Here is a 69,342-nt window from a genome sequence, read left to right on the forward strand (position 1 = left end):
GAGCTATATCCCCAGCTCTATTTGGTTTCCCTATTTGGGCACCCCATGATCCTACCCCATGATCCCTTCCACCCTCCAGGTTGATGTTCATGTATCCTCAAGTCTCATCTCAAACCTTATTCCTCCTCTGAGATGCCTTCCAGGACACTTGCAGTTTGGGTAGGTGTCTTTCTCTTTATACAGCCCAGTGCCAACTAGTCCTTCTGTGAACCCACTTCTGAACACATTTGGACATGGGATTTGGTTCTTAGATGAGTGACGTCTGCCTGTTTTACTGAGCTGAGCCTTCTGAGAGCAAAGGTCGGGCATGCCTTAGCTCAGTAGGTGTCTTATGCTCAACATAGTACTAAGTGCTACTTGAATAACTAAGTGGACCACACACGAGAGTTCTTAAACTGGGAGGGGGGGAGATGATGGTTTGGTTGGTTCAGTGCCTTCCATTTAAACACAAGTACCTGAGTCTGGATTCTCAGAACCCGTATAAAAAAGCCAGGCTTGGGGCGGGGTGTGGTAGAACATGCCTGTAATCCCAGAGGCTGGCCGACCTCTGTGAGTCCTAGACCAGCCAGGGATACACAATAAAACCCTGTCTTGGGGGGCGGGGGGAAGGCAGGCTTGAAGGCATATACCTGTAACCCTACTGCCACAAGGGTGGAGACAGGAAGATCCCCAGAGCTGGTCTAGCCAGTTAGCTGAAGGCCAAATTCAGCAAGGGATTCTGTCTCAAAAGACAAGATGGGAACAATAGTAGAAGACATAATACTTACCTCCACACGCGTGCACACACATGCACACACACAAATGCGCACACATTTAAAAAAGGAGGGCCAGCAAGATGCTCAGCAGGTCAAGGCACTTGCTGTACAAGCCTCGTGAGGCTGACACCTGAGTTCTGTCCCAGGGGGCCAGGCAGAGGTAGAAGAGGAGAACAGACTCCACAGAGTCGTCCTCTGACCCTGGCACACACGCTCAGGTACGCACATCATTCACACACACACACACCTTGCACATACATACAACAAGAAATACATAAATAGAAATTTAAAAAGAAAGCGTTCTTAAATTCTGTGTCTTCAAGAGCCAGTAGTAAGATGTTAGTGAGGTCTGGTGATGCTTGTAATCTCAGCTATCAGGAGACTGAGGCAGGAGGATGGTGAGTGTGAGGCCAGCCTGGGCAACAGAGTGAGTTCAAGGCTAGCCTAGTGGGACCCTGCCTGAAAATAAAAAGCAAAACAAGGGTTCGTGTCATAGCTCAGTGGTAGAATGTTGGGAGTTTGTCCAGGATGTTTAAATGTTTAAGTGCAATCCCTCCTCACACACATACATACACACACACACACACACACACACACACACGCACGCACGCACGCACGCACGCGCACCCGCACACACACACTCATAACTTCACACACATGCGTTCCTGCCTCTGCTGACTTAAGTTCTTCCTGAAACATTTGGTTTAGGAAGAGTCTTCTGTGGTCATCCCGGGTACCGAGGCCATTACCCATCCTGGCATCTCTGCACACCTGACCTGAGGTTGGGGGCTGGTCCCTGTCCACAGGTTAGCACCTCGCCTCCCCGTTAGAGGGAAGCCGTTTGGGAGCAGAACGAGGGACCCTCTGCTTCAGTTTCTCTACAGTGTTTAGTGATGAACTCTACCATCGAAGGTACAGACTGACACCTCGGGCTGTTGGAACATCGGTGGTCTGCTTGGCACATCTCTCTGTTGCCTGTCAATGGTACCCCACAGTGGAAAACCACAGTGGGGTGACATGTAGGTGTGATGAACTCCACTTCCTGCCACCGGGTTTCCTCTCCAAAGCCATAGTAATGAGCACGGAGCTGGCAAGGGGCCCAAACAGAGTCAAACTTCTAGGAACAAAATGCTTTCATTCCTTCTTCATTCATTCATTTATTAACTTATTAATTAATCTGTGTATTTCAAGCCAGGGTCTCACTCGGTTGCCCAGGCTGGCCTATAACACACTATTTCTATCTCAGGCTGGCCTTGAACTTATGATCCTTCTCCCTCAGCCTCCCAAGGTGTGGGCCACAGTTGATTTTGCATCTCAGGGTGGCCTTCAGTTGGTCTCTGGCTATTTTAGGTTGGTCTTTTTTCTAGACAGATGTAGCTCAGGCTGCCTCAAATTTGTTATATAGCCAAGTATGGCCCTGAAACTCTAGTCCCTCTGCTTCTACCTTCCTAGGGCTAGGATCACAGTTGTGCACCACTACACCCAGTTTATGTAGTACTGGGGATCAAACCTAAGGCTTCACTGATGATCTGAGCCATTGAGGCCTGGAACCCACAAGAAAATGCAGAATAAACTGACTCTGGAAAGTCGTCTTCTTATTTCCACATGTACACCTGCATTTACATACAAAGGAACACACACACACACACACACACACCACACACACACACACCACACACACACACACACTCACACACACACACCACACACACACACTCACACACACACCACACACACTCACACACACACACACACACTCACATACACACTCACACACACACACACACCACACACCACACACACACACACTCACACACACCACACGCACACTCACACACACACACTCACACACACACACTCACACACACACACTCACACACACCACACACACTCACACACACTCACACACACACCACACACACACTCACACACACACTCACACTCACACACACTCACACACACACCACACACACTCACACACACACTCACACACACACACACACTCACACACACTCACACACTCACACACACACCACACACACACTCACACACACACACTCACACACACTCACACACACACACACCACACACACACTCACACACACTCACACACACACACACTCACACACACTCACACACACACACTCACACACACACACCACACACACACACTCACACACACACACTCACACACACACACTCACACACACACACACCACACACACACTCACACACACACACACCACACACACACACACACACTCACACACACACTTGATAATGCTCTGGAAACATTTTAGATGTATTTATTTTATGTGTATGAGTATGTACTTCTGTGCACCACGCATGTGCCTGGTGCCTGCGGAGGTCAGAGGGCACTGGATTCCCCTGCAACTGGAGTTACGGATGGTTGTGAGCCACCATGTGGGTCCTCTGTAAGAACAGCTAGTGCTCTTAACTGCTGAGCCATCTCTCCAGCCCCTGATAACAATGTTTTTTTGTTTTGTTTTGTTTTGTTTTTTGTTTTTTTTTTTGGTTTTTCGAGACAGGGTTTCTCTGTGTAGCTTTGCGCCTTTCCTGGAACTCACTTGGTAGCCCAGGCTGGCCTCGAACTCACAGAGATCCGCCTGGCTCTGCCTCCCGAGTGCTGGGATTAAGGGCGTGTGCCACCACCGCCCGGCTAACAATGTTTTAAATTAAAAAAAAAAAAAAAAGTCCAAGAGTCAGCACCGTAGCCGGCATTTGAGGAGCACCACAGAAGAGTGTGAAGCTGATGGGCTGTGTGAGCTGATAACATGGGGAGCTTGAGGTCTAAGAAAAAGCTGGTAAACTCCTCAGTCCTTTGCTGGATCCAGCTTTACCAGAAGGTATCTAACCTCTGGTCTCTTCTAGAAAATGGACTTCGTTGTTGAAACCGATTTGCACTGTATTTTCTGTCACGTGGAAACGTGACTCCTGACCACCCCATTGTCCCTCTTCTATCCACGCTCCTCTTTCTAGTGCCTCTTTCTCCCCAAAGCCACAGGAATCATTCCTTTGTTCTTACCTTCCAACACAGGGAGGGCCACGGTTGGTAGGTATATTGGACTAGGGGTCCTTCTGGGTTATCGCTGAGATTGCTACCCACACACTCACTGTAGAAGAGATTAGGGTAGGGATCGACCCCATACCACGTACTTTCCTCCACGTTGGTGCTATGGCCACAGATACAGGAGCGACTGCAGCTCATCGTGGATCCCTGTGGGCACAAGGGACAGTGACAGAGGGAGATCAGCAGGAGTTGCCATGGTAACCCTCTCACTCCTGTCTATCACTGGATACCTCACCTTACAGTCCACCGAGCCTTTCAGCCATCCCGTCTTTCCCTAAGTCCTTTGTGCATGAGCCAGTGGTTTTCAGCCTTATGCCTGGCAGCTGTCTGTCCATCTGCCTGTCTTCTCTGCAGACCATCCAGCAGCTGGAACGTGGCTCTGGAGCCTCACTGTTGGACTGAGTCCCAGACCCACGCTTTCTGGATGTGACTTTGGCCGTGTACTGACCCCTTGGGCCTTCCTCGACCGTACAACAAGGCTAATAATGAAAACTGCTTCATCCAAGGCGCTGCTGGGGTGGTTTGGGTGTTTCCTTTTGAAAATGTATTTGGTGCGAGTGTGTGTGATGGACATGTCCGCGCCTGTGAACACGTGTAGAGGTCAGAGGAAGACCTGCAGGAGTCAGTTCCCCTTTTACCATGGGGCTTGAAGTCGGGTCATCAGCTGGGCAGCAGCATGTGTCTTTACCCCGTGAGCCCTCCTGACCGCCCCCATTACTGTGTTTTCTGTGATTATTTCCTTCCTCAACTTTTGGGGCTCCCACGTTTACAGAGTGAGAGATCTTCATGTTCCCTCTCAAAGTTTAAGTCTCTTTCAGGACCCTTTCTGGGGCAATTTTCCTAGATGGTACTTGTCCATTTGGGTGGAAGGCGTCAAGCTGCATGGTCCTGAAGGCCTAGGGCTGACCTTCACAGCATGCAAGTCCCAAGGAGAGTGAGTCACAGAAAGAGAAGCTTAGGGGCCCTCTGGATTAAGGCCTCTCAGTCATTTTGACTGCCAGATTCCCAGGAAAGACCATTTAGGAACCCACAAAAGGAAACTCTGAGTTCTTGGGGATAGAAGGGACCTGTGTCCGTGGAGGTGCTGCGCAGGCCTGGACTTTCTGCCGCCTCTTCCCCCATCTCCCTCAGGTCCCCCTGCAGCTTCAAACAAAATAAGGCAGTGCACTTGTTCTGAAGAGGAAGGTGATCCAGGACCCTTTTCACCCCCAATCAGCGTGACCCCGGGATCCCTTCATACACACACACACACACACACACACACACACACACACACACACACACGAGTGGTGGTGCTTCTGGAGACTCCAAAGAGGCACACATGTGCATAGGAATGCTGATTGGGTCGCGGCTCTCCACTGTCCCCATCATTCAAGGAAAGGAAGGAATAAAAAAACAAACAAAACCAGAGATGAGAAATGGTAGAAGCCGAGGCATAGCAGCGACCTAAAAATGAAGGCCGGACAGCCGGACAGCAGGGAGTCAAGGAGGTGGGGGCGGAGGCATGGAGAGAGCAGAGACCTCCGGTCCGGGGCTGGGGACGCTGGTGAGAAAAATGAATGGGTTTGGACGGCTGTAGGAGACTCCATAACCTGAGCGTGAAGTAGAGGCCCGGAAGGGGAGGGGAGGGACACAGCACAAAGGGCCAGAGTCAGTTCCTCCCCCGTAATTCACGCTCGCCGGGCCTCCAAATGCAAAGGACTGGTTCATCCTGCTGATACTGGAGAAGGAAGGTGACCTTGACTGAGCCTCCCCTCCGCCTGGCCCCTCCTCCTCCCATCTTAGGGTGGGGGTGTGGGGGGTGTGGGGAGAGGACAGGGAGCGACAGGATGCTGAAGAGCCCGGGGGTTGCCATGGAAACATCCAGGAGTGTGTTCCTAACCTGCAAAGGGAGAGACTTGATGAGAAGCGAGTGGGGAGAGGAAGAGGCTGCGTGGGTCGGGGCAAGGAGCTCTGCATTGGCGGAGACCAGTCTCGAAGGAGACGGGCCTGTGGGCGGCACGACGCACTGAATCTGTCCTCAGGCACACCCACCCCAGCGCAGCTGGAAAGAAAGCCCTCCTTGGGGAATCAGGAACACCAGCTCTGCTCCCTGACCTGACCACCCTTTGGGGCGAAATAAACTGCGTACTTTCCAAAGAGGGAAGCTGAGGCATGGCGGAATGGGAATGGGTTGTTAGAGAGGGGCGGGTGAACACGTCCTTTGAAGTCTCTGCCCAGCCTATGAACCCTGGGGTGTCAAGGCCCACAGTGCCAAGGGGTTCTCTATCATCTCTGCTTCCCCAAGCCAGAGCATAGGGAGCAGACGTCCCACCTCTGGCCGGAGCATCATATTGAGGATGCTAGAGGAGTGGGGGGCGGTTCTCCTAGGAGCAGGGGAGCCAGCCGGGCAGGGGTCGAGCCTCATGGAACAGGGACTGAGCTCACCTCTGGGTCTGTGTCTCCGGAGCCAGCAGAAGCTGTCAGAGCTGGAGCAGAGCAAAGCAAGTTTGCTTCGCGCCTGCGCCGCAATCCCGGGGCGGGGAGGGAGGGGGGAGTGGGATGGGAGGAGGTGATACTGGAGAGAGGGGAGGTGGGGGTCCCTCCGACCCCAGAGGCTGGCTCTGCAGACTTGTAGTCCTGCTCAGATCCCCAAGCATTGTCCTTTCCTGAGTTCCCTTTTCTCCCTTCTGAAAGACTCTATATGTGAATCTCCTTGGGCATCCGGGGTTTGCTCATACTCCTCAGCCACACTCCCATCATTCCTTAGGCCTGACTCTTCTCACAGGAAACAGGTCTTCCCATGAGCGTCTGTCTCCTCACTGTATCTTCAGACCCTCCTCTGGGTCTCTCTCCCTCCAAGTGCCCCTAACCCACCCATACAGAAAAACATCTGGCCAGAGGATGTAGCTTTCAGTGGTAGAAGGCTTCCAGGAAACATACACAAGCCGTGGGTTCTACCCTAGTACCTTATAAACCCAGCATGATAGCACATGCCTGTAATCCCAGCACTCCCGGGGTGAAGGCAGAGGATCAAAAGTACAGGGGCACCCCTAGTTATATACCTAGTTCTAGGCCAGCCTGGGCTCCATGCGACCCTATCTCAAAAAACAACAAGCTCTCCATCTTAGAGGTGCCTATCAACAATGAAGGCTAAGGCAGGAGAATCTGCAATCTGGGCTACATAGCAAGACCCTGTCTCCAAACAAGAAAACCTACCGACCCTGCCATCCTCGCAGGGCCTCCAATCTCTGCAGGGCCTTGGCCTCAGCAGCTGAGCCTCATCTCTCACTGACACTTCCTGGGAAGTCCTTCCTACTGCCTAATCTCACTCCCTCTCCCTCTTTCTCCATGTCCTTTTCTTCTTTGAGTCTCCACCCCAGACTAAGGATTAGTTGCCCTGACCTTGAGATGGGATTGGGATGGGGAGGAAGAGGAAGGGGTCCATGGCACAGCCGCTCTTAGGCTCCATCCCTGTTTAGCTCCAATCCTGTGGTGGGCAGTGTTTGCCAGCGGCATCTCCTTAGGGAGTCGTGGTCCTGAGAGAATCATGGTACCTCTCTGAGCCTCATCAGAGACCATTGCACAAGTACACCTTTGCATCTTGAGCATCTGTGGTGGTTTGAATAAGAATGGCCTTCAGGGCTGGAGGGATGGCTCAGAGGTTAAGAACACTGACTGTTCTTCCAGAGCTCCTGAGATCAATTCCCGGCAACCACGTGGTGGCTCACAACCATCTGTAATGAGATCTGGTGCCCTCTCCTGACGGGCAGTGGTACATGCAGATAGAACACCATATACATAATAAATAAATAAATCTTAAAAAAAAGAATGGCCTTCACAGACTCATATATTTGAATGTTTAGTCACTAGGGAGTAGCACTATTGGAAAAGGATTCGGGGGTGTGGCCTTGTTGGAGGACGTGTGACATTGGGAGTGGGTTTTGAGGTTTCAAAAGCCCATGCCAGTCCCAATCTCTCTGCCTGCTTCCTGGCGATCAAGATATAAAGTTCTTAGTTACTGCTCCAGCACCACGTGTTCTGCAATGCTCTCCGCCATGATGATAATGGACTACCCTCTGAAACTGTAAGAAAGCCTCCAATGAAATGCTTTCTTTTTATGAGTTGCCATGGTCATGAGGTCTCTTCACAACAACGGAATAGTGGCTAGAACAACATCTGTTCTGTTGTTCCTTGTGCTGGAGGCTAGGGACGTAGAGCTAAGTGTGCTATACATGATTGTACTATGTTTCTTTTTTGGTATCATATCCCCAAGCCCCCCATAAGTGCTTTACTGTGTCAGTATTTACTGAGCACAGACTAATAATAGCCTCAAACAAATGTTGCTTATTATGTGTGAAGAGCTTTGTATGCACCACAGTACGTGTGTGTGTGTGTGTGTGTGTGTGTGTGTGTGTGTGTGTGTGTGTTGGGGGGACACCCTTATTGGGAACAGGAGGAGGGGAACTGAGAATGGCTGATGTTATCATAGTGGGATGGATGAATGTCTGGAGTTGATGGCAAGATAGGCTACCAGATGCCCTGGGAAGTGGGGCCAGCCTTGAGGCAGTCAACCTTGAGTACGATGGTTTACACTCAATGTCAACTTGACAAGACCTTGTATCACTTTGTATCTAGACAAATCTCGTGTTTGTGAGGGAGTATCTAGATGAAGTTAACTGAGAGGGGAAAACTCACACTCAGTATGGACAGCAGCCTTCCATGGCCTGGGGTCCTGGACCATAAAAAGGAGGAGGCTAGTTCAACACCACTGTTCATTGCTCTCTGCTTCCCAGTCGTTGACATGAGGTCATCTGCCACCATGGTTTCCCTGGGATGGTAGACTGTGCTCTAAGATTGTAAGACTGTGAGCTGAAATAATAAACTCCTCCTGGGATGGTAGACTGTGCTCTAAGATTGTAGGACTGTGAGCTGAAATAAACTCCTCCTGGGATGGTAGACTGTGCTCTAAGACTGTAGGACTGTAAGCTGAAATACTAAACTCCTCCTGGGATGGTAGACTGTGTTCTAAGACTGTAAGACTGTGAGCTGAAATAAACACCTCCTTGAGTTGCTTTGTTTTGGGGGGAGGTCAGGTATTTTTTCACATAATCTGTAAAGTAACTAATACAAAACGAGTGTTCCATTGTACTGTATGTATCCTCTGCCCACTATGGGAGGAAGGTGGCCACTGGGGTGGGAGGCTGTGAGCTGAAATCAGGTGAGCAGATCCAGCTCTGACTCTTGGTTCTGCCATGTGCAGCTCATATGGCGTCACCACTCTGAATATCAGTCTCTGTCCATAAAATGGAGGTGTTTGCCTCTCAGAGAGTTTGAAAGAATGAAATGAGACATGCTTACAGGAAGGGGTCCTTGGGGTACAGTAAGAGAACAGTCAATCTGTTACCATTGTTTTCCCTGGTTACTGTTTTGTTTGCTTATTCTTAGAGATGGGGGTCTCACTGTATAGCCCTGGGACTCCCTAATTAGGCCAGGCCGGTCTCCAGCAGAGATCTGCTTGCCTCTACCCCCCAAATGCTGGGATTAAAGGCATGTACTACTGTTGTGAATATGACTTTCACTATGTAGAGATGTGTTACATTTGTTTATGTTGCATTTGTTTATGCTGCATTTGTTTCCTTGTGTAAAGTTGTGTTGCTGTTTTACCTTGCCTGCCTAAGGCACCTGATTGGTCTAATAAAAAGCTGAACGGCCAGTTGCTAAGCAGTAGAGGGATAGGCGGGACTGATGGGCAGAGAGGATGAATAGGAGGAGGAATTGAGGCTTGAGAGGAGAGAAAGAGAGAATGAGGGAAAGAGAGAGACATGCCTGGGGCCAGCCAGGCAGCCACCAGCTGAAAGAAAGGTAAAAAGCCCCAAGGCAAAACATAGATGAAGAGCAACAGGTTAAAATAAGTTATAAGAGCTAGTGGGATAAGCATAAGGCTTATAAGCATTCATAACTAATAAAAATCTCCGTGTCATGATTTGGGAGCTGGTTGGTGGCCCAAAAGAAAGCCTGCTACATGCCACCTCACCTGGCTACCCCTTAGTTAGTTTGTTTGTTTAGTATTTTATGTGTGAGTATTTGCCTGCAGGTATTCAGTGTGCCCACTGCTCTTGAAGTGGACTTGAGTTTGGTTCCCAGTGCCCATGTCTGATGGCTTACAACTGTCTGTAATTCCAGCTCCAGGGGATCCTATATCCTCTTCTGGCCTCCTTGGGTCCCCCATACATGTATACAAACACACAGAGACATATACTAATTAAAAAATAAACAGGCCAGGCGGCAGTGGCACTTTTTTCCTTTTTTTTTTTTTTTCCGAGACAGGGTTTCTCTGTGTAGCTTTGCGCCGTTCCTGGATCTCGCTCTGTAGACCAGGCTGGCCTCGAACTCACAGAGATCCACCTGCCTCTGCCTCCCGAGTGCTGGGATTAAAGGCGTGCGCCACCACCGCCCAGCGACAGTGGCGCTTTAATCCCAGCACTCGGGAGGCAGAGCCAGGCGGATCTCTGTGAGTTCGAGGGCAGCCTGGTCTACAGAATGAGATCCAGGACAGTCACTAAAACTACACAGAAAAACCCTGTCTTGAAAAAACACAATAAAATAAAAAATAAAAATAAAAATAGGGGCTAGAGAGATGGCTCAGTAGTTAAAAACTTTTTCTCCTCTGACCCAGCTTTAGTTCCCAACACCCAGTGGCTTACAACCATCTATAACTCCAGTTCCACATGATCTGACACCTTCTGACCACACGTGTGCGCACACACACACACACTGGAGTATAGTTCAGTGCAGTAGTAGAGTGTTTACCTAGCAGGGCAAAGCCCTGTGTTGTATTCCTAACACCACAAAAACAAAACAAAAAAAAACTCAACAAGATGCTAAGCGTAGTGAAACCTATCACTTCATCAGAAACACTTCAGGACAAAGATTAAGGATATTGACCTATAAATGGGTACAAACCCACTTAAAAGTTTCCTCTGTCTGTATTAAAGCACTCTAGGGTTCAAATCAAAGTAAAAGGAGGGATTTTAAAGACTTTGAGCAAAAAAAAAATATCACCTGTAAAATTTCTGCGATGGATCAAATGATACAGGGCTGAGACCCCAGGGACACATGGCTTTGCCCCTGCCTGCTCCTCCTGGCGGCTGCTATTAGGCTGGGGTCTAGGGTAAGAGAACAAACACCTAAAGACTACTGAAAAGTGTAAGCAGGCACAATGTATGTCTGCAGCTACTCAGGAGGCGGTGTGGAGGGATGGCTGGAGCCTGGGATTACAGACCAGCCAAGTACTGATGGTACCTTGACAGCAACACCCAAGAAGTATTGCAGGTACATCTGTTGACGTTTTGATTTTTGATCCTGGGAATGGAACCTAGGGCTTTGTAAATGCTAAGGCCTGCCCTATTCCCTTGGTTACGGTTTTAGTATTCGAGACCAACTAGAATTCAATGATAAGAAACCAAAGTTGGGCTGAGAGGTGGCACACGCCTTTAATCACAGCACATGGGAAGCAGATCTCTGAGTTCGAGACCAGTCTGGTCTACAGAGGGAGACTCAGGGACGGCCAGGGCTACACAGAGAAACTCTATCTTGAAAAAACAAAACAAAACAAAAGAGGAAACTGAAGTTGGGGCAAGTGAGATGTCTCAGTGAGTAAAGGTTACTACTGCCAAGCATGATGGCCTGAGTTTAGTCCCTGGGGAGGGACTAAACCCACAGGGTGAGAGGAAAGACTCCCTGTTGTGGATATTTGTACACTGTGTGAAGGTGTGTTGCTGTGATTGGGGTAATAAAAAGCTGAATGGCCAGTAGCTAGCAGGAGGTATAGGTGGGACTTCTGGACAGAGAGAGGAAGTAGGAAGAGTACAGGTACTCACAAGAGACACCAGGCAACAGGGAAGAAGCAGGATGGGTGGTACATGACAGAACATAGATTAATAGAAACGGGTTAATTAAACTATAAAAATTAGTTAGGAACAAACCTAAGCTAAGACCAAGCTTTCATAATTAATACTAAGTCTCTGTGTTGTTATTTGGGAGCTGGCTGACAGAACTAAAAAAGACTCATTGGATATGGCGTCCAATGTGGAAGCTCATATGTACACACAGAGCCTGAGAAAGTGGTCTGTCAGGTAGACTTGGTATACAGAGGCACAGTTCTTTTAAGAGGCCCTGCTGTACAGCTGAGTGCTTGAGCAGCTGGCACTGGGTACAAACTCCTGCTTCAGGCAGACACAACACATTCCCAGAGCTGGGGTGGGTAAATGTGGCTCTGGAGCCAGTACCCATCAACATGAGACTAGGCTTTTCTGTGAAGCAGGAAATTTGAAGGACTGTCCTACCTTGTCTTGGCAAAGTTAGGCAGTTATCTTCTTTTGTGTCCTGTATGTCCAATTTGGACAGCATACTATTAGCAGCTGAGGCAATGGCAGTTTCTTGCCCAGTGGCTAACTTTGCCACATTGAAAGCAAACTCTTCAATGCTCATCATCCTTTTTTTGAAGTAAATTGAGCTACACGCTGCTTTGATAGACATATAGACTCACTGCCTCCCAGAGTCTGTGGAGAGCATGTCTCCCAGAGCTGGCAGTGAATTATCTCCACCATGTTGAAAAGCAGAGATGGGCGGAGTCAGCAGCCAAGGCTGTCACTTCAGTACTAGCCACTGCAGTTTAAAGCAATAGATTCACAGTAAGACAAATTCAGATGGCATAAGACTTTAAATGGTTTAAAGTGTGTGTAAAAATGTATGTAGGCTTGGAAGAGAAAAGAAAATGAATATGGACAGTTATATAAAGAAATACTTTAAAAAAATAAAGTCTTTAAAGAAAAAATAAAAGTAATATAAAAAAATAAGCCACATAAAGATAAATATTACCCAGAGAATCTGAATTGTGTTGTCTCTGGGATTTTTAACTGCAGAGAGACATTTGATTGTAAAAGTTGCTGAGTTAAATCAATATGTATATATTTTTTGGGTTTTTTTTGGTTTTTCGAGACAGGGTTTCTCTGTGTAGCTTTGCGCCTTTCCTGGTACTCGCTTTGGAGACCAGGCTGGCCTCGAACTCACAGAGATCCGCCTGCCTCTGCCTCCCGAGTGCTGGGATTAAAGGCGTGTGCCACCACTGCCCGGCATATATTTTAAAGGTATCTCAGTTTCAAAATTTATGTCTAAGGATATGTTGCTTTGGAAAAGAGGTTCTGCTGTGGGATGGTCTGTATGGCAAATGTGTTGCTGATTAGTCAATAAATAAAACACTGATTGGCCATTGGCTAGGCAGGAAGTATAGGCGGGACAAGGAGGAGAATAAAGCTGGGAAGTAGAAGGCTGAGTCAGAGAGACACTGCCAGCCGCCACGATGACAAACAGCACGTGAAGATGCCAGTAAGCCACGAGCCATGTGGCAAGGTATAGATTAATAAAAATGGATTAATTTAAGCTGTAAGAAAAGTTAACAAGAAGCCTGCCACGGCCATACAGTTTGTAACCAATATAAGTCTCTGTGTTTACTTGGTCAGGTCTGAGCAGCTGTGGGACTGGCAGGTGAGAGAGATTTGTCCTGACTGTGGGCCAGGCAGGAAAACTCTAGCTACACATGGCGCCCAATGTGGGGCAAGAGTTTCCACCTAAAAACTAAGTAAAAAGATTCTAAAACGGAGCTAAAAACAGTTCCTAGTTGTCTCTTTCAAGTTAGCGGCAGCCTGCCAGTTTGAGCTACTGGCGGGTTCCTAGCCTGCGTGCATGCTTGACCTGCAGTATGGTGGAAATGAGGCCTCTACAAGTGGCACATTAAGCTGTGTGGTGGATTTAGCCTTTGCTAGTACAAAACAAAAAAAAAAAAAGAGGTTTCTGGGCTACACGCTGCTTTGATAAAAACATAGACCCACTATTTCTGAGACTTGATGGCTCCCAGAGCTGGCAGGAAACGTATCACCGCCATGTTGAAAAGCTAAAGTGGGCGGAGCCAACAGCGCCAACACCGTTTCAGGCTTAGAAGGCTACAGTTCAAAGCAATAGGCTCAAGCTAATATAAAAAAATAAGTCATATAAAGATGGCTACCACACAAAAAATCTGGATTATGTTCTCTTTGATATTCGTAACTAAAAAAAAAATTTGATTACAAAAGCTGTTGAGTTATGCCAAAATGTATATTTTAAAGGTACTTTGACTTCAAAATTTGGATATAAGGATATGTTGCTTTGGAAAGGAGATTCTGCTTTTGTTTCCACAGAAAGCCAGAGGCTATGGATTTGTTCCAGATTAAGATACATCATATTTGACCAGCCAAGACCACCTGAAAGGTCTCCGATGACACCATGGCCCAGATGATCCAACATCCAGAACCATTTCAAGGCAACTGGCTCAGACGATACACCCTCATGGACTACTCCATGATCCTAAAATTTTCTTTGTGTACCCATAAGATACAGCGCCCCCCTCCAACAGGAAGTAGTAAGAAAAGCTACGCCCAAATTCCCAAATTACATGTAATTTTACTTTGTTAAGGTTAAAACCTTCCTTTTTGAAAAAAAAAAGGGGGGGGGAAGTGCTGTGGGATATTCTGTATGGCAAATGTGTTGCTGATTAGTCAATAAATAAAACACTGATTGGCCATTGGCTAGACAGGAAGTGTAGGCGGGACAAGGAGGAGAATAAAGCTGGGAAGTGGAAGGCTGAGTCAGAGAGACACTGCCAGCCGCCATGATGAGAAACAGCATGTGAAGATGCCAGTAAGCCACGAGCCATGTGGCAAGGTATAGATTAATGAAAATGGATTAATTTAAGCTGTAAGAAAAGTTAACAAGAAGCCTGCCACAGCCATATAGTTTGTAACCAATATAAGTCTCTGTGTTTACTTGGTCAGGTCTGAGCAGCTGTGGGACTGGCAGGTGAGAGAGATTTGTCCTGACTGTGGGCCAGGCAGGAAAACTCTAGCTACAAGGTTCTGCTTTTGTTTTCACAGAAGATGAGAACCTGTGGATTGCTTCCAGGATAATATGGTTTGACCAGCCAAGACCCCCGAGAGGTTTCCCATGGACTGGACGTTATGAATGTAATTCTTACTTGATAGTTGTTTTTATTGTATATAGTTTTACTGTATTAGAGTTTTATTTAGACAAAAAGGGGAAATGTTGTGGGATATTTGTACACTGTGTGAAGGTATATTGCTGTGACTGGTGTATAGCTAGGCAGGAGGTATAGGAGGGACTTCTGAACAGGACAGAGAGAAGAAGTAGGAGGAGGAATCTAGGTGTATGAGAGAGATGCCAGGAGACAGGGGAGAAGCAGGATGGGTGGCACATGACAGAATGTAGATTAATAGAAATGAGTTAATTTAAGTTATAATAACTAGTTAGAAACAAACCTAAGCTAAGGCTGAGCTTTCATAATTAACAGTAAATTTCTGTGTTGTTATTTGGGAGCTGGCTGGCAGGACAAAAAAAGACTCATTACACCTTCCTCAATCTGTCCTTGACCTCCAGACATAGGCCACAGCATGCACACATGCACATAAATAAAATTAATAGGAAAGAAAGAAAGAAAGAAAGAAAGAAAGAAAGAAAGAAAGAAAGAAAGAAAACAAACTAAGTTTTTTAGCTCGGTGGTGGTGGCTCATGTCTTTAATCCCAGCACTCAGGAGGCAGAGGCAGGCAAACGTCTATGAGTTCGAGGCCAGCCTGGTCTACAGAGACAGGCTGTTCTAGGACAGCCAAGGCTACACAGAGAAACCCTGTCTTGGGGGCAAAAAAAGAAAAAAGAAAAAACTAAGGAAGCAGATTGCCAAAGTAACCACAACATGGAATAAAAATTCCAAGAAGTTAGTTTGTAGAGGACCAGGAATCCTTTCTTATCTGGCTTTTTAAAAAAATAATTTATTATTATTATTATTATTATTATTATTATTATTATTATTTTGGTTTTTCAAGACAGGGTTTCTCTGTGTAGTTTTGGTGCCTGTACTGGATCTCGCTCTGTAGCCCAGGCTGGCCTCGAACTCACAGAGATCTGCCTGGCTCTTCCTCCGAGTGCTGGGATTAAAGGTGTGAACCACTGCCACCCGGCCTATTTTATTTTATTTTATTTTATTTATTTTATTTTTTTTTTTGTGTTTTCCGAGACAGGGTTTCTCTGTGTAGCTTTGCGCCTTTCCTGGAACTCACTTGGTAGCCCAGGCTGGCCTCGAACTCACAGAGATCCACCTGCCTCTGCCTCCCGAGTGCTGGGATTAAAGGTGTGCGCCACCACCGCCCGGCTATTTTTATTTTTTTTAAAGAACAGAGCATATGTGAGAAAAGTAATCTTCAGAAAATGGTGTTATGTAAATGGCCTGAAAAGGGTCAAGGGTCACATGGCCACAGTGTCGTGTTCTTTCCTCATTTGCTTGCACTGCTGTTTTTTCCCCAAAAAACCTTCAATAAAATTGTCCTTGAGTTGTCTTTTGAGTCCATTTTAATTTTTTTTTTATTGGCCAGGAATGTTGGTGCACACCTCTAATCCCAGCACTTGGAAGCAGAGACAAGTGGATCTCTGTGGTGATTTTTTTTTCTTCTTTTTTTTGGTTCTTCAAGACAGGGTTTCTCTGTGTAGCCCTGGCTGTCCTGGAACTCGCTTTGTAGACCAGGCTGGCCTTGAACTCACAGAGACCTGCCTGCCTCTCAGTGCTGGGACTAAAGGCGTGCACCACCACGCCCGACTTCTGTGGCGATATTTTGTTTGTGTTCTGACAAATACAGCTTGCCTGGAGATGAGAGTGTGGAGCCAGCCCCTAGTTAACCATAGAGGTCAGGCAGTGGTGGCTCACACCTTTCATCCCAGCACTTGGGAGGAGGAAGCAGGAAGATCAGGAGTTCAAGGCCAAAGTTGATCCAGTCTAAAGGAGAAACAGCAAGAGGCTGAAGCTCACACCTTTAATCCCAGCACTAGGGAGGTGGAGACAGTATGTAAGGTGGGAGACAGGATCTCAGTCCTCCGGGTCTGAGGATTCGGTAGGGGTAAGAAGTCTCTCCAGTGGTGGCTACTTCGCTTCTCTGATCTTTAGCATTTACCCCTATATCTGACTCAAGGTTTTTACTATTAAGACTAATTAGAATTTGAGCTACAGATCTCTGAGTTCAAGGCCAGCCTGGCCTACTTGGGGAGTTCCATGACAATCAGTACTACATAGAGAGATTCTGTCTCAAAAAAACAACAAAAAAATTTTAAATTACATTTTATTATTTTGTGTGTGGCTTGTGTGCACATGTGTGGGCAAGCATGTGCCTGTACATGTATGGAGGTTAGTGAACACTAAAGTCAGTTCTCTTTTTCCACCTTGAAGGTCCCAGGGAAGAAACTTGGGTCTTTTGGTTTGATGGTGAGTGCCTTTATCAGCTGAACATCTCACCAGCCTGCAACATTTATACAATTATTTATTTTACTTAGTGTATGCATTTGTGTATGTGTGCATGTGCCATGGCATGTGTGTGCACGTCAGAGGACAACTCAGGAGTCATCTCTCTGGCGCTGTAACAGAAGGATTTGGGATGTAGCTCAGCTGGTAGAGAGCCTGCCTGGTACATTATGTCCTGGGGTCCATCCTCAGTACCACATACCTGAGGCATAGCACAAGCCTTTGATTCCAGCACTCCATAGGAAAAAGTAGAGGGTCAGAAGCACAAGGTCATTCTCAGCTACATCAAGTTTGAGGCTAGCCTGGGGTACATAAGACTGTCAGAAATGAAAAAAACTACAAAAGAAGATAAAAGAAGGGGCTGGAGGCAAGGCTCAGCGGTTAAGAGGGTTGGCTGCCCTTCCAGAGGTCCTGAGTTCAATTCCCAGCAACCACAGGGTGGCTTACAGCCATCTATAATAGGATCTGATGCCCTCTGGTGGCAAGCTGAGCACTCATAGATTAAAAAGAAAAAGAAGAAGAAAAAAAAAAAAAGACAAAAGAAACATACAAGGAAAAGAAAAAAGAAACAATAACAAAAACCCAGTGTATGTAACAGTGAAAAATGGTACTGACACTATGGAAAAACAGTATAGTGAGCCAGGCCTATTAGCACAGGCCTGTGATCCCAGATACTTTGGAGGCTAATGCATGAGGATCACAAGGCCAGCCTGGGCTAATTATTGACACCCTGGTTTTGTTTTAAAGCATTGCTATCATTTTTCATTAATGTTTTTATTTTGTGTCTCATGTGCCATGGTATGCATGGAGGTCAGAGGATAACTTTCAGGAGTCAGTTCTGGATTTCTGTTCTTTTTCTTCTCTGTCTCTCTCTCTCTCCTTTCCTTCCTCTCCTTCCTTCCTTCCCCCTCTCCTTCCTTCCTTCCTTCTTTCCTTTCTCTCTCTCTCTCTCTCTCTCTCTCTCTCTCTCTCTCTCTCTCTCTCTCTCTCTTTTATAAGACAGCATATGAGCCAGAGAGGTGGCTCAGCAAATAAAGTCACTTGCTATGAAAGCCTAGTGACCTGACTCAGATCCTTAGAATTCAGGTAAAGATGGCAAGACAGAGCAGACTCTTCAGGCTGTCCTGATCTCCACATGCACACTATGGCCTAAGAACACACACATATCATACAAACAAACACAAAAATAAATGCACACACAATAAATTGCACACATACAAAAGGAAAATGGCATGGCTGTTGGAGGCTGGCTGTAGTGGTGTGTGCATGTAATCCCAGTATTCATGAAGAAGCTGAGGCAGGAGGACAGAAAGAAGTGAGCTTTATGGTGTGGCCAGCTCAAGGAGTCAACACTCAAGGTGAATGGTTTAGGGAGCTGGGCAACAGAAAGGCTGCTTTTAATGCCACTAAGTTGTATTCAAGGATGGTTATGATGGTAATTTTTGTTACATGCTGTTACCAAGTCTGTAAGTTATTGGTGCTTAAAAAAACGACCGCAGGGTTCCCAATTACCTGTAGACAGGAAGTACATGGGAAAGTCTTGTCCCCCACGATTGCTCCCGGGTCACCGCCTTCCGGTGATGTCTCAGTTGTTTCCTGCCCTGCAGACCTGTTGGTGTTCCTCAGCGGCTCGGCTCATCTCAGCCTGAGGCGTCAGGTGGCGGAATGAGACAGAACAGCTGGGGACCTGGGGCTCTACCTAGTTTGGCTTTCTTCACTTACCTTGATGGACATAATTATCTCATCTAAAATGGTAGCCCCTCTACCACACGACAGTCACCTTTGTCCGTTCATCGTGTGCCTCCACCCACTCTTCACTGATGCATCTTCCATCTTTAAGACAGTGCCTGGCGCATAGTGGGCGTCATCCAAGTTTGCTGCAGCAGGGGGGAGGGTTGGGAGGGGGCTGGAGAGACGGCTCAGTGGTTAAGAGCCACTACTCTTCTTGCGGAGGACCCGAGTTCCCAGCAACCCCATCACAAGGGTTTCTCTATCACCTTTATCCAGCTCCAAGGAATCTGATGCCCTCTTCTGGCCTCCATGGGCAACAACCTGCACATGCAGATACACGAGCACATACGGCCACACCCACAGACATATAAAAATAAAATGTATCTTAACAATGTCAAATTAAAACTAAAATCTGTTGCAATAAGAATGTTTGTCAGTTTATTCAAACCCACAAGCGGGAAAGCCCAAAGGAGCAGGTGACAGGTAAGTGCGATTTGACCAAAAAGCCGGAGAGGCCAGGTGGCTTTTTCAAGTCCCACAGCAAACGCTGCCCTGACCTCCATCCCAGGCCTCTTCCCATTCCGAGTTTGTATCCTGTCTCTACAGAGACCCTTGGGCTCAGGTTTTCTGGAGCAGAAAGAAAAGAACTTGACATTTAGTTAAAAGGAGGCCAGAAACAACTGAGGGCCAGAAGTTGGTTGCTTAGAAACCTCTAAGGATTGGGGAGAGGGTTGGCATTCACAGCTAGGCAACACAGAAGCTAGATAGGCAGTTTTGCCAGCAAACACCTCCCTCCCTTTCACAGAGTGCCGGGTTGGGTATACTCTTGGGAGGATTCTAGTCCAACCACCCAAGGCACAGCTGGGGAAACTCGAGTCTCCCAACGCCTTCAACAAGAGCGGTGGCCAATACCATGGCCGTGCATTGTAATCAGGGAGTGTGGCCGAGGCAGTCTGGAAGTAGAGCTCGTGACTGAAGGCACACATCCACAAGAGTGAAGGAGCCAACCGCAAAAAGGCCTTGAACTAAAGCCAAGAACTTGGGGACTGAGCCCTGAGATCAGTGCGAGACCCTGGGAAGGTTTTCATCACTGAGCACTGTTTGCATTTTCCAAAAAATACAATCCAAAAAACTCGAGACCCTTCCTGCCTGCCAGTCCACCTCAACTGTCCACACTACATCCTACAGCCAAGCTCTGGGTCAGCCACTCCTGCGGGCCCTCCCCTTTGTTCTATCAATATTGCTTATTCTGTGCCTGACTGCCTCCTTACTACTCCAGTTACCACTTCCACTTAGTGTGAGTAGTTATTTCATGATGCTGAACTCAGGACATCGCAGGGTGGCTCGCCCCAGTCTCATGATGGCTGAGATTCCAGCTCCTCCAATAGCCTTCAGGGACACAAATCACTCTAGGCTGGAACTGTTCCCAAGTTTCTGCAATTATACATCCAGGATCAGGCTTCAGTCATCAACTAAAGCACCTATACAAGGTTTCTTCTGTGCGTCATGTGATGACGGCCTCAGTATTGGCATCTTGACACAGAACTCAAGTGACCTTACCCTGGAAACGCTGCAGTATCCTTCCTGCTACATCCTGTTCAAAGGGATCTGCCAAGGCCAGCCTGGATTGAGGGGGTAGTTCACAAGGGAGAGTGCCAGAATATGTAGCCATTCTCTAAAGCCACCATCTACTGCAATTTCGGGTCACAAGGTTAAGTGGCCTGTGCCTATCCTGAATGCACATTCTGATTCACTGTCATCAGAATATTTTCAAGCCCGGGTTTGTCTTTCCCTTCAGATCCATGCACTCAGGGAAGACCATGAATGTTTGTCATTTTCATTTTTGGACACCCAGGGACTAAGACTTGCCTGGCTAATGCACACTCAGCCAGGGGTAGAGTTCAGTTGCTAGAGTGCATGCCTATCATGAATCAAGACTTGGGTTCAAGCTTCAACACCACATAAACCCAGCATGGTGGTCCATGTCTATAGTCCTAGCATTCAGGAGGCCAGCCTGGGCTAGAGACAGACCCCAAAAAGCAAAAGGGGAGAGAGGGTGGTGACACATGCCTTTAATCTGAGCACTCTGGAAACGAGAGCAGGCAGATCTCTGGAGTTCAAGGCCAGCCTGATCGGTGCAGTGAGCTTCAAGCCAACCAGTGCTATACAGACACCGTGACTCAAAACAAACAAAAAATTTAATAAAAAGGCAAAAGGGTGGGGGTGGCTCAAACCATCCCTGTGAGACATGACCCCAGAAATGCCATGGACACTCCTTAGAGGCAAATTCCTTAGTCTCACCTGACCTCCACCTACCTAACCTGCTTTCTACTCCTCACTCACTAGATGTCCCCAGAGTCCCTGTGAGTATGAGTGTTCCCCTCTCCAGATCAGCATCTGAAATGGAAGAGGCCTCTCTTCCAGTCCCACCACCTCCAGTGTGACAGTAAACTGCAGAGTGGAGAGGACTGGCAAGTCTCCCGGCACCGGCAGCTTTCCAGACCATGTTAAGGGCACTCACCAAGCTCACCTCTTCTGTGCCTCGACCCAGGCACGACTGATGATTAGCTGCAGCAGCCTGGTGAGGGTTTGGAAGGGGACAGCCTCAGGGTCGGTGTGGAGGGTCTGGTGAAGAAAGCCACCTTGGGGAGGCAGTGGAAGGGGTATCTGAGGTGCCCTAACTGCCACTATTAAGTCAGTGACTACATTCCCTTTGTCAATTTTTAGTTCTTCCACAGTAGGACGCTCTTTCAGAAGCAGACACCAAGACTGAGTTTGGGGTGTAAGATGTTTATTAGGATGAACACCTGTGGAAAGAAGCAGGATTGGGCATGAAGAGCTCAAACTGCAGCCTGACAAAGCCCTGTCTGTTCGGGAGCAGGGACCACAGTGGGGGGCCTGCGAGGAGAAACGCCCACGTCTCCCCCACACACTACAACAACCTAGCCTAGACACTGGGCAGGCCTACCAGGGGGAGGGGTGTGGCCTTGGGCAAGCTGCTATCTCCCAGGGACTGACCTTGCTGGAGGGCATTTACTCACCCTGTTTCCCAAGGCCTAGGAAGCCCTTCCTCGAACCAACTTGATTGGCACATACCCTGCCCTCCCTATCTTCTCAAAGCTACCTCTTCACATAAATGTCCTGTTTGTTTCCAACCAGAAGCAGAAAAGCTGCCCTTTGAAGACCCACACCCAGTCTTGGCTTATAGGAAAACGGGCTTTGTCTGGGCTTAGGCATTCCCTGGACCCGGCAGATCAAGGAGCATCAAGGGCAAAGGTACAGAAGGCCAAGGAGGAGCAGACCTGGAATCTCATGAGAAGACTCATGGCCTGTGGCCCTCTGGTCAGTGGTAAGCATACACCGCAGGCCTGTGTGTGCCAGGCCCTTGGCTGATGCTCTTGTGAGGCAGCATTGGGAAGACACCTGAGGGATAGATACCTCAGTATACCTCTAGTCATGGCTGCTTGTGGGACCCTCCAGCTTCCTACTCTATAAATGAAGCATACCATTTATGGAGCACTCCACATTAAATGCTGCTCACCTCAAGCATGATTTTACTCTGAAAATACTAATGTGATTCTCCCAAGACACACATGGATAGAGCAGCTCTAGGAGCTGGGCCCTGAGCAGAGCCGCCCAATCTTGCTTCTTAATCCTCATTAAATAATCAAATTGACCCTTGGGGGGGGGGGGTCGGTCCAGCCTGCACACCTGTCTCATCTGATCTAAAGAGACTTCAAAAACATCTGCATGGGCTTTTATTTTGCAACTCCAATGAAACACGTGGCTCTCTGGCTACAGTGGGCTGCCATGCTTGCTTTGTGGTGACACCAGTCCCCACCCCAATTTGGCTCTCCCACTTATGCCTGCCTGACCACTGTAAAGACGGGTTTGCCATCTTTAATGAAGGCGAAGGATTCCTGAGATAGAGGGTAACAGGGGCCTAGAGAGACATCCAGCTTTCCCTGCACCAGCCCACTCTAGGCACTTGAAGCTGACCAGGGGGTGAGAAGCACACACATGCAGAACCACAGGGTGAGGTCGGGGCAAATACACTTTATTCAGTCCTGGCATCAGACTGGCGAGTCCTGCTGTGGGTGCCAGCGCCCCAGAGGAGGGATCCCCTCCTCTCAGCTACGAGACTAGTTCTCCAAAGACCACAGACAGTGACATCTCTTCACTCACATGACGTTTTCCGGTTTTTTTTTTCATTGTCTTTTTTGTTACTTGTTTTCTTAAAAAAAGAAAAAAAAAAAGAAGAAACAAAAACAAAAACGAAAAGAGAAAACAGAAAGAGAGAGAGAAAGAGCGCAAGAAAGGCCCAGAGCCGGAGCACCAAGCTTTAAGGAGGCAGCTGGTGGCTTTGTCAGCGAAGGGAACGCGTGGGGCAGAGACCTGCAGAGACCCAGGGCAGGGGCCGAGGAGGACTCTGGGACCGTTTGTTCCTGAGATTTGTGTGTGTGTGAATGAGTGTGTGTGAGCCACCCAGAAGGTGAACACACGCCGGTGAGATACAGGTAGTGAAGGCAGAGGGGGATGGGGAGGCCGGAGGGGCGGGGCTCGAGCGGGAGACCAGTGGAGCAGACTTGGCACCCGGGCAGGGTTCCCGAGGGCAACCTAATCTCAACACAGCTTCCTAACTACAGCAGTGCCACCCCTATTTCTCACAATGGAAGACCGAGGTGCAAAGCACCCACGTCCACTAGCTCAGCCCTGTCCCCAGATGCCCTGGCCCGGTCTCTCCTCAAGCCACTGTTTAGACGTGGGCCTCATTTCTGCCACCCGTCTGCTGGGATGCCCATCCTAAACCCTAGCAACGACGTGCTTCAGTTTCTCCCAATGAATACTGCAGCTGTGGTTGTTGAGACTGGATCTGAGTGATAGGAAAGGGGGCAATGGACTTAGGGAGGAACCCAGGCAGAGAGGATGTCCTGAGCTGATAGGGCGCTTCCCGAGGAGGGGGATTGAGGGGGCAGCAGGAACTCTGTCCCCAGACTGGTAGGTGTCTTGGTTCTGAGTTCTCTTGGACAATCCCATCTTGGTGGATTTCCAGACAAAGACCAAATCCCATATTCCCACTTGGGGAAAGGAAGTTTCCGGCGACCAAGATGGGCTGTAAAGGCAGTCACGCGGTGGAGGGTGGTGGTGGGCGTGGGTGACCCCATCATAGAAAAGGGGTTGACACTTGCAGAGTTTAGGGCTAGCTAGTTTCTATCTCTCCCTTTGCGTGCGCCTCCCATTAAGGCAGTAACGCCCCGCTGGGTCGAGAGGAAGCCACGGGCTCCGGGATCAAAGGATTTCTTAGGATCGCTCTATATTAGCCCCCTCCTTTTCGAAGTTGGCGACAGAGGCCTGCAGCTCAACTGGGACCAGCCCCCTCCAAGAAGCATTAAGCATGCGCAAGAAGGGGACGGTTCAAGCTGAGGGGTGGGGCCTTGAGATCCTGGGGGGAAGGGAGGACGCCCTTCCCCCCCCCCTCCAGGAGAGGAGGGGACTGGGAGGAGCGCCGGACCGACAGACCGCAGCGCCCCCTTAACCACCAAGGCAGGCCCGGGCGAGGGCGGAGGGATTCTGGAGCGAAGGGGCGTGCCGCCCGGCCACGAGGAGGGGCGTGTGCAAAGTGGGGGGAGGGGTTCAGGTATGTAGGAGGAACGGGAGGTGTATCCGAGGGGGGCTGGCTGCTGGTGGCTACGCGGGACAAGACTGGCTGGGGAGGGGCTTAGATGTCAGGGAGAAGGTGGGGGTTGGGCTGCCTTGGGGTGTGTCTGCAGGGGAGGGGTATGTCTGGATCTGTGGGGGGGATGGGCACGACTAGGAGGGGGGAGGCTGCGCGGGAGATGGGGTGCCAGCCTCGGCCTCCGAGGGGCCCCAATACCTGATTCCTGTATGTAAACAGCTGGTTTGGGGGCGTGCGCGCCCCGCTGACGGTGGGCTCAGTAGGTGAAAACCAGGTCGGCGATACTAGACGGGCGCCAGTCCCCTGCGATCATCTCGGTAACCTCGGGGGTGCAGTAGTCCGGGAACTCGAAGTGTGACGTGCCCGAAGGGGGCAGCAGGTCCGGGTCGCGGTCCAGGGCGCTGCAGTCCAGGCCGGCGGGGCCCGGGGGCATCCTGGACAGAAAGCCCAGCGGCTCCTCCCCCGACGCCACCGTCTCCTCTTCGCCCTCCTCTGCTGTAACAGCCTCCTCCTCCTCTTCCTCGGGCTCCTCGTCCTCCGACAGGGTCGGGGAGGCGGCGCTGGCGGCCGCCCCCTCGCCGGATGGCCCCTGCGCGCGCTCCGCGGGTCCGCGGGCGGCGCGCCCTGCCGGGACCATCCTCCACAGCTCGCGCCCGGGGGTCTCCAGCAGGCGCACTTCCAGCAGCTCCTCCTCTTCGTCCTCGTCGTCGTCCTCCGGCGCCGCCGCGCCGCCCCCCAGAGGCCCTCCCGTCGCTCGGCGGCCCCCGCGGCCCGGCAGCTGCGGCCCGGGTTTCAGCCGACTGCCGCCACCGCCGCCTCCGGGGGGGCGGGGCCGCGCCTTGGCGGGCGCCCCCTTGCTCTTCTTGCGAGGCCGGTACTTGTAGTCCGGGTAGTCCGCCATGTGCTTGAGGCGCAGCCGCTCCGCCTCCCGTACGAACGGGATCTTCTCCGAGTCCTGAAGCAGCTGCCAGCGGCGGCCCAGGCGCTTGGAGATCTCAGCGTTGTGCATGTCGGGCCACTGGTCCATGATCTTTCGCCGCTCGTGTTGCGACCACACCATGAACGCGTTCATCGGCCGCTTGATGTGGCCGCTCGGGGTCTTGCACCAGCCGGGCTCGCGCGCCCCCTCGGCGGCCGGCCCGGGCCCCGGGGGCGGCGGCCCGCCGTCCCGCTTGGCCCGCGCGCCCCGCTGCTGCACCATCGCGCCGGGCCCGGGCCGCTAGACGCCGCCGGGGGCCGTCCGCATCCTCCGCGGCGGCGGCGGTGGGGGGAGGAGGCAGCGGCGACGGAGGGGCGGCCCCGCCCCGCGGCTGGGCCCGGCCCCCGCGAGCTGGGAGCGCGGCGCCCGGCGCTCGGGCCGTCTGTGCGGGGGGAAGGTCAGCGGCGCGGGCTCAGGCGGGCTCGGCGCGTCCCCGCCGCCCCGGGCCTGGAGAGCTCCGCCGCGCGCCGCGCATTGTTTTGCGGGGCCGAGGACTGGAGCCTCGCAGGCCCCCGCGGGCTCCGGTCGCGGCCTGGCGCTCCTCCGCGGCCCCGCGCGCGCTTGCCCGCCCGCCGCCGCCTTCCAGTGCCTTTCTCCCCGCGCGGCCCCGAAGGCGCGCGCGCTCCCCTCCCCCTCGCCGTCTGCGGGCCGCTGCGGCGCGCGCGGGGCCGCCCCGTGTAAACACCGAGGTGCCCGCTCGGGCAGCGGCCGGGCCACGCCTCGCGCTAGGTGCCGCGTCATCCGTTGCTGGGCAGAGAACTCGGCATTTGCATCTCCCAATCGCTGGCTGCCTGGGCGGGGCGGTCTCGCTCCTGGGATGGGGTGGGGTGTGGGGGGGGAGACGGATGAGGTCGGTTTCTTTTCTTAGGATGGGGGTTGGAGTGAAGGTGGGGGACGTGGAGCGCTTCCCATCTGGCCCTCAAAGCTTTTCTTTTCTCCGCCTTGCTTTTGCACGTTTAGATTACTCAATGACACCTGCCGCCAGGTAGGACTCCTTCCTAGTCTCTTTCTGGGACACCGATGGACTGCCACAGAGGAGCATTGATGCGGGGGACCGAGACTCAGAAAAGCGTTTTTAGGGGACAGATTCACCTTGTCTTGAATGGAACCCCTCCCGGCTACACACATGGTCCAGCCACAAACAGGCTTAACAAATGCTTTGGGGCCAAATGATGTTTTTTTATTTTATTTTTTTAATCCTTTGGGGCGCTAAAGGTATCCACCCCCAAGGGACTAGAACGCCCGCTTTCCAAAGACAAGCCGCAGGACGCGCGGTGCCACTAGAGCCTGTCGGGCGGTCCCAGCGCGCTCCCTAGCGCACCGAGGGGCAGGGCCACCCTGAGCCGGGAGCCGAGCGACCTCGTGGGTTTCTTGCACCCCGGGCGCGTCCTGGATCTCGCCCAGCTCGCGCTGCCAGGCCACACGGGGCGGGTGGTGCGCTTCGCCCTGCCCAGGGCGGAGCCTCCTTGGGGGCGTGACTGAGCGGGCTGCAGGCGGCGCGTGGCGGGGAGGGGCCGCGCTCTCCGGGCTCACCACGTGTGAGCCCGTTGTAGCACCACCCGGCGCGTGCAGCCCTAGGGGGAGGTCACCTTCATGGCGCCGGTGCCCGGGCGATGGGAGGGGGCGTGGCGGCCTCGCCCCGTTGTGCCCGATTTGGGCGGGGTCGGGTCAGTGTCTGGAAAGTGACTTCCCTGTGATGGAATGGGCTTGGTTCGGGGTGGTCAGCGAGTAGTAGACCCCACTCCACTCTGGGCGCCGAGAGGACTGAGTGCGAGGTTGTGTGAGCATTGGCAGAGGTGAGGGGTGCGAGGTGGTCCTCGGGGATGCGGGCAGGTGGATGGAGCGTCCCTAGTGGGAGGGGGCAGCTCTAAAAGGCACAGATGCTCGTAAGGCTTTTGCTCTGCTCCCGCCCAGGGTCCCTCTTCTCATTGGAAGCTAGAAATCACTGCATTTTCATCTCCCCAACTGCGGCCTGGGCGGTTCTTTGTTCGGTGGAGTCAGACTTCCTGCGTTCATTTCCCAGCCCCTCCTTTTGCTTATCTTCAAGTGCAGATAATGCTGTTTCTCCTTGGCTCAGTGGCCTTATGGATTAAGTGGGATAATCTATGTAAACACGGTCTTGATGCCTAGTAAAAAGTACAAGTTATCTGGAATTAGATTTCCTAGTAGTTAACACAGGTCACCAGCAGTGCAGATACCAATTTCATGAGTAAAACATTTGGCGGGTTTGGGATGGATTTAACACTTCGAAAAAGGTATCAAAACATGATCATAGTGTGTTCATTGAAATTTCGTAGGCAGCTCCCAGCGCAATCTCTCATGCTTATAATCCCAGCAGCAGTCAGGTTGAGGCAGAAGGATTACTATCAGTTTGAGACTAACCTTGGCTAATATCCGAGACCTTTTTTTTTTTTTTTAAATTAATACTTCTACAACTTACTGGTCAAAGTATTTAAAGGGACATAGGAAGCCAGCGAGATAGCTTAGCAGTTAATGTCACTTGCCACCAAGCCTGAGTTAATATCCAAATCCCACAAGGTGGAAGTAGAAAACCGACCCCTACAAGTTGCCCTGTGACACATCATTCTCATTTATGCTCTGCATCTCTGTGACTGTCCCCCCTACACAGACACAAAATAGGTAAATATTTTGAAGTGTCATAAAGATTGCTAGCAGAGCTTCCCTTTCATTACTTAGAGCCTCTTTACAGGCATTGGTTTTTTAAACCCTGTAGGACCACCTACCATCAGGCTAGTGTCTTAGTCTTTCCCAACCATGTTCTTGATCAGAATACCTTAGTCCAGTTACTTCATTGTTTTCAGAAGAAAAAAAAAAAAGATACACCAGTTATTCCACTGCCTTTCCCTTCCCCTTTTCCTCCACACATGTGCTCATCCTATATTACTAATAACTAATATCACTCCATAGTTAAGCCCTGTGATGGATAATGCTTAGTTACAGATCACCTGGCAGAGTCTGGTCCTCTGGGAAAAAAAAAAAAAAAAAAATTCTGCCTTCCCTGTTACAGGTGTCAAGGACAGAGAGAAATGTCATCACCCATTTTCCCCCCTCCTCAAGAGACATTTCTGTACACATTCTGTGAGCCTTTCTAAGGTCCCCCTAAATTAGAGGACATTTAACATGCCAGGCATTGAATTTGAAGCCAGGGCTACTGAGGCACAGGAGTGACTAAAACAGAAGCTGCCCCCATTTTACTTTATTTATTTCGGGGTGAGGGGTTGGCCACAGGAGGGTATATGGAGATCCAAGGCTGCCACCAATGGCATCATTTCTCTCTTCCCACCATGTGGGATCCTCACCTCTACCAGCTGAGCCATCTCATTTGCTGGAGGCCCTTCTTAAGGAGCAGTTGGAGGGACAGAGAGCAGAGACAGAAAGCTAGAAGAGTGAGTGCCCAGGACAAAGGACTAGAGCTGCAGGTTTTCACACAGGTGCCTTAGAGAAGCAAGATTGGTGGAGTTTGGTTTTGTTTCAGAGTCTCACAGTGCTGCTCAGGCTCATCTTAAACTTCTCAGCTCCACAAACCCTCCCACCACAGCCTCCCGAGGTCCCAGAGTAATCCCTCCCTACCCAAGGGGGATAGGTTGTAAGACCCTCGCAATGGCTGTTTGAAACTGGCCAGTACCAAAGTTTGTGTACACTGCTTTCTCCAGTACACACGAATTTAACGCTTTCCCATTGTATGTAACTAAGCACATGTCTCACTGTGGTGGGCTAACTTATGTAATTGGAGGCACAACAGCAAAAGGAGTGTGTGTTTTTTTTAACTCACCAATTTCTTTTTTTTAAAGATTCACTTGTATGACAGGTGTGTGCAGATAGAGGCCTACGGAGGCCATAATGTAGCTCAGTTGGTAGAGTGTTTGCAAGGAAATGCAAGAAGCTCTGGGAGGTTCGATTTTCAGATCCCCAGAACTACATAAAAATGGGTGTGGTGGTGCACCCCATAATTTCAGCACTCAGAAGGTTTACAGCAGGGAGGCCAGAAGTGCATGGTCATCATCGGCTATACATGTTGGAAGACAGCCTGGGCTACATGAGATCTATCTCATGTAGAATAAATGGAATAAATGATGAATGGATGAATAAATGAAGAGCACCCATAGTGGTGCTCTTGTTTTGTTTTGTTTTCAAGACAGGGTTTCTCTGTGTAGCTTTGGAGCCTGTCCTGGAACTCACTCTGTAGACCAGGCTGGCCTCGAACTCACAGAGATCTGCCTGCCTCTGCCTCCCATGTGCTGGGATTAAAGGTGTGCGCCACCACTGCCTGATCATAGTGGTGCTCTTAGAAGTTGGTGGACACTTCAAGGGTACAGCCTGGGGTAGGTCTGCAGGCCCTGGAAGGAAGTATTTAAATGCCCGGCCTTCCACATTTCCTTTTTCTTTTGAGGTAAGCAGTTTGTTTTGTTGCCATGCCCACCTACCATGCTGTGTTCTCTGGTTTTCTACAGCCAATATCATCAATTCCGAAAGGAAACCTCCCAAACTCTCAATAGAAATAAACCTGTTCTTAACTTGATTGGCTCAGGTAATTGTTACAGTGATTTACAGTGACTGAAAGTTAAGCCAACTCCGTCATTCACACTCCCCCTCCCCCCCAGTCCGCCTGTTTCTTTAGGATAAGTTTGCAGAAAGAGACCCAGCTATCCAAAGATACACACATTTAATGGTGCTGGAGAGATGCCTCAGTGGTTGAGACCTTGCCCTGCTCTTCCAGAGGACCTGAGTTTGATTCCCAGAATCTAAATTGTGTGGCTTACAACTGCCCATTAAATCCAGCTTCAGGGGGATCCTGCACCTTTGGCCTCGGCATGTGCACATACCCATATATGTAATTTAAAAAACAAACACACATTTAGGGCTGGATGTATAGCTCAGTGGTAGAGCATGTGCTTACATATATGAGGCTCTGGGTTTAATCCCAGGCCCAAACCAAAATAACAAAAGATACAATTCTATGTTCCATAAGCATACAACCTTTGGGTTCTGGCTTGCTTTTATTTATTTATTCACTATTCTACTGTATTTATGTATATGTGTGTATACATGCATGTATTCCATGGCACCCAAAAGGTCAAAGGGCAGCCTCTCTCCTTCCAGAATGTTGTTCCCAGGGATTGAACTCTGACCATTAGGTTTGGCAACAGTATCTTAACCTGCCGAGCCATCTCACGGGCCACCTTATTTCTTTTCTTTAGTGACCTCAGCTCATTGACACCTGGGGCAGACAACTTTATATACTTACTGGGTTTAAGTGGCTCCCCTGGAAGTGGAGTTACAGAGGGTTGTGAGCCACCATGTGGGTGCTGGGAATCGAACTCAGGTCCTCTCCAAGAGCCACCAGTTCTTTTAACCACTGAGCCATCTCTCCAGCCCGAATTTTACTAAATTGTAAGTTGTATAGTTACACTTGGCACTTTATTTGCTTCTTTGATGTTTAAATTTTTTTCCTGTTACTTTGTTTTGTTTTTGGAGACAGGGTTTCTCTGTGTAGCCCTGGCGGTCCTGGAACTCACTCTGTAGACCAAGCTGGCCTCGAACTCACAGAGATCTGCCTGCCTCTGCCTCTGGAGTGCTACCAGTGCTCGGCAGCACATACCTTCTTTCCTCCTCCAAAATAAATAAATGTAATTAAAAACCTGTTTTTTAAAATTAAGTATCACTGCCTCCAATGGCCACATGGAATTACAGGACGGAAATATCTCAAGACCAGATTCTTGCATCTCAGAGCCGACGTGTTACTGTTGTCTCTCCGGAATCTGCTGGGTAAGCGCAGACTCATGTAATAACAAAGGGAGACATGCCTGTTCAGGATCGGATGTGTGCAGGGAGGATTTCCCTCAGAACTAATGCAGGCTGCTGCCTCTGGCTTCTGGAGTGTAGGGATGACTGGAGTGCTTTGAATTAATTGGCCTGTAGAATGTTACCTATAACAGTCTATAAGCAACTTAGAGCTTAGGAGCACGCTGTTAAAACTCCAGCTAGACCATCAGCTTCATCTTGTAAGAGAGAGATTGTCTCTGGCGTGGTTCAAGAGCTGAGATTGCACAGTCTTGATAGAAAGCAGACTGCGGTTCAATTTTTTCTTTTTTTAAGATTGATTTTTATGGCCGGGCGGTGGTGGCGCACGCCTTTAATCCCAGCACTCGGGAGGCAGAGCCAGGCGGATCTCTGTGAGTTCGAGGCCAGCCTGGGCTACCAAGTGAGTTCCAGGAGAGGCGCAAAGCTACACAGAGAAACCCTGTCTCGAAAAAAAAAAAAAAAAAAAAAAAAAAAAAAAAGATTGATTTTTATGTGTATGAGTGGTTTGCCTGCCGGTCTGTCTGCACACAATGTGTGTGTCTGGCACCCAAAGAGGCTAAAAGAACTGAAGTTACAGACAGTTGTGAACAGCCATGTGGGGCCTGCTTCTTTGAGACAAGGTCTCACTCACTTTAACTTTAATCTCCTTTTGCCTCCTGAGTGCTGGGATTGTAAGTACGGAGGGAACTGCCAGGTTTTCTTTTTACCTCTTTTGGTGTGGTCACTGGAGGCTTGGAAACCACACTGTGGCCTGCTGTGTGTTTCTGCTAGGCAGCGCTGACACAGAGAGTGGAGGTTTTCCTTGTCTTTATTTGGAAAAATAAAATGCTGATAATCGTTTGCTGTCCTCAGTTTTTAAAATGTGGGGACTTTTGGGGGGTGTGTATAAATTAAAAACAAATAAACAAAAAACAACTTTGTGAAATGTGAAAGTGCTAAAACCCCTAACAGCATGATATGATAATCTCAGCACTTGGGAGGCTTAGGAAGGAGGATAGCCTCATATTTGAGGCTAGCCTGGGCTACAGAGTGAGATGCTGTTTAAAATGATGGGGCCCAGTACCTGGCAACCTGAGTTCAATCCGCAGAAGCCTTGGGAAGGTGGGAACTGATTCCACCAAGCTGTCCTGTGACCTCTGCACAAACACTGCAGTGTGGTATACACATGCCCTTATTCGCACACATAGACACTAAGTACTTTCTTTTTTAATGACAGAGGCTGGAGAGATTGCTTGGTGGTTAAAGGGACGCTTGCTGTACAAACAAGAAGACCATATTTTAGGTCTCCAGAGCCCACATAAATACAGAGTGCCATGGCGACCTGTAGGCAGCCAGGGGATCCATAGAGCAAGCTGGCCAGAGAGACCAGCATATCGGCTTGCTCTGGGTTTGATTGAGAGGCCCTGCTTCAAAGAATAAGGTGGAAGATTCTTGATAGCAACCTTGAGTTCACATACAGATGTGCACACACATAAAAAGAAAAAACCAAGTGTCCAGGCTTTTAAGTTGAACTTGGTGAACTTTGTTCAGTGTCATAAATCTCTAGGGAGTTTCTCAATGTGTTTGATTCTGTCCCCTCATCTGAACAAGAAGAGCACATAAAACACAAGCCCCAGGATTTGCTGAGGGTTCAGTAAGTGCCAGCTACCACAGCAGCAATGGCAGACACACTCTACTGTATATCTATTCTTTGTATATTTACTTCTTTAAAACAAAACCAAAAGGTACCAAGATTGACATGGTGATGTAGACCAGCACTTACCTGGGTAGTGGAGGGACAATCAGGAGTTCAAGGCCAAGTCTACTATACATGGAGTTCAAAGCCAACCTGAGTTACATGAGATCCTTTCCCAAAAAACCCAATCTAAATCAAAATGCAACAAAATGAAAAAAAAAATACAAACATGGCAAAAAGTGAAAAAGGGGCCTTGCCTCTTTCTTTCTGTGCCGATATCGCTCCCGCCAACATGGTGAACGTTCCTAAGACCCGCCGGACGTTCTGCAAGAAATGTGGCAAGCACCAACCCCATAAAGTGACCCAGTACAAGAAGGACAAGGATTCTTTGTATGCCCAGGGAAAGCGGCACTATGACAGGAAACAGAGCGGCTATGGTGGGCAGACTAAGCCTATTTTCCGCAAAAAGGCTAAAACGACAAAGAAGATTGTGCTGAGACTTGAGTGTGTTGAGCCCAACTGCAGATCGAAGAGGATGCTGGCTATTAAGAGATGCAAGCACTTTGAACTGGGAGGCGATAAGAAGAGAAAGGGCCAGGTGATCCAGTTCTAAGCTGATCTTGTTATGAAGACAGTAAAATCATGAGCTTGTACTCACCTCTTACGATTGCAGTTGGTTTTGGGGGAGGGAATAAACAAATTCTCTGAAAAAAAAAAAAAAAAGTGAAAAAGATGTGTCGGGGTAAGAGGTTTGAACAAATGGATGATGGGATTTCTTTTAGGGTAGTGAAACTTCCTTAGGCTATAATTGTGGTTACACAGCTATGCATTAATTAGAATTCAACTTTATAACAAAGAGTGAATCTTGAGCTAGGGAGCAAGGAACAGGTCTAGAAGGAGTCACGAGGAGGAGTGGGAGTGAAAATGATCAAAACATACTGTTTGAAATTCTCAAGGAATTAATAAAAGTTGAAAATTAAAGAAAAATAGTTAATAATTTTGCGATTAGCAAGATTGAAAAATCAAGCCGGGTGTGGTGGAAACAGAGCTTGGTGTTGGGCTGTTATGAGGTGTTAATAAGCACCTGTGAGTTATACTTGATAAGTGACTATGAGAAAAGAGAGACTCATCTTGAGTGAAGACAAAACTTGATGTAGAGCCGGGCAGTGGTGGCGCACACCTTTAATCCCAGCACTTGGGAGGAAGAGCCAGGTAGATCTCTGTGGGTTCGAGGTCCAGGACAGGAACCAAAACTACATAGAGAAACCCTGTCTCGAAAAAAAAAAAAAACAAACAAACAAACAAAAACCAATGATGTAGAGTCCACTCTCAGTGGAGATGAAGCCCAACTCCCCACTCTTGTGCATCGTAGGCTGAGAATAGTGACTTCCTGCCAGAGTACACAATGAAAGGGAGCTACACATCAGATCTTATTTTGTGTGTGCATGTGGTATGTGTGATGTGTGTGTGAGTCCATACATGAGCAGAGGCCACAGAAGGATATCAGTGTATGTATTACTTTCCAACTTATTTCCTTTAAAAGACTCTCACTGCCCCCAGAGATAGGCTGGTATATGCTGGCAGCCAGCAAACCCCAGTGATCATTGGCTCAACACCACCCGGGACAAGGGCTGTGTGTGCGGCTATTAGGTAAATTCTGGAGATCTGGACTCGGATCCTCCAGCTTGCACAGCAAGTGCTCTTCCCCTCTGAGCCGTCCTCCCAGCCTGAAAGGAGGTAGGGGAAGGGTCATTTTATGTTGGAGAAACCTGGCAGGAACCATCTCAGCGAGGTGATCCAATTCAGCATTAACAGAGCGTTAACGTTGACATTAGTGTCTGAGAAAATGCCATGGCCAGGAGCAGCCTAAGGAGATAACCTGAGGCAACATGGCATGCTCAGGGAATAGGAAAAGAACAATTTTGACTAGGCCTGGTGGTGTGTGCCAGTTCCTCAGGCTGAGGCAGGAAGATCACAGGTTCAAAGAAAGGTACGGAGAGAATTCAAGCCAGCCAGGGTAGCTGCCTCTGAAAGAGGAAAAGGGCTGGCAGTGCAGCCCAGCTGTAGAGGGCTTGCTTGCCCAGTTTGTGTCAGTCCTGGATTCAATACCCAGTACTGCTCCCCTCTAAGTATTGGCAAACTGATTGAAACCAACATCCATGATGCGATAACGGTGGAAATGGTGGGTGGGGCCGATGGGAACTTTGTATGCACAATTTCCTTATTACTCTAAAACTCCTCCAAAAAGTTTTTTTTAAGGTTTATTTATTCTATTTTTATGTATGTGAGTGTTTTGCCTGCGTGTATGCATGCCCACTACGTGCATGCCTGGTGCTTGCAGAGGCAAGAGAGGGTGCCAGACCGCTGGAACTGGAGTTACAGTGTGTATGAGCTGCCACGACCCACCAGGGTCCTCTGCAAGAGCCACAAGTGTTCTTAGCTACCGAGTCTCCTGCCGAGACTCTGGTGGCTTGGGTTCTGGAACCCTGACTGGAGTGGTGAGGGAATGAAGTAAGACACACAGACACATGTACAGTAAAGCCAGGGTCAGGTGAGTGCTTGCTAAGCACCGAACCGGAACCCCAGTGTTACTAGGTCACACACGGGTAGGAGGGCTGTGGAGATGAGCAGTCTCAAGCTGTAAACTATGCAGGAGGAGGAAGCTGCACTTGACAGTCATTGTAGAGACTGATCAATCACTCAAATTCCCGAGGAAGGTTGCCATTTCTCTTGAGCCTGGCCCATATGGAAACAGCTTTGCGAATTCCTCATGGTTCTGAGGCCTTAGCATCTTCAGCATGGCCATGCTCTTGTCTACAATATGAATTCAGTCTGGGGACTTCCTGTTCTCTGCATCCTGCATCTATCTCTGCTCACCCTCTTTTTTTTTTTTTTTTTTTTTTTTTACTTTTTGAGACAAGGTCTCTCTGTGTAGACCAGGCTGGCCTCGAACTCACAGCAATCCATCTGCCTCTGCCTCCAGAGTGCTGGGATTAAAGGCATGTAGCACCATACCCAGCTAATTTTTTTTTTTTTTCGAGACAGGGTTTCTCTGTGTAGCTTTGCGCCTTTCCTGGGACTCACTTGGTAGCCCAGGCTGGCCTTGAACTCACAGAGATCCAGCTGGCTCTGCCTCCCGAGTGCTGGGATCAAAGGTGTGCGCCACCACCACCCGGCTAATTTTTTTTTTTTTAAGAGACTGGGAAGGTGCTCGCCACCAAACCTGAAGATGTGTTCAATTCCTGGGACCCACATGATGGAAGGAGAGACCTGACTCCCACAAGTTGTCCTCTGACCTCCCCATGTGCATGCACTTGGACACACACACACACACACACACAGATAAATTTTTTAATAAATGACACAAGGTGTTTTGTTTGTTTTGGGGAACGGATTTTACACATCTCAAGTGATCTTCAAACTAGATATGTAACTGAAGATGACCTTGAATTCCTGATCTTCCTCTTCCATCTGCATGCTGGGATTAGAGGCGTACCCAGTGGCAAACACCCGGTTGTTTTAGTGCTGGGGACTGAATCAGCTTGGTGCATGCTAGCTAGGTAAGCCTTCTACTTGCAGAGTGACATCCCCAAATAAGCAAAAGATTTTTAAAAACATTAGGTTCATGTAGACTTTAGAGCAGTGGTTTTCAACCTGTGAGTCAAGACCCCATAGGGGTTGAATATCAGATATCCTGCATGTCAGATATTTACATTACGATTCACAACAGTAGCAAAATTACAGTTATGAAGTAGCAACGTAACATGAGGAACTGCATTAAAGAATCACAGCATTAGGAAGGTTGAGAACCACTGCCTTGGAGTGTCAAAACAGTTATGTGGTTCGTTTAAAAATGAGAATGACTTGCTGGGCTGGGTGGCGCCTGCCTGTCACCCCAGCACTTGGGAAGCTGAGGCAGCAAGATGGCAGTAGGTTTTGAGGCCAGTCTGGGCTCAGCCAGAGCTAAATCGAGACCCTGACTCAAAAGGCAACAAGACCTGAAAGAAAAAGCAAAGAAGAAGTTAAAAGTAAGAAAAAAAAAATCTAAATTTCTTAAGTTAGGTGCCATGAATCATGCCTGTAATTCCAGTGCTGGGAGATGAGGCAGGACGGTTGCTGTGAGTAAGGCTGCCCTGGGCTATACAGATTCTGTCTCAAAAGCAAACCAAAACAGACTTTTGTTTCTTCCACGGATTAAGAGATTTGTTCTTCAGTTTTAGTATATTTGGGATCCAGCAGTTAGGCTGGATTCAATAAAAGCCATCTGTTAATTAAGCCAACATCTCATGAAACTGCTTTAAAAAATCCAGTCATGGGTCGGTGAGGTGGCTGATGAGCAGCACCTTGTCACATGTTGGTGAAGGCCAGCCTAGAGAGGGACCCTTGATCTCCTGGCCTTCCTGCGTTCGCCTCCCAAGAGCTCACATCAGTCTGTCACCACCGTGCCCAGCTTGCAATTTGTATTTAAAATAGCAAGAAAGAGAGACCAAGTGATGCCGACCTGGAACCCAGCTCTTGAGAGGCCAGGCTAAAGAGCATGGCTGTAAATTCATGACCAGTGAAATCCCGTCTCAACATGCCTAAATAAATAAACAACAATAAAGAAAGATGACTGATTTCTCGATCATTTATGAAACGGGCGTAGCCAGGGTACGTAAAGCCGGTGGCCCACATGTTCACTGCCTCCAACTACTTTAGTAGAGATCAGCATGTATTGTTTGGATCGTCTAATACAGAATGAAACCGAAGAGCACTCGGGCTGCAACTGGCAGAGAGGCCTTGCTCCAGTTCCTTCTAATTTGAAGAATTCCTTAAAAAAAAAAAAAAAAAGTCCCGTTTCACAGAAGCCATAAATTGGTGGCATCCCTGGGCAGAGGGCCGGGCGCTCCGTCGGCAGAGCCTGCCGATTGGTGAGCTGCGTTATGGAGCTTGTTGTCCATTGGTCGGGTCCCTGGAGCGTGAGTTACGGACCACAGAGGCCCGCGCTGCCGTCCCCATGGCAACCAAGGCTTTGAAAAGCAACTCTTACGGACGCTGCCCCCAGCTCTTTGCGCAGGGGGCAGGGCGGGCTGGAGGAGAGCACCCGGCCCCGCGCAGGGGGATGAAGGGATACGCACCGCCACTTGGAGGGAACCTGGACAAGCCACTCTCAAAGAAAACTTACCCGTAATTCCACCTCCTCCTGACCTCCTCGGTTGGCAGCATTTTGAACCCAGAGCCTGGCACAGGCTAGCTCCCAGTACTCCATTTGAGGAAAAGATGGATTGACAAGACTGTGAGGCCGGGTCCTGCCCTTGTGGAGTCCTAGAGCCAGGGTCATGACAGCCTTGGACAATACACATGCTTAGGTGTGGTGGAGCCATGAGGAATGGGCGACTTACTGTGGGTGTGCGGAAGTCTGAAAGCCACTTTTGTGTGGCTCCTGTTTTATTTCTCAGGCTCAGAACTCTTCTGGGAGGTTGAAGGCATCTGCCCCACTCCACGCCTCCTCTTAGACATCTGTCCATTCCATGACAGCATTCCTGCCGTAAACGGAAGGAACGAATTTATTTTAGCTCACCGTTTCCATCCATCATGGTGGGGAGGGCAGGGAAGAGAAAGCAGTGGCCAGGAAGCAGAGGAAGAATGCCTATGATGGCTTCCTTTTGATTTGAGACAGTCCCGTTCTTAGTTCAGACTAGCCTCAAGCTTTGGGTAGTCCTCCTGCCTCAGACTCCAAACTGTTGAGATTACAAACATGAGATACTCTGTCCAGGTTCCTAAATCTCTCCTGAATGTGGATGTGGGTGTACATGTGCATAAGCCGGAATATAACACTGGGTGTCGTTCCTAGGTGCGAACAGTTTGTGAGGGTCTTTGTTGGTGTGATTGAGCTGGCTGGCTCTGAGCCACCTCCCAATGCTGGCCCCACACCTGGCTTTTGTCTTTTTTTTCACATGGGCTTTGCTGGTTGAATTCAGGTCTTCACGTCTGTACGGCACGTTAATGACTCTAAATTCTCTTCTCATCCCCCAAGTTTCTCTGAATCTTGCTGCTCTTCTGTCCATCTCCACCTTCCAGGTTCCAGACATCATTTCCCACAAGGTAAACTGACCTCAGCTTTTAGTTGTGCTTTTCAGGGTTTTTGTTTTGGCTTGATTTTTGTTTTCTTTTTTTCTCTTTACTGGATACTTAACTCATCCCTGGGCTTGAAGTTGTAGCTCGGTGGTAGAGGGCCTACTTAACCTATGCGTTCAAGCCTCATTACTATGAATAAATAATAAAAATATCCCAAACTCAAACAAGAATGTGCCCCATATTATATTATTTCCTGCTTTAAAATTCTTCAGTGTCTCATCATTTTTAGACTTAAATTGGTTCTCTCTTTTTCTCAGATCTTGATTTGTAGCAGAGGCTAGCTTCAAACTTGCCATCCTCCCACATCAGCCCCTGGAGTTCGGGAATGTTAGGCATGAACCACCTTGGTGTTGAGTCTGTCGTGCAGGCTGGCCTTGATCTCATTATAGATAAAACTTTGAGGCTGGTCTCTGGTTTCGATCCTCCTGGCTCAGCCTCCCAGCGTTAGTGCTAGGACTATAGGTGTGCATCGCCTTGGGACCCACCTGACAGGAATGAAGATACTCTAAAGAGATACTCCCGACCTTTCTTTGGTTCTGAGGTTATCAACACAGTGAAATCCAAGAACGTTTCCTCAGGAGTTTTATCCTGGGAAAAGAAAATGACGGACAAGTGGTGACAGCCAGGTGGGGAGCTTGTCTTCAGGACAGAGATCTCACAGTCCTGACCACTTGCCAGACTATCTTGTGAGATCCCCTGGAGCTCAGAGCACCACAGCATGGCCAGGACTGCTCAGTTATGCTGACCTCTAACCCGAAACTTACCTTAGGACCCCTAAGATGGACCTGGACCTCTGTGTTCCTCTTCCCAAAGTGGCTACATTGAATAAATCTCTTTTCTCTGCTTTTCACTGTTGTCTATTTTTTTTCTTTCTGTTTTTTTGAGACAGGGTTTCTCTGTGTAGCCCTGGCTGTCTTGGAACTCGCTCTGTAGACCAGGCTGGCCTTGAACTCACAGAGATCTGCCTGCCTCTGCCTCTCAAGTGCTGGGACCAAAGGTGTGTGCCACCACAGTTTGGACACTACTGTTTATTATGCTGTTTGTTCTGGCCACCAGGGCCCAGGCTCTGCCCCTCACACGTGGCAGGGATGGAACTTCTGGATGCCATACCAGTGGAGTTAGCAGTGTGTGCTTCCTTCCAGCAGCCTGTCCTTGGGTGCCAGCTTCAGCAGTGTGCACTCCAGCTTGAGGTGGTGCCTCCTGTCTCCTGAGAACAGGCAGCCTTCCTGACAGCTCAGCTCTATGGGGATCTAGACGCCACTGCTCCCCCAGCTCAGGGCCCGTCATTTTTAATACCTACAATGGTGTGTGCACACAGCTAGGATGGTGCACTGGGTTTCACTCAGTTTCTAGAATCTTCCCAGTACTTATTTTAATTGCTGTTTTGTCTAGGTCAGCACTCTGCTTTCTCTCTCAACTCCCTACACTCTCTTGCCCTCCTCATATCACTTAAGGGCCTTTTTGTTTTGAAGACAGGCTCTCACTATGTAGCTATGCCTGTCCTGGAACTCACTATGTGTTGACCAGGCTAGCCTCTGCTTCCCCAAGTGCTGGGATTAAAGGCATGGGCCACTACACACGGCCCACTTCAGGTATTTTCTGTGGGGAGTTCTCTCTGACCTGTCTAATCCGGCTTTCCTGTTCAACAGGGACTTCACCCTGTGTGTATCTATCTGCTTGTATGATTAGATCCCCGCTGAGTTCCTGAAACTTCCAAAAAGGCCTTTATGAACGTTTAAGTGGACAGAATGGACTTGATCGGAAGCCCTGAAACAAAAAACACTGTTCTTAGATCCGACCTACGAACCCTGTCATCTCCAGGCCTTGTCTCTGGCCACATCTGCAACCCTTAGGTGGCCCGAATTCTGCCTGTACCTCAGGCATGGTAGGCAAACACCGCCCCTGGGCCTCTCCCAGCCCCGTGTGCTTTCTGCTCAGGCGGAGTCTGCCCCTGGCCTGTCCCCCTCCGTAGTGTGGGTCTCAGGCAAGACCCTGCTTCCTCTAGGGAAGACATTTATTTGCTTCAGACAGTTCTAGATAGATGCCTTTGTTTTGTTAGCCACAGCAAGTATCTGAAGATACTGGATGTGACTTGTGAGTTGGCGGATGGAGGGTGGCTCTGCAGAGTGCTGCGCTGGGCCTGTCTGCAGCAGGGACAGGCTCTGAAAAACCGTGCACACGCACTGGGTCTGGCAGCCTCCCTGAGGAATTGCAGCTCGGGGGCTGCGCTCCGACGGGGAGAGGAAGCTGGGGGAGGTTTTGTGTGCTCCAGCCGCGGCCTGCACCGCCTGCGCAAGGCCCAGGCGCGCATCCCGAGGGGGATGGGCAGGGAAGCTGTTTCTTCCCCGAGCTTCCAGCGGGTGGGGGAGGGGCGTCGAGCGAAGCCTCCTTCCAACACCAGCTCCTAGGCACACAGCCTGCTGGGAGGAAGGGGGTGGGGAGCATGCTGAAAGCCCGCTTTCTCTAAGAGGCTACAAGCCCTGTCAAAGGGAGAGAGAAGATGGGGGAAGAGGAAGGGCAGGGAGTCACTCTGGAGGGGCGAGTCTGAGGGCTTCTCGACCCAAGGAGAGGGGCTGAGCTGCTTAAGGCGAATTCCCAAGAGCATCTTAGGTCCCAGGCCCAGATCAGTTGCACAAAATCAACTCTGAGAATGTGTACGCTGGGAACTTTATATTGTTACCATCAGATCTTCAGAATACTTCAAAGCTGAAAGCCCTTCACTGGGTTAGCAGCAGCAGAGTACTGGATACAGGTCCAAAGACTGGCCTCTACTTAGCCCACAGGCCTCACCCTCATGTGCTTCCAGTGGATCTCGTTCGCCCCGCCCCCATACACACAATCTGTCCCCTGTAATCTCGGCACGCTGCGGAGATCCAGTCAGGACTGAGTTACAGGCCAGCTATAAGGTTGTCTTAGAAAATAAAACTGGCCAGGCATGGTGGACTACATCCTTAATCCCAGCACTCAGGAGGCAGAGGCAGGTAGATCTGAGTTCAAGGCCAGCCAGTGCCACACAGAGAAACCCTGATTCAAAAAAATGAAAACAAAACCCACAATCAAAACTCTACAAACTGGAAAAGCTCACACAAAATAGTTTCAGCAGTGAGCTGAGCAATGCATTGGGCTTAGGTAACTGCAGAAGGCCGGGCTACCGTGTCCTGCAGGGACAGCTAGTAGGGAGGGTATGCACCTTCTGCTAACACTTCCGAAAAGACACAGTAATACGAAAGATAAATATTTATTCAGAACAAATCTGAACAACTGGTTTTACATTCTAAGCCACAAGAAAATAGCAAAACAGCAAAGAGAAGACACACACTGAGAAAAGCAGCTGACTGTCTTCACTTTAGCTTGGTAACAGTCAGCTGGCCCTCTGTCTTGGCCTGTTTCCCCAAGAACATTTTCGAGTTCACAGCTCACTCATGATTCTGGGTTAAAAGCACCTTTCTCCTGAGGGTCAGAGGTTAAAGGTTTCGGATGAGCTCTCTCGAGCTTCTCTAGGGTTCCTAGTAGATGAGGCAGAGGTGCAAATGTAAACGTCTGGCAAGGTTCTTTCCTGAGGGGAACCATTTCTCACTGCTGACATTGACAGTGGAACACTGAAGATGTGGAACTCACTCCAAGGACTGATGCATGCTTGCAGCCTGCAGTGTGTTCACCGGGCCGTTCCCTAGCTCCCTTACTAAGAAGTGGCAAGACAGGCTTCTCCTGCTCTTTCAGGGGACAGTGTCTCAGCTTCATGCTGGGACCATCACCCTGCAGAGACTTCCTTGGCCCACCAGTGTCGAGGAGGCTGTTGTGAAGTGTGAGAGGTAGTGGAATGAGCACCGGGCATGGGGGCAGTGGACTCTACTGTGGACAGTCTGAGGCACCACACCGCTGTGTACTTTGACCCAGTCATTTAACTTCGGGATCATTTCATCTGCTGGAAAACCAAGGGGTTAATTTAAAACATCCTTCAGGGAGGCAGAGGTGAGAGGATCACTTTAAGTTTGAAGCCAGCCTGGTCCAGGAATGGTGCCAGTACCAAACCAGTCAGGGCTACACAGTGAGACCCTGTGTCAAATCAAAACACACAAAAAAGCAAGCTCCCCCAAAGAAAATCCAAGAAAAACCACCTCTTGGGTCTTTCCCAGCAGAACTGTCTAGGCTCCACGCTCCTACAGAAACATGGCTTCTGAGCCACAAGGAGCTGTCACAAAGGAGATAGGTTTTTGTGCCACGAGAGGCCCCTGGCCACCTTTCAGAGCTTCTGCGGATTACACACTTCCAGCAACACTGTTTTCACAAAGTTTCCTATCACACAGAAGCAGCAAAGGAGAAGAGCCCAGCGGAGAGCTGCACAAGGAAGGCAGTCCTGACAGGGTAGTCGACATTTTTGATTCAATGAACACTGGGTCGAACGCCTGTCCCGCGTTGGGCCCTGTACCCGGGACTGAGGCATAAAAATGAGCAAGGCAGCCCAAAGGGCAAAAAATCTTCTAATGAGACATGGATGAGGAGAGAGGTAGTAAAAAGTACAGAGGGGGACAGGGTGTCGACAAGTACCAAAACAAATTCAAAACGGGAGAAAAAAAGGGGGGGGGGAGCACGGACGGACAGGCGACATATCTGCACGCTACAGTTCTGAACAGTCCTTTTCAAACATGCTGAAAAGGGGCACACATGGTTTTAAAAAGGCACAGAGAGAATGTCTGTTAGGTTTTAGAAATATCTCCTTCCAAAAAGATAAAAATGGTCTTTTAGAAATAAAAAAAAAGTTCTGGCACTTAAGGGTAAGCTGGCTGTGTGTTCACCCCGGCGGGCAGACGCGCGTTCAGTGCCCCGCCACGCCGTTGAGCTGAGCGGCCACGTTATTGTGAACTGCTTTGGGACACTGGGCAAAGGCGTGTCCTCTCTTGCCACAGAGGTTGCACACGATGACCTTCCGGCAGTAAGGGCTCAGGTGCCCCTCTTCCCCGCACCTGAAACACCTGTCCTGCGTGCAGGTGCCGCTCATGTGGGTCTGAGAACCACATTTGAAGCACGTCTTGGGCTGCCCCTTGTACCAACTGTAGCCCCTCTCGGCTCCCAAGAAGAAGGCCCCGGGCAGGTGCCTCACTCCGCCCTCCCCCTGGCGCAGCTCGATCTCGCACTTGTACTCCCCGGTCCAGATCCCAAACCTGTCGGTCACTTTCACGGGCACGGCCAGCACGTCGCAGTGGCGCTTGAGCCAGGTCACGATGTCCTCCACATCCACCGTCTCGTTCCGGAAGAGGATGAAGAGGGTCTTCAAGCTGGACCTGCTCCGCCCCAACACCACAAAGTTCTCCCAGCAGTCCTCCAGCTCTCGCTTTTCCTCGTAGACGCGGAGAAACAGGGCTAGCTTGTCGGCGGATCGGAAGCTCACGTCGAACTCACGGCTGCCGGGGATCTGGATGACCGCGTAGATGTCGTCAGGGTCCATGCCGATGGAGCGCAGGATGAGCGCGCCCACCACGAAATCCCGGGTCGGACAGGCACTCTCGTCTCCCTGGAAACAGATGCGCACGAGGAAGCGGCCCTTGCCCGGCCCGGCGGTTGGAGGCTCGTCCTGGAGTGGGCGCCCTGCAGCTGCGTCTTCGGTGGCGCCGGGCTTGGCGGGGGTCGCCATGGCCGCTGCCTCCTCCTCCTCCTCCTCCTCCTGCTCCGCCGCCGCCGCCGCCACCTCGGCCTTCTTCCTTCGACCCGCGTCTCCCGCTCCCTTCTTGCCGCCAGCGTCTGCCGCCTCGCCCGCAGGCTCTCTGCGGCGGCCCTTGGGGTCCCCGCGGGCGGCAGGGGGGAAGTCGTCGGGGTTCGGCGCGGCCAGGCCCGCGGGGCTGCCTCGCCCGCCACTCTCACCGCTGCCCGTTTCGTCGCGCCGCCGCGGCTCGCGGAAGTCGCCCTTCTTCTCCGCCAGGTTCTTCACCACCTGCGCCCAGCCCATCTTCTCGCGGGCGCCCTCGGCCTCCTCGGCGCGGGCCGTGGGCTGCGCGGGGAGCGGGAGCTGCAGCCGGTCCCGCTGTAGACCCTCCTCTGCTCCGCCGCCGCCGGAGGCCATGTTACCTCTTTCCCAGCATCCTCCACTCGCTCCCGCCGCCCGAGAGGCCCATGGCGCGCGCGCCTGCTCGGGACGAGGGCTGTGGGCTGGCTGCGGGCCGCGCGGGCGACTCCCCGCCCCGCTCTGAAATCCGACGCTTCGGGCTTCCGCCCTCCTGGAGGTCCTGCGCGCCCCGAGCTCGTGCTGGCCGGGGACGGCCCTGGCCCCCGCCAGCCTCCGCCCTGCCGCCGAGGGCCGCGCCCGCCCTGCCCCGCAGGCTGCCTGGCTGGGCCCGCGGCCTCGCTCTCGAGGTTTTGGCGTTTCGCAAGCAGGCCTCGGTGGCATTCCAGGAGCAGAGCTTCCCGTCCGGAGACCGTGCCCAGTTCACCACGATCTCGCTCATCGTCTGAGTGGCTTTTATGTTAGAACGCAAAAGAAATGGCGGCCCCCGGAGCACACCACAATAAATTTTCACCAGTTTTAGGTTAGGAACCCTTTCACATATACAGAGAAATTGAAGTATTTTAGTGAAGACTTTACCATTAACTTTTTTGACATTTCTTTTTTAAAGACTAGAGAGAGGACTCAGGCTTACAACTAACTCCAGCTTCTACGGGATCCGCGCACAAACACACACATATATACACGTAATTAAAAATAAAAATATGTTGGTATTGTGGCACACGCCTTTAATCCCAGCATTTAAAAGGTAGAGTCAGGGAAATCTGTGAGTTCCAGGCCCCCAGAGCTACGTTATACTGCTCTTAAAAAAAAAATGTGTGTGTGTGTGTGTGTGTGTGTGTGTGTGTATGTGTGTAAGCATACTTAATTTCTACAACACCAGTATCCATTCGCTGGTGTTTATTGTATTCTGGTCCATTTACAAGTACTGTACATTACTTGTATTTTTCAGAACTTGTATGAGCTAGGCACGATGGTGCACTCTTGTATTAGGAGGTAGAGGCAAGTTCAGCTACCTAGTGAGGGCTGGGCCAGACCAGCTAGGGAAACACAGCAAGACCTTGACACAAAGCAGGAGAATGAGATGCCTTGGTAGGTGGCTAAAGGCCCTTGCTGCCATGCCTGCCCTGGGTTCCATCCATGGGACCTATATGGTGGAAGGAAAACGTTGACTCTCCTGAAGTTGCCTCACTTCCACAGGGGTCTTACGACAAGCACACGCACAAACACACACGAAGAATGGAAAGGAAACAAGACAGGTCGGTGGGACACTTGCAGCACAAGCCTGGAGATCCAAACTGGATCCCTGGAACCTACTTGAAGGGAAAGAAATAACTACAAATTGTCTCCTGACCTGGTATGTCGTGTGAGTCCACACATGCACATGCACAAAAACAAAAAATAAAAAACATACACAAACCCTGCTCCTGTGGACAATAACCATATATTAAAAGTTTTTAAGTGCCCCATAGTATAATAAGCACACTCCAGGCTTTATCACACAGAATCATAAAACTCTATTAAACCAATACTGTAACTGTGCCAACTTTTTAGACACGGAGGCAAGAGTTCAGATGGCTTGGCAGAGTCAACAGGCAGCCTCGGGTGTAGTTTCTTTCTTTAATTTTTGTTTGTTTGTTTGTTTGCTTTTTTGAGACAGGGCTTCTCTGTGTAGCCCTGGCCATCCTGGAACTCACTTTGTACACCAGGTTGGCCTTGACTTCAGAGATCTGCCTGCTGCTGTCTCCTGAGTGCTGGGATTAAAGGAATGCACCACCACTGCCCAGCTAAAATTTTTAAAAATTATTTTATGTGTAGGTGCCTGAGTGTATGTATGTGCATTACATGTATGCAGACGGTCATGCCCCTGGAACTGTAGTTATATAGATGGTTGTGAGCCACCATATGGATGCTGGGACTCAAACCCAAGTGCTATGGGATGTTCTGTATGGCAAATGTGTTGCTAATTAGTCAATAAATAAAACACTGATTGGCCATTGGCTAGGCAGGAAGTGTAGGCGGGACAAGGAGGAGAATAAAGCTGGGAAGTGGAAGGCTGAGTCAGAGAGACACTGCCAGCCGCCATGATGACAAACAGCATGTGAAGATGCCGGTAAGCCACGAGCCATGTGGCAAGGTAAAGATTAATGGAAATGGATTAATTTAAGCTGTAAGAACAGTTAGCAAGAAGCCTGACACGGCCATACAGTTTGTAACCAATATAAGTCTCTGTGTTTACTTGGTCGGGTCTGAGTGGCTGTGGGACTGGCAGGTGAGAGAGATTTGTCCTGACTGTGGGCCAGGCAGGAAAACTTAAGCTACACCCAAGTCCTCTGGAAGAGCAGCCAGTGCTTTTTTTTTTTTTTTTTTTTTTTTTTTTTTTTTAAAGATTTATTATGTATATAGTGTTTTGCCTGCATGTATGCCTGCAGGCTAGATCTCATTACAGATGGTTGTGAGCCACCATGTGGTTGCTGGGAATTGAACTCAGGACCTTTGGAAGAGCAGTCGTGCTCTTAACCGCTGAGTCATCTCTCCAACCCAAAACAAAGATCATCTTTATGTGTATAAGCCTTATGGTGGCATGAATGTATGTGCACCACATTCCTGGTGTCACAGAGGCCAGATGAGGGCATTGGATTCCCTGGAACTGGAGTTACAGATGGTTGTGAGCCACTGTGTGGTGCTGAGAATAGAACCCAGGTTCTCTGCAAGAGCAGCCAGTGCTCTTAACCACTGAGTCATCTCTCCAGCTCCAGGACTGTATTCCAGGAAGGTTTTTTATAGTTCAAGACACAGCCCATTATAGTGGAGAAGTCAAAGTAGCAGGACCTTGGAGCATCTTATCACATTGCATCCACCTTCAGACAGAAGATAGCGTTCAGACTTGTGCTCAGCTCGCTTTCTCCTTTATAACAGTTCAGGACCCAGCCAGGGAATGGTGCCACTCACATTGGGTGGGCCTTCCACAATTACCTAATCAACATAATTCCCTACAGACATGTCCAGAGGCTAGTTGTGGGGACCTGCCCCACCAGGAACTTAGGTCACCTGTGAAGAGGTGGCCTGGAACCGAGGAAAGGGCACACCACTCGCCCATTCCCCAGTCAGATGCAGCGGGGACTCAAGTCAAGCAAGAACTCGATTATTGATGGGCAGTAAGCCTCTTTTATACCAGAAAACCTCAGAACCCTAGCAGGTTTTGTTTGTTTGTTTGTTTTGAGACAGGGCTTCTTTGTGTAGCCCTGGCCATCCTGGAACTCACTTTGTACACCAGGGTGGCCTTGACTTCAGAGATCTGCCTGCTGCTGTCTCCTGAGTGCTGGGATTAAAGGCACCCAACCAATCATTTTAAAGGTCACCCTATTTACAAGTTGTTTATGCCCTGACATCATCTCTTGTTTTTAGTATCTTATTTTAGCATAAATAACTTGAACTAACTTTCTTCCTCACTATTCGTCTTTAGTCTCCATACAAACAACCCGAGCTAACTTCCTCTTAGCCATCCTTTGTATCTGTTCTCTGCGTAAACAGCTTAAACTAACTTCCTCTGGTACCATTTGTATCCACTCTCTGCACAAACAGCTTAAAGCTTAAGCTCTATTTATGTGAATGAATTTCTCTCGGCACTCTGTTTGCAGCCCATGTATGCCCCACAGATTCCCTCTTTTTGTTTTTAAATAAGGTGGGCGGTTTACCTGTTTGGCATCCCCCCCTTTTTTTTTTAAAGTCAAACCTAACATTATTGAGAACACAGAAAATCAGTCCCTGAGTGATTTAGTTAGGAAGCAAACATAGTATTGGTTTTTCTTTTTTTTTTTTTGGTTTTTTGAGACAAGGTTTCTCTGTGTAGCTTTGCGCCTTTCCTGGATCTCGCTCTGTAGACCAGGCTGGCCTCGAACTCACAGAGATCCGCCTGCCTCTGCCTCCCGAGTGCTGGGATTAAAGGCGTGCGCCACCACTGCCTGGCCATAGTATTGGTTTTTAGTCCTAACACTAGTTAAAAATTTTAGGGGATTTCTCTAAAAAGTCTCTTTTTACCAGTGTCATGGGCAGGAGAAAAGGCTTTTACTATTTAAAGTATTTACATGAACATCTATGGAGAGAAGAGTTAAGAAACCAGTTAAAGGTACAAAGAGAAAGTTATCCTTCCCGAACCCTACCCCCAAAGATAGCTGATGATTTCCAAAAGGAGGCTGTTTTAGTCACATTTAGGAATTACTAGAATCAGTCTATCTTTGAGTCCAGTCCCATGGAGAACTGTCAGCCCCACACCTCCGGAGAAGGTTGGTGCTGAGTTGCCCTCCTCATACACGGTCACCAGTGTCCATTCTGCACTTGGCCTCCAGCACATACTTCTCCTGAAACTCCCAGTCCTGGGCCCAGGGAGTGCTCACTTCCAAGCTGTCTGGGTTGCAACAGAAGGGCAGACTCTCCCCTTCTTAGAGCCCAGAGATCCTGGGATTTGAGGGAGCTACACGCTGGGAAGGAGTCTTTGATGAAGGAGAAGTACATACGGGCACAGCCTGTCCAGTGACATCCATCCTCCCGCTGGGTTGCGGACCCCACGAAGACCCAGAGAAAGATGGTGAGCGAGGGGAAGCCACCATTGTGAATGTTGAGCTGTTCCCAGGAACTGTGGTCCCAGCTTTTGGTTGAGGTAGAGAAGGTCAGTGTCCTCTTGGATGTAGATCCAATCATCCTCATGCAGCCCTGTGCGGAAAGATGCTGGCCCAAGTGAAAGCTGGGGACTTCTTCAGGAGCATAAAGCAGAGGTATGCCATCTGGCTGTTCCATGTACAGCCTCTCTCAGTAAGCATCCATTGAGAAGTAGAGGTCCAGCGGGGCTTTGCTCAGCAGCAGCAGCAGCAAAGACAGTTTTAACCTCAGTCCAGGGGCGCTGGACATCGCTTTTGCCTTTGGCTGTGTGTGTGAGGGCTGCAGCGGAAGAGCAGGTTGGTCTATGGCGGTGGGGTGTGGCCACACCAAAGGCCATCTCGGTACAGTCGCCATTGTCCCCAGGCTCTGAGGACGTTGAGGAGCCAGTAGTGGGGCCCTGGAAGTGGTAGCGGATACTGGAAGCAGGTGGTAGAGTTCTCCTGGGGTGGGTGTCAGAGGCTGCTGCAGGGAAGAGGGGGAGGCTGAAAGATGTAGGGGCAGCAGTGGTGTGGGAACGAGATCTCTGGGCTGTAGCAGGAGCCAGGAAGAGCAGGACGACCATCAGCTGGAGTACCGCCATCTGATGTCACAATAGCACACACTTGCACCTCATGTAGCCAGGGCCACTCCTATCAGGAGGGTTTAGCTCCCGTAGTTTGTGTTGCCGAATCTCACGAACAAGTGTGTAGAAGGCATCCTCCACACCCTGCCGGGTCCTGGCTGATGTTTCGATGTAGGGGATGCCATAGCTGTGGGCAAGGTCCTGGGCCTGCCAAGACTTAACAGTACGAGCAGCCAGGTCACACTTGTTCCCCACCAGCACCATTGGTACATCATCCAAGTCCTTTATCCGTTTGATGTGCTCCCTGTACTGATGGATGTTGTTAAAGGACTTGGTGCTATTGATAGCAAACACACAGAGGAAACCTTCCCCTGTGTGGATGCATTGGTCCCTCACGGCACCACATTCCTCCCAACCCGCTGTGTCTAGGATGTCCAGCAGACATGCCTCCCCATCAATGACCACCTGTTTCCGATGGAAGTCCTCTATGGTGGGGTCATATTCATCCACAAAACGATTCTGGATCAGCTGGATGGTCAGGGCACTCTTTCCCACACCTCCAGCACCCACCACCGCAAGCCTGTATTCTGTCATCATTTTTTGTAGGCACTGTCACTCCAGGAGCTCCTGCCCCACAAGGGGCACAAAGGAGTGGCTGGGGAGCAGAAGGCCCTGACTGGGGCCCGATGCGGGTGTCCTTGTAGCCCCGAGGCCAGAGTGTGATGGCCTCAGGGTGCAGAATAACTGAATATGGGGGCTAATTTTCTCTTTCGTTCTATTAAAACAAAAACATATTTAAATGTAACAGCTATTTATCAGAGGATATTTGGCTCTGGGGTTAACTCCCTGCATTTGTAAAGGGTGTACCTTTAGGAAGGGTTGGCAATGTCTTGTATGGACTATCTTTTAAGATCAATATCCTAAATCCCAATGCCAGCTCTTCAGCTCGGCCGTTTCCCTTGGACAGAAATCCTGGAAGCCCAGAATGCCCCCTCATATGTTGTATGGGCATTTCTGTCCCTCCGGTAATCCCTTGAGGGCAACCATGAATGGGGAAATTAACTACATATTTTGTTGGACTCTATCTATGAACACTGATGGGGGTTTGTTGGGTTTTTGTCTTCCCCCCGCTACGGGAGATTTGGTAGGCCCTTCATCTAATTTGTTCCAGGCTACAAGCCCCGTTTGTCTAACCTGATCTCAGTAAGGGCCTTGCACGACCACCTGTTGGACCCCCGTAAAGTACCCTTCAGCTGTACCTGCTAGCATGCCAGGTGATAGGGATAGGGGGGTTGGGCACACGTTTGGCCTCTACCCTGGTCTGGCATTTTTCCTTATCTTTAGCCTCCTAGGAATATCACTTTAGAGGTCTATTAGGGCTGGGGATCAAGTTTTCCCCTGACCCATACCTCCCAGTGAGGGGCTGGTTGTAGGGGTCCATATCACAGAGATCTCTCCTTAATGTTATGTATGGTGTTTGAGTGGCCTCAACCCCGGGGTCCCAAGGTGGAGGGCCAGAATCCCTTGAGGCCCAGGGCTCGGGCACAGTGATTTTTACTTTTGCTTTAACCTCTACCATATATTTCTCTGTGAATCTTGCACGCTCCTTGCCGAATTTGGCCCCATTTTTTTTTTCTTTATTCTCAGAACCTTCCCCATCTTTTTTGACCCCTGGGGGGCCCCCTGTTTTTTTCTTTTCTTTTCTAACCCTTGGGGAGAATCATCTTCCCTCTTTGACTCCTGAAAAGGGGGTGGCAGAGAATCTGGGTCAAAAGCCACCTTAAGGGCTGTGATAGTGGGGTAGAAGCCCAGGGGCGGCAGTATGCCGAAATGTTTCTCCCTTTCTCTTGCCAGTTTTTCCATTTGGGCCCAAGTGCTGCAGGAGAAAAGGTTGGCACTAGGCACCAAAAAGGCAAGGAGAATTATAATCTCCCAGGTGGCGACAATATTACTTTTAGAAATTTCAAGTCCTCTAGACTGAAACATATAACGCAGGACCTTGAGGGCTGGCTTATCACTTGAGGAGGTTGCATTACCCATACTGAGGGTTTCGCTTACCCTGGAAGACTGCTTGGCCTCAGTTGAAGTACTTTAAGGCCCACATTGGGCACCAGCTGTGGGGTTCTGCCCTACCGGGAACTTAGGTCACCTGTGAAGAGGTGGCCTGGAACCGAGGAAAGGTAAGTGCGCACTGCTCGCCCGTTCCCCAGCCTCCCTCTTACCTGGAGACATTCAGACGCAGTGGGGAGTCAAGTCAAGCAAGAACTCGGTTATTGATGGGCAGTAAGCCTCTTTTATACCAGAAAACCTCAGAACCCTAGGAGGGGGTGAAGGAACCAATCAATCATTTTAAAGGTCACCCTATTTACAAGTTGTTCATGCCCTGACATCATCTCCTGTTTTTGGTATCTTATCTTAGCATAAATAACTTGAACTAACTTTCTTCCTCACTATTTGTCTTTAATCTCCATACAAACAACCCAAGCTAACTTTTTCTTAGCCATCCTTTGTATCTGTTCTCTGCACAAACAGCATAAACTAACTTCCTCTGGTACCATTTGTATCCACTCTCTGTACAAACAGCTTAAAGCTTAAGCTCTATTTATCTGAATTTCTCTGGGCACCCTCTTTGTAGCCCATGTATGCCCCACAGCTAGTCTCAGTTATTCTACAGCTCATTAAATTGACAATTGAAATTAACCACACACCTATTGAAAAACTGGGATCCCCAGGTGGTGTGGTGACACATGATGTTAATCCCAGCACTCAGGAGGCAGAGGCAGGCAGATCTCTGTGAGTTAGAGGCCAGCCTGGGCTACAGATTGAGTTCAAGGATAGTCAGGGCTACACAGAGAAACCCTGTCCCAAAAATAAAAAAACTGAAACTTAAAAAAAGCTGGGAGCAGGTGGTACTTGCTCAGATAGAAGTGGGAAACTGCCAAGTGGGAAACTCAGTGTGTTGACTATGCAGAGCAAGGGGAAGGAGGTCTCAGAGGGGGTCTCTGTTGGGGGTGGCCTCAGTCTGTAAATATCCTGGAGGACTGAGGCCAGCATGAGGGCTTGCTCCTCTCCCAAGCCTTACCAGGGAAGGATTTGTCAGCATGGGTCTGAGGCATGTCCTTGATATGGCTGTGCTCATGTCAACATATACTCACTTGGGACTTTCTCTGCTCCCCACAACACAGAAATGTTCTGTAGTCTTTTGTTTTGTTTTTTTCATTTCTGTGATACTAGAGGTTGAAATCAGGGCCTGTGCACACCAGGGCAGTGCTCTGCTAGTGAGCTATATCCTCAGCCCTCTGCAGTGGTTTTTAAAATGTATTAATTACATTTGGGCTTTTTCTGCTACAGAATTCATGTAAGCCAGGGTGGCCTCAAATTCACTATAGAGTTAAGGGTGATCTTGAACTTTGTCTGCTTTTCATGTTCTGGAATTTTGAGCATATTCACCATGCCTGGTTATTTATTTTGATCCTCCCACCCCCAAAGACAGGGTTTCTCTGTGTAGCCTTGGCTGTCCTAGAACTTGATCTGTAGAGCAGGTTGGCTTTGAACTCACAGAGATCCACTTGCCTCTGCCTCCCGAGTGCTGGGATTAAAGGCATGTGTCACCACTGCCTGGCTGTTTTGTTTTTGTTTGTTTGTTTTTTTGAGGTTGGCCTGAAACTCCATTTTCTTGCCTCAGCTTTCTTTCTTTTCTCAAGATTCATTTTTTTATGTATATAGGTATATGTGTACCCTGTGCATACCTAGTACTTGTAGAGGTCAGAAGAGGGTGTAGGATCCTCTGGGGTTCCAGATGGTTGTTAGCCACTATGTGGATGATGGAACTCAAACCCAAGTCCTCTCCAAGAGGCATGGAGCCATCTCTCTAGTTCCCTGCCTCAGCTTTCTTTTCTTTTTTATTAGTTAATTTTTTGTTTGTTTTTTTAGAGATAGAGTCTTATGTGGTCATGTAGCCTAGCTCTGTAGATGATGATCTTAAACTCCTTGATCCTCCTGCCTCCATCTACAGAGTGCTGGGGTTACAGATGAGTGCCACCATGCCCTGCTAGCACCTATGAGTTTTAGAGGGTGGAAAAAGTTAGAAGCTTTGCCCTACCTGCTATTCTACAGTAACATCCTTCTATTGAAGTTTTGGAGCTTTCAAAGTCATTTGCTTTCTCAGTTGTTTTTAAACGGTAATGTTCTTGTGATGGCCATTCTTGGTTGTCAACTTGACTACATCTGGAATTAACTAAAATTCAAAAATGGAGGGCACACCAGTGAGAGCTTTTTTGCTTAATTTGAAGTAGAAGGATCCCAGCCCCTATTCTGGGCCACATCTTCTGCTGGCAGCCTATATAAGGACATGGAAGAAGGAAGCTTTTGCTCTCTGCCTGCTTGCTCTCAACTTGCTAGCAAATCCATTCCTCCATTGACGTTAGAGCCTGCTTTGTTGGGATTCCAGTGTCTACTGAAGACCAGCTGAGACATCCAGCCTCATGGACTCAGCAGCTTCCGGGTTCTTGGACTTTCCGTCCATAGCCAGCCATTATTGCATTGTTGGATTAGTTGGACCATAGCCTGTCAATCATTCTAATAAGTTCCCATATTATATATTCTATAAGTTCTGCTGCTCTAGAGACCCCGAATACAGTTCTCTTAAGTATGTGTAGAGAGAACTGAAGTAGGACAAAGGAGGAAGTTGGTACTGTAGTTTAGGGTCGTGAGTGCGCATGGATGTATGTGTATGTTTTGAGTGTTACAATGATCCAGTTTTAGATGTCTTTTGAAGGTACCAAAGACAGAATTTCTTGATTTTTTGTTTCTGGTCTTTGAGACAGGGTGTCATGTAGTTCAGGCTGGTTTCAAATTCTATGTAGCCAAAGATGTCCTTGAACTATGAATTCTCCTGCCTTTTCATCCTGTGTGTTGAGATTACAGATGTGAGCCACCATTCTGGGGTTTGCTGGTGGGTTTGCTGTGGGATAAGTGAAGTGATTACTTTTATTGTTCTATTATTAAATAAAACTTGGGAGTCAGATTTTGGGGTAAAAATCTGATAGATCCACAGAGTGATGGAGAAATGATCAGCTGACCCTGCCTCTCCACGCTTCCCAGATCAAAAAGGTCCTTGAGTCTTTCTAAGCCCCTCCCTATTCCTTCCTGTGTCTCCTTATCCTAATCGGGGTCCACCAAAAACTGATTGATTCCAATCAACTAATCCCTAACTCCACCCCCTGGTTCAAGGTCAACTTTATTGGCAGTCTTGGAGTGTCAGAGTGCCATCAAAATATCCCACAACAGATAAGAGCGAAGTCAAGGATGCCTTCAAGAGAGAAGATGCAGAGTTCAGGGAAAATGTTTCTGTGGAGAGCACAGGCTATGAATGGCCTTTAGACACCCAAGCTGCGACATTAACTGGGCAGTTGGATGCATGCAGCTGGAATTCAGTGGGGAGGGCTGGGCTGGAGAGAAAGCCATGAGACTGAAGGTTGACCTTGATTGTTAGCTTGATGGGATTTAGAATTACCATGGAAACAGACTTCTGTGAGGGATTTTCTACATTAGATTAATTGAAATGGGAAGACAATCCTAACTGTAGGTGACACCATTCCATGGGCTGGGGGGTCCAGGACTGAACAAAAAGGAAAAAGCCAGCGGAGGAATTGGCATCATCTCTTCAGGTCCTGCTGTAGGACCTGCTGCCCCACAATGCCGCCGTGACCTCCCTGCAGCAGAAGGACAAGTTAGAGAGCGAGCTAATGGGGTGACAGTGGACAGAGAGAAGGTGAGGGCCTGACCAGAACCTTGGGACGCACTAATAATGGAAGACCGAAGAGGAAGAGCCAACAACGAAGACTGAAAAGGAAGCAGGCATCTGTTCCAAAGGGTAGTGCCCTGGACACTGACTTACGTAAATGCTTCAAGGCAGGAGATGATTTGCTGGGTCCAGTGCTGGAAAAACTTCGGCCCAATAAGGTGATGGCTGAGAAGTGACTGAGGGATTTAGTAAAGGGGAGGTCGGGGGTGAGGTTGATAAGGGCAGTCTTAGGGGTGAGGTAGGGTGAAAGCCTTCCTGAAGTGGGGGCAAGAAGGGGAAATCTGCAGGCAGAGCTCTTGGAAGTGATACCAAACTGGGGGCGTGGACAGCGGGGAAGCGGTCACTTTGCACAGAAGAAATGAAGATCTGTTGGCTGTGCCAGTGAGAATACTTCAAAGGAGAGCGAAGAAATATGGACGAAAACCAGGAGGGCACTGAGGCGTACAGAGAGAGCCTAGTCAGCTGGGCACTGTGGCACTTGCCTTTAATCCAATACTTGGGAGGCAGAGGCAGGAGGATCTCTGTTAGTTCCAGACCAGCCAAAGCTACACAGAAAAACCCTGTCTTGAAAAAACGAAAACCCTTCCCCCTCCAAAAACAGCCTCCCCTCCAACTCCTTCTCGTCCACCCTCCCACCCCCCTCCCAACTTCATGTCCCCCTCCTCCTCTTTCTTCCTTTACCACCCACTGTTCAGTGCGTGCTGTCTGCACACGCATGGGTTGGGGCCATCTTCTGGAGCATGGGTGGCCTACCAGGGACCATACCCCTAAAGAAAACTGACTCTCACTCCCCTAGCAACCATTAACTGTCAATAACTCCTCTGCTAGGGGCTGGGGATCATGAGCTCCTCCCCATCCACGCTGGAAAGTGGACGGGCTTGATTTCGTGCTGGTCCAATATCTCTGAGAAAATGGGAGCATACGGGATTTGGAGCGGAAGTGTAGGAACTGGTCCCGGGTGGCGATTAATCCATGGAGCAGAAGACAAGTGTGTGTGTGTGTGTGTGTGTGTGTCCGTGTCCGGAGGAGGGGTGTCAGTGACACGAACACGTCATATTTCCTAGTCTCCACGCTATTCTTGATGAACTAGGAAAGCAAAGTCAGGGATGAGGACGAGGAAACATGAAAGTTTGATGATGGTGGAGGTAAAGGGAAAGACGTTTGAAACCAGGTTGGAAAGCGCGGCCGGCTGGGGCAGTTTTGCCTGGCGAAGTTAGTCTCCCTCCGCTCTCCATAGTTGCGTTTCCTTGGAGACCAGGCGTTAGCGAAAGCGCTAACAAGAGGTGGCAAGCTTCACGGGCTTCTGGAGACAGTCTGTGCCTGGAGGATCAGGATTCTTCTCTTTTCCCCAATGGCACTAAAGTGAGCAGAGAGCATGGCGGGGTGGCCGAGGACCCATGTGTGGGTTTCATCCCACAGCCCTTGCCTCCCAGGCTCGCACTCGTTGGTGTGCTTGGTAAAGCAGGGCTGCAGGATCCCTCCTTGGGCTGGGGATGATGGAAGTTTTCCTACCCACCCCCGACTCTTTCCAGACGCACCCACTCTAGGACTCACTTCCCAGGGCACAGGTTGCAAGTACTGGTGAGTCCGGGAAGGTAGGGCGGAAGGTGTGGGTGGAGGTCTCTGACCCTGTGTTCCACCTGACCTCAACTCTCATGGTCCTGATAACTGAGCATGATAGACTCTGGGCCTGAATGTCAAGCCCAGCAGCCTCTGGACCTCACTTAATGCCACTCATCACCTGATCAGAACGTAGGGGTGAATCAAGCTGCTCACTCACTGATCTCACCGGCTGCTCCAGTTGCCAGAGGGTGGGTCTTTGGGTGTTTTCCATGATTTCTGTTTCCTCAGGTTCTTAGCACCTCGTGGTCTACATGTCTTTGTTGAGTTCTGACTACCTGCTACAACAAAAGCAATGGTTAATACTCACAGAAACACTGCAGGCCTTGCGAACACTTCTCACAACTCACAACTCAAGGACTTAGGCTGTGTTAGTAGGTTCACTTTACAGATGGGAAAATCGAGGCTTAGCGCTCAGGTCACTTGCTCTAGGATTTAGGTAACCTGAAAAGGGCAAACTGGAGTTGAACTCCCCGACCCTGGAACTGACTGTGTTATGTGTGGTGCATTATGTTCCCTAACAGTGGTCAGAGAAGAACCTGAAGTCGAATACTCTGCCTCCCCTCCAACAAGCCAAAGGCCACAGCAAAAGCAAGATGAAGACTCAGCTAGGTGGGCAGGGATGTTTGGGAGCTAGTGTGGGTGTTGGGGACAAGCTAGAGTGGCTGCTATTGGCCCTTGACACTGTTCATATTACATAGGCTAATGTGACAAATAGCCTTCAGGTATTGATATGGAAGTTCATTTCTTAGGAATGTATTTGCAGATGTATGGGGAGGAGCTGGTCTGTTCCATACAGTGATTCAGGAATCTAGCCTCCTATAGTCTCATAGATCTAATGTTTGGCATGCCCTCGAGGACCTCTGCTGGCAGAGAGGCAAGAGAGAGCAAGAACAAGGGGACCCAGACCTGAAGTGACACATACCATTTGTACTCCTTCCATGGGCTGCAGCTTCTCATCACATGACCATGTCTGGCTGTTTGGGAAGCTGGGAAATATCTGGTTGTATGTTCAGGAGGGGAACAAACAGTTTGGGAAATTAATAGACTCCATCACATCACTGTTAACCTTCCCAGGGAAATTCTGAGATCTTGGTGCAGGAAAATGTGGGTTTGCATTTTGGCAATACTATTTACTCACTTGGAAGAGTCTCTCATCTTTCTGAGCCTTAGTCATTTCAACCGCGAAAAAGGATTGTGTGGGCTAGGCATGGTGGTGCACACAGATAATCCCTCCAGCACCCAGGAGGCTGAGGCAGTAGATTATGAGTTCAAGGGTAGCCTGAACTATCAAGAGCAGCCCTTGCAGGGTGGTGGTAGCACACACCTTTAATCCCAGTACTTGGGAGGCAGAGCCAGGTGGATCTCTGTGAGTTTGAGGCCAGTCTGGGCTACAGAGAGAATTCCAGGACAGGTGCCAGAGCTAAAAAAGAGCAGCCCTTGTGTTGTGTAGCTGTTACCTCCTAATAGAAACACCCCCACCCCGTGGAGGGAGAAGTAAAGTTACAGGACTCAGGAACTTCCTTAAACAAGAGTTGCAAGGCCCTCCACTAGGATTTGTGAATAGTCACAGCTGCCCAGAGAGAGCTATGACAGAGCTGCTTGCATGCAGGGAGCTCCAGGAACGCAGTTTTCATGAATTTTCACCCATGCTTGGGTGGACTTTGGGGGCTGCAGCTGCCTGTGAGCCATTTTTTGCCATCCGTGCTCTGGGAAGCCATCCTTAACTCACACTCCTTCAAGTAACCCCAGGAAACATTGGCTTCAGTAGGGCTATGTATATCTGTATGAGGGCGTTGGATACCCTGGAACTGGAGCTACAGATAGTTGTGAGCTGCCATGTGGGTGCGGGGAATTGAACCCAGGTCCTCTGGAAGAATAGCCAGTGCTCTTGACTGATGAGCCATCTCTCCATCCCCCTTAGAAATTATTTTTATTTTATGTGTATTGGTGTTTTGCGTGCATGTATTTCTATACATCACTTGCAAAACACCAATGCACATAAAATGTTTTAAAAAAGAATTTAAAATAATTTTTGAAAAAAATCAAAGAGATGGTTTGGGTGTAGCTCAGTGGTATTAGGTCTCTGCGGCCATGCCCATCTTCCCACGAGGGCTGGTGATCTGAACTCAGGTCCTCACACTGCACAGCAAACACTTTACTCACATGCCTGTGATCCCAGCACTTGAGAGGCAGAGGCAAGAGGATTAGGAGAAAGCTATCTATGGGTATATATCTAGTCCAGGACCAGCCTGGGCTACATGGGACCCTATCTCAAAAATCTAAAAAAAAAAAAATCTGTAGTTAGCATATATGTAATAAGAGTAACTTATCATCTTAGCACTCAGTATTAATATTTTCCAGAATTAAGGATCTTGATCTGGTAAATACTTAGTATGGTTCTCCAGTGACCAGTTGCACATGGAGTAGGGATGTCGGTGGCGACTGAGGCTGGAGACAAGCAGCTGAGTGGTGGGTCCATGTTGGTACAGAATTGTCTGATAGAAAGCAGGGTTTCTTCCCCTACCCCATGCCTCCTCCCTCCTTCCCTTCCCCCTGCAGCTCAGGCTGTCATCCTCCTGCCTCCACCTCCTGAGGCTGGAACCGCCATGCCCAGTTAATGTAGTACAGAGGATTAAATTCAGGGCTTTGTGCGCTGGGCCAGCACTGCACCAACCGAGCTATATCCCCAGCAGGGATCCTAAGCATCTGCTCTCTAAGAACCTTTACTCCATCTGACTGCTGCTCACAGTGTTGCAGAGATGGCTGGTTGGAGTTCTGCATAGCTGCTGTGGTCGCTAGACATAATAGTAACTAGTAGCAAGAATCCAGCTCTGTAGATGTGGCAGGTACTGTCTCAAACGACTTAGGGCACAGTCACTTCTCATCCAACCTCTTCACGACCCTCCTACGAGGCAGGCATGGCTGTTCCCATCTTATAGGAGGACTGAGGGACCGGAAACCACATGGTCTTCCAGGTGACAGAGCTGCTAGAAAGCCTCAACTGACCTTTCTACCAGCCAGGTGGGGAGAGCCGGGATTTGGGTTTGTGGGACATGCTGTTCCCCACTTGCTGCCCCTTTCTGGGTCGGGCTGGAAGAACACAGAGGGGGCAGGTTCTTATTTTATTTTATTCGTTTTTTTGAGACAGGGTCTCTCTCTGTAGTCCCGGCTGGCCTCTAACTCACAAGAGACCCTCCTCCTGTCTTTGCCTCCCAAGTGTTAAAGGAATGCACCACCATGCCTGGCTGTGGTGGGGATGATGGTGGTGGTCTTGACTTTCCATTCTGGTTGACAGTGGGGTTGGCCTGGTTTACCTCAGTGTTTCCGTTAAGTTCACCTTCCAGAGAACAGGTTGAACCTTGAAGGGAGGCTGAAGCCTGTAACCTCTGGGGAGGGGTCCCGTCAGGGAGGGGTCCCGGCCCTGGCCATCCTCGGTCATCTCCATGTCGCTGCATTCTCCTGGGCTTGTCCCTCCCTGTAACAAGGCCCAGGGCAGGGCCAGGAGCTTCCCCCTTTGTTTGTGTCACACGCTCAGTCTGTCAATCAGCGGGCCTGGGGCCCGGATGATGGCACTCTCTGGGACCTGGGCCCAGGCCTGTGTGCCCCCTCATCCTCTCTCTACCCTTCCCCCTCTGTCCTCAGCAGTGGAGTCCCAGTCCTCTATAGATGTGGCAAGCTTAACAAAGAATGGACGAGGACCTCGAAGAAGGGAAGGAACGCACCACGGGAAGATGCAGGCCAAGGTCCGGCTGATGCGGGTAAGAGAGGCCGGGAGCAGGCGACAATGCGCGGCTCCACAGACCGAGGCAGCGCCGGCCAGTTCCCTCCACACAGCAAGCCCTTGGGCACACTTAACTAGTCTTACTTTGCAGATGGGGAAAGAAATGGCTTGTACCAGGTCACACAGCCAGAAAACAGTGTCATGGGGGCCAAAACCAGTTAAGATTGGGCTGTTGTGCTTAAACAGAAGGCATTAGACTAGTTCTCTGATTAGAAATGTAATCAGTGGCCCGTCTTAGTGCTGGCAGTACACGGAGCCCTGCCGATTTATGAGTGGTGCTTGGAAGGCTTCTTCTAAAGCCTTCACATCAGCTCATACCACGGTAGCTAACTCACCCCTGCTCCCGGACCCCTGACCAGGTCTCACTGGGTAACCCAGACTGGTCTTGAACTCACACTCGGCCTCCAGAGTGCTGGAATACAGGTGTGCTCTACCATGTCCACCCTTGTTATACATTGTTTTACGGTTTCTGTAATCACTTGGACGACCTTTTAAAGCTTTTTTTTTTTTTTTTTTTTTTTTTTTTTTTTTAAAGACTGGTCTCATGTAGCCTAGCTTGCTCGCTTGCCTTCACTCCCCATGTAGTAGAGGGTGACCTCGAACATAGTGAGTTCCAGGCCAGTAAGGGTTAAACTGTGAGAGCCGTCTCAAAAATAAAAGTAAAAATAAAGATGTGTTTTTCCCTTCAGCCCTCATTTGGACAGATGGTTTCAGTGGGTCGATCATTTGTAGGAAGGTCTGTTTCTGATGTTCTCTCTGTCCGGACTATGGGGGAGTCTGTGTGTCTTTGGTACACAGTGTGGACACGGACACTGTTGCAGTAAACTGTGCCCCTCAGCGGTTCTTCATGCTGTCTTTTATAAGCGTTTATTCCTTCAGTCAGTCAGCAGGTCCTGACCGAACACCTGCTGTGTACTATTGGAGATTCACCAGGGCCAGGAGTGATTATAAACACACATACAAAACGTGAAGTGATAAGCCAGAGGACATGGTAGCTCATGCCTGTAATCCCAGCACTTGGGAGGCTGAGGCAGAAGGACTGCCCAGGCTGCATCGTGAGTTCAAGGCCTGCCTGGACTACAGAATGAGCACCTGTCTCAAAAAACAAAGACAAAAAAACCGGCAGTAACCAGTGCAGCGATAATACAGTACGAGGAAAACAAGACTGAGGTTGGAGCTGAAGGGCCCAGGAGAAAGTGTGTGTCAGAGGCCATCTTAGATAGGTGGGTCAGCGAGTGAAGAAGCCGTGGCAGCCATCTGGGGGAGGGATGTTTACAGCCTGTTGGAGAGGGCCTGGCGAAGCGCACTGTTTAGGCATTGGAGATTCGGCTGTGTACAGGGTACAAATGCAGGCCTTGAATTTCACTTGAGAAACAGAATAATGAGTTAACCACCCCCCACCCCAAAGCAGAGACGCCTCGTAATTGATCCAGTATCTACTCACAGAGCTCCAGGCATTGTCCTCACACTGGAGATAGCACTGGGGGAACACAGACACAGCCTGCCCTCCTGTGTGACCTGCTGCTGGAAGGAGCCCAGCAAGACGATAAGGAAGGCCCTGGGGTGGGATGGATGGGAGTCCTAGAAGCCTGGGAATAGAGACACAGCCACACATTGGAATTGCAGGATTACGTGTTGAGGTCAAGGTCATGCAGGAGACAACACCATCCCACATTAGCTCTGTGGTTAGACAGATACATTTCTAGAGCAGAGGTCGTAAAACCCCATTTCTCAGAGTCACGGTGTGTGTGTGTGTGTGTGTGTGTGTGTGTGTATCAGTGTGTGTTCCCAGCTTTTCATTTCACCAGCAATTTGAGTTCTGTTCTGGGGACTTGAAAGTGGCTTTTTTTAAACACACACACACACACACACACACACACGACAAGGCATTTCTGACTTTTGGGGTCTGGGGATGTGGGAGCAAACAGTGGAATGGCTAGCCGCCATTGACAGTAGCTCTGTTGTGTGTGACTTTGGGTATGATGGAATCTGGACTTCCGTAAAGTGAGACTAATTAGTATTAGTTCATGTCTCCTAGGCTTGCTATGAGGTAATGCAAGTGCAGCACACAGCGCCAGCACACAGCGGCCACAATGCACTCGCAGTGATGCTGTTCTCTGGTCCCGAATGCAGGAGCCGAGGGCCAGGGCAGATGGGGAAATGAGGGTGACGTAAGGAACAGAGAAGAGAGTACGCAGATGGGATGGAAACGCAGTGAGGGGCACTCCAGCCAAAGAAACCCGTTTCCGCTGCTGTCTGCTCTGCACACACGGAGCTTGCCCGAATTGCCTAGTGGCTGTGTTGGAGATTTGTATCTCATTTCTAAATGGCAGTTCTCTGAAGCGGCAATTAGTTATTAGCTGTTTAGAATGACTACCAATGAGTTATTTGGGGTTAATTAACTTGTCCGAGCTCCCCCAGATGGCAAGTGGCAGATCTGGGACAGCCTGGTCCTGCGCACACTGTGGGCCGGCCTCTCCTAGCTACTTCTTTTCTTTCTTTAAAATTTATTTTGGTTTTTCAAGATAGGGTTTCTTTGTGTAGCCCTGGCTGTCCTGGATCTCACTCTGTAGCCCAGGCTGGCCTCGAACTCATGGAGAGCCACCTGCTTCTGCCTCCTGAGTGCTGGGATTAAAGGCTTGTGCCACCACCACCTGGCCTTCTTTTCTTTTTGAGACTGGGTGTTTCTGCGTTCCTCACATTGGCCTGATTAGCAAGCAGGAAGTTGTCCTGGTTCAGCCTGTGCTGGTGTGACCAGCCTGTGCCACCGTACATCCATTGGGCTCCTTGCAGCACAGATCCCACTGGGTTCTTGAGGCAGGATGGTGGGAAGACAGACTGTGAGACGCTGGAGTCTGGCTTCCCAGTCTCGGCACTGTCAGTCCCGGGCCATGTGACAGTGTCCGAGCCTCCGCCTGTGAGCTGGAGGATGAACTCATTCATGTGTCATCTGTAGAGCAAGTCACAGCACTTGGCTGCCCCAATGTCCAGCAGGCCAGTTGTTGTTATTAATATTGTTATTAACTACTAACATTATTGATCTTCTGTACCACTGGATGTAACCTTGGGCAAATCACTTACCCCTTCACACCCACTTTCCACAGGGGCATTGTATGACAAGAAAATGTGGGTGTTCTCTCCTCCACCCTGCCCTGCTTTTGTCCAAACCTAGCCTGTCATCTCTGCTGCCTTCTTGCCTGACTGGGCCACCATCATGCCCATTCTTTCTAGTTTTTATAATTCGAAGAGGTCTTTATAATAGGGTGCAGCCTTACGTACAGATGTTTGTTAATTAGATGATGATGAGCACCGACTGCATGATGAACTCTCATTTCAGAGATGTGACAATGGTGTGTGTGTGTGTCCCGCTTAGTGGGTGAAAGGGTAACAGTGTCTCCGTTTCCAGGAGATGCAGGGGATGGGGAACCACCTGGCAGCATTTACTACAGCAGGCCTTGGGGGGAGAGGGTCCTCGGCGCACCCCCGCCCCGCGCCGTGCAAGTTAGACCATGTGTATAGCGCTCCCCGCCCTTGCCCTACATCCACAGTCGATGCTTCGAAACCAGCGGACCTCACTCCAGGAGCTCTACAACCACGAGGGCTTCCTCAGCAAGCTCAACCAGGAGCTGATCCAGGCCATCCAGGACATGGAGGAGAACATGGCCGTGAACGTGCGCACAATGCTGCAGCAGCAGGGCATTCTCGGGGTGAGCCGCCTCCTCCACGCTGTTAGCTTCCTTCCCTTGCGGGCGCGCCCTCTGCTGGTCACTCCTGACCCCCATCTGAGAAAATGCAGTGCCTCCCTTCGACCCCCACTTACCAGCTTGGTGGAGTAGATCACAATAACACCCGCCTCAAAAGGGAGGTGGTGGCTGTCACACCTGGCATTTGTGCAGTAGAAAGTATGTGGTGCAGCCACTACCACCACTACCGGCCGGGCGTCCCCAGTGAGACACAAAATGCTCTTTGTACACTCATACATACCTCACCACAGCCCAACAGGGTGGGCGTTATTCTTGTCCTCATTTTACAGATAAAGAAACAGAAAGCACAAGGCTAGGGGATTGGACTTGCTCCAGGTCATCCAGATAGCGAGAGTCAGAGCCAGGATTTGAACCCAGGCAGTCTTACCCCAGGATCTGGGCCTTCCTTGCCCCCGCTATCATTGTTTTTAGGGAGTCCAGTGGATTGAGTCCACTGAGACCGTGCTGGGGAAGTAACTACAGTACTGTCTGGAGCCCACCCTGCTGTTATGAAACTCAGTGGTGGCATGTGGGGTCTGTGGGTGAAGAACAACTTGTGGGGAGCGGGAAAGGCCTTCTCCTGGTGCTGGGGTGAGAGGGCAGGAAGGTCCCAGGGACCCAGAGTCTGGGCTCGAGAAGAGTCAGAGGGTGGATGAGTGATTTCTCGATGACTGCGGTTGGCCCAGAGCTGACCTGGAGTCTGTGAGATGCAGAACAAGGTTCAGACTCGGGGGTGAATTAGTCCCGTAGGCTGCTGTAGGAAGGTGCTGGGGTGGGGTGCTTCTAAAGTAGTGGAGACTGCAAGGTCAAGGTCAAGGGGCAGCAGGGCTGGCTTCTGTTGTGGCCTTTTTCCTATTTTGCAGATGGCCATCTTCTTACCATGTCCTCATATGCCTTTTCTCTCTGTGTGGAGAGAGTGCTGTTGTCTTGTGGGGGACACACCGGTCCTCTCTGATGAGGGCCTGTCCTTGTGACCTCAGTCACTCTCATTTACTTCCCTAAGGGTCCTAGCTCCAAAAGCAGTTACACCTAAGAGGCTTGGGTGGACACTGTCCCATTTTAACAGAGACCAAAGCCACACAGTTCTTCAGCCCGAGCAAACGTCTTGCACCGCCCCACCCCCAACACCCTTGCACGTGAAGACCATTGGGCGGTGGTGTTCCTCGGGAGCTGTCCATCTTCTTTATTGAGACAGGGTCTGTCGCTGGAACCCGAGGCTTGCATATTAGGCTAGGCTGGCTGGCTAGCATACCTCAGGCATCTGCCTGTCTCTGCACCCCCAGTACTGGGATTATAAACCCACAACATCACACCTGGCTTTTCACTGTGGGTACTGGGGACTGAGGCCAACTGAGCCATCCCACTAGCCCCTTGGACCGTCCTGGGTCCCCACCTTCGGGCCCTTGGGAACAGCCACCATGAGATACCTTGTCCACACGAAGCCTTCCTTCCCTCTACTGGGGTCACCAGGCAGTTGCAGTTAGCATTGGGTATGTGCTGACCTGGAGGTGAGGAGACTTGGGGAGCCCCAAGGGGACCTCTGACTCAGACATTGGAGCACCAGGAAGACTTCCTGGGGAAAGCCATACTTGAGCTGAAGTTTTGCCGAGGTGTGAACTGGTAGAGCTTGGATGGAGGAGTGTTGCACGCAGAGGAAACAGATGCCCACAGACATGGGGTGAGAGGTACAAAGGGGACCATGAGGCGCTACAGGCGCTCTGGACAGCAGGGTGTGAGTGAGGGATCCGGGGAAAGACGAGTTTGCCCGGGGCCGGATCATGGAGGGTCTTTTCAGCCATGGCAAGGAGTCCATTGAGAAGTGGAGTGGGAGGTGACAGCTCTGTCACCTGGGCCTGGGAGTGGGGTTGTGGAAGCGCTCTGAGACCGCGGCCCACTGTGAGCTGGAGAGCCAGCAGAGGCTTGTCGTAGTCAGCTGGCCTGACCCCTTGTGCAGAATGTCATCGACATCTTGGAGTACTCAAACAAGAAGCGCGTGGAGCAGCTGAGGTCTGAGCTCCAGGAGTGGAAAGAAAAGGAAGAAAGCAAAACAAACAGTAAGGGGCGACCCCCACCTCCACCCTGGCCGTGCGCCCCCCCCACTGCGCCCCCCCCCCCCCCGCTGCGTGCCCCACCCCTCCCTCATCCGGGAGCTCCTGGTGTGTGTGCACCCCCCCCACCCCACCCCTCCCCGCTCCGTGTGCTGCCTTTCTGACTCTACCAGACCCTGCTGCCTTCTAGGGAGAGCACACTGCTGAGATCTAGAGCCAGTAGCTTACAAAGAAGGAAGAGCGCTCAGGCTGTGGCTGCACGCTCACCGTAACCTCCTAGGATGCAGGGACTTTTCTCATCCTTTACCTACCGTGGAGGAGACTGAAGCTGAGGGAGAGGAAGGACCTGCTGCAGGCCATGTGGCTAGGAGTTGGGATCCAGGCTTAGTCTGGCTAAGCTTCCTATCAAGGTCCCTCTGGGAGGCAGTGGCTGGGACCCAGGTCTGGCTTCCATTGCTCGGAATGTGTGTCGTGTCCCGTCCCCCCCTCCCCCCCCCCCCCCCCCCCCCCGCCGCCCACCGCCCCGCCCCCTCAGAGGCTAGATGCCCAGGAGATGTGTGTCAAGCAGAGACACTGGGGATCCCCTCCATGGAGGGAGGCAGGATAGACGTTACCTTCTATTCATTTCCGTTTTTTTTTGAGGCAGGGTCTCACTCTGTAGCTCAGGCTGGCTTGGAACTCGCTTTGTAGCCCAGGCTGGCCTTGGATTCTCAGCAGTCCCACCTTAGCCCCTCCCGTGCTGGGATTACAGGTGTGAGCCATCACGGCCGCTAGACTTTGTCTTCATCCCGCCAAGGATCACGTCTCAGGCACCAATGTCACCCTGTCTCTCTGGCCGTGCTTCCGTGGGGGCATGTATCTGAGGATGCTGAGATCCAGTTAGGGATAGTCTCCTCGGGGAGGGCCACTTAGCAGTCAGCAGCGCTGGGCTGGTCTAGGGATCTTTCACCTTTTCAGTTCTCTTTTCTGGGGCCTGAGACCTTAGCAGCTTCCACCACCTCCTACCTTGTGTGGGCACATCACAGCCCGGGGGATCTCCTGGGAAGACCCAGACATCTGCCCATTTCTTTAACTGCCCCTCCCTTCCCCATGCTGTCCCTCCCCAGGCTTGAAGCAGGAGGTGGATCAGCTAAATGCTGAAATCGTGAAGATCCACGAGGAGGTGAATTTTCTGAGCACCTACATGGATCACGAGTATCCTGTCAGGTCGGTCCAGATCGCCAATTATATACGCCAGGTGCAGCAGGCAAAGGACAGCCAGCAGGTAAAGGAGCCCCTGGCCCCCATACCTAGACTACATGGAAGGTAGGAGTGGTGGCCAAGCCCTTCCTGCCAACCCCCAGGATGAGCTGGACAGCCTTAGAGAGATGCGTGAAATGATCCTGGGGTATTTTTCCGACATGATTCAGAAGAAGAAGAAGAAAATCCTGAAGTCTCTGATGGTGGTGAGTAGCTAGGTGCTGTGATGGGTCCTAGCTTCCCTGTGCCTCTGCCTCTGGTGTCCCCGTCAGTCACCTGTGTGCTCTTGCCTAGGCTAATCCAGAGACAGGCTTCTCCCTTGTCCACAGAAAACCCAGAAACCCTATGAGGAGGTACTTCTGCTGAAGACCCTGGACAGCCAGCACCTGCAGAGGTGTACGATCTGGTTCAGACAGGTGAGGGCACCAGGAAGGCCATGGCCTCTGTGAGGGACCTGCAGATGGGCCTTGGCTTACACAGACCTGGTCCTCGGTAGGGGCCCGGCTCTGGTACTGGCCTTCTTCCCTGACTGTACCGTTGTGACTCATTATCTCAAAGAGGACTCATGCTTGCCCGGACCTTGACCTTGCCTCACTGGCCACCACTGCAGGCCATGACCCATCAGCCTCGTCACGTGTCACCTACTCTACACTAACCAT

At 50.0% G+C, this 69,342-nt stretch overlaps 6 protein-coding genes across 8 annotated transcripts in view; 2 read left to right on the forward strand and 4 right to left on the reverse strand.

Annotated features, from left to right (window-relative positions):
• Nucleotides 1-6,406, reverse strand: part of Nrsn2 (neurensin 2) — an 8,417-nt gene extending 2,011 nt beyond the window's left edge. The window contains exons 1-2 of the mRNA XM_052724963.1: nt 6,274-6,406; nt 3,802-3,993 (exon numbers count right to left, since the gene is read on the reverse strand). Coding sequence (XP_052580923.1) covers nt 3,802-3,984 — 183 coding nt within the window. The 5' untranslated portion in view covers nt 3,985-3,993; nt 6,274-6,406. The remainder of the gene's footprint in view (nt 1-3,801; nt 3,994-6,273) is intronic.
• A 16,583-nt stretch (nt 6,407-22,989) lies between these two features.
• Sox12 (SRY-box transcription factor 12) lies at nt 22,990-25,846 on the reverse strand. Its single transcript, XM_052724592.1, has one exon. It carries the CDS (start codon nt 25,829-25,831, stop codon nt 24,887-24,889), a length of 945 nt encoding a protein of 314 aa, XP_052580552.1. The 5' UTR covers nt 25,832-25,846; the 3' UTR covers nt 22,990-24,886.
• A 7,489-nt stretch (nt 25,847-33,335) lies between these two features.
• LOC128101469 (60S ribosomal protein L36a-like) lies at nt 33,336-33,842 on the forward strand. Its single transcript, XM_052724594.1, has one exon. It carries the CDS (start codon nt 33,337-33,339, stop codon nt 33,718-33,720), a length of 384 nt encoding a protein of 127 aa, XP_052580554.1. The 5' UTR covers nt 33,336; the 3' UTR covers nt 33,721-33,842.
• Nucleotides 33,843-42,446: 8,604 nt separating this feature from the next.
• Nucleotides 42,447-46,992, reverse strand: Zcchc3 (zinc finger CCHC-type containing 3). The gene has a single exon (XM_052725213.1). It carries the CDS (start codon nt 45,604-45,606, stop codon nt 44,041-44,043), a length of 1,566 nt encoding a protein of 521 aa, XP_052581173.1. The 5' UTR covers nt 45,607-46,992; the 3' UTR covers nt 42,447-44,040.
• Nucleotides 46,993-50,467: 3,475 nt separating this feature from the next.
• LOC128102186 (GTPase HRas-like) lies at nt 50,468-51,071 on the reverse strand. The gene has a single exon (XM_052725738.1). It carries the CDS (start codon nt 51,038-51,040, stop codon nt 50,468-50,470), a length of 573 nt encoding a protein of 190 aa, XP_052581698.1. The 5' UTR covers nt 51,041-51,071.
• Nucleotides 51,072-57,487: 6,416 nt separating this feature from the next.
• CUNH20orf96 (chromosome unknown C20orf96 homolog) overlaps nt 57,488-69,342 on the forward strand; it is a 14,103-nt gene continuing 2,248 nt past the window's right edge. For 2 of the 3 annotated variants that reach the window (XR_008215210.1, XR_008215209.1), the window contains exons 1-9: nt 57,488-57,611; nt 57,782-57,830; nt 58,394-58,481; nt 61,515-61,630; nt 65,202-65,360; nt 67,351-67,450; nt 68,551-68,708; nt 68,788-68,889; nt 68,978-69,099. Coding sequence is in view for 1 of the 3 variants with exons in the window: in XM_052725238.1 (XP_052581198.1) it covers nt 57,601-57,611; nt 57,782-57,830; nt 58,394-58,481; nt 61,515-61,630; nt 65,202-65,360; nt 67,351-67,450; nt 68,551-68,708; nt 68,788-68,889; nt 69,013-69,099 (870 nt within the window). In the remaining 2 variants the exon portion in view is untranslated. The remainder of the gene's footprint in view (nt 57,612-57,781; nt 57,831-58,393; nt 58,482-61,514; nt 61,631-65,201; nt 65,361-67,350; nt 67,451-68,550; nt 68,709-68,787; nt 68,890-68,977; nt 69,100-69,342) is intronic. The other variant, XM_052725238.1, reaches the window with a different exon arrangement.

This window comes from Peromyscus californicus, unplaced genomic scaffold, assembly GCF_007827085.1.
Source record: "Peromyscus californicus insignis strain IS unplaced genomic scaffold, ASM782708v3 Scaffold_7__1_contigs__length_154581171, whole genome shotgun sequence".
NCBI classification, from domain to species: Eukaryota; Metazoa; Chordata; class Mammalia; order Rodentia; family Cricetidae; genus Peromyscus; species Peromyscus californicus.

What these genes read in the sequence shown, in the direction of transcription:
- LOC128101469 (XM_052724594.1), top strand. Translation starts at nt 33,337, where the DNA reads ATGGCAAAAAGTGAAAAAGGGGCCTTGCCTCTTTCTTTCTGTGCCGAT.
- Zcchc3 (XM_052725213.1), bottom strand. Translation starts at nt 45,606, where the DNA reads ATGCCACCGAGGCCTGCTTGCGAAACGCCAAAACCTCGAGAGCGAGGC.
- LOC128102186 (XM_052725738.1), bottom strand. Translation starts at nt 51,040, where the DNA reads ATGATGACAGAATACAGGCTTGCGGTGGTGGGTGCTGGAGGTGTGGGA.
- Sox12 (XM_052724592.1), bottom strand. Translation starts at nt 25,831, where the DNA reads ATGGTGCAGCAGCGGGGCGCGCGGGCCAAGCGGGACGGCGGGCCGCCG.